Below are 72089 nucleotides of genomic sequence, written 5' to 3'. Positions count from 1 at the left end.
AATAGATTTGGAACTTCGCGTTAATGCCACCATGGCAAATTTTCCAGTGCCTCTTTTCTTAGTTATCATATCCTTCAGAAACATGGCATAGGCAGGCATTTCCTCAATCACTTCACTGAAAGGAATGTTAACATGTAATTGTTTTAACATAGACAGGAAGTGTTGGTATTGTACCTCTTCATTTTTCTTCTTCCTTATTCTCTGTGGGAAGGGTGGTAACTGGACATTCACAATTCCCGTTTCATTTGACTTTAAGGTTGACGCAACCTCAGGTTCCACTGCTTCATTCTCTCTTTCTTCTTCTTGCGTTACAGCAATCTTGGGCTTAATTGTGATGGAAGTTGCTCTACTCTGATCCTTCCTTTCTCCCTCCACAGACTTTCCACTACGCAATGTCATAACCTGGCATTGATCCTTACATGATCCCCCTGAGTTGCGTGGAAGCTCGATTGAACTTAGCAGCGCCCCTTACAGTTTACTTTTCAGCTCATTCACAATCTGGCTCATTTGAAATTCAAGGTTGCGGATGGACATAGCCTGACTTTGAAGCACTGTCTCGTTTTTCTCTATATATTGCTTCAATAGGCTCTCTAGAGAAGAAGATTGCGTTCGTTGTTGTGAGCTACTTGCTTGGTTGCTCTGTTGGCCATTATTTCTTTGGAAGAATCCTGTGGCCCTTCTTTTTGTGCCACAGATTCAAATTTTTGTTGTTGATTCTTCCAAGAAAAATTGGGGTGGTTTCTCCACCCGGGGTTATAAGTGTTTGAAAAGGGATTATTCCTTACAAAATATATAGAATATGGATTTTGCAGGCAATCTTCCATCGCATGCCCATCACCGCAAGTCGCACACCTTACGGTGTTTTGACTTATTACGTTAATTTGCCCACCTTGTGGTGTTGGGTTGTTGATCGCCATTCCTTGAATCAAATTCATCATTGCGGTCATTTAGTTTTGTATGAAACAATGGCACCGTTATTTGCGTTAGAATCTTTGAGTCTTAATCTCTGGTCACTCTCCCTCCAGTCTTCATGGTTCTTAGAGATGCGGCCCAGGATGTTCTTTGCCTCATCGTAAGTTTTGTCAAGCAGACCATCCGCGGCTGCCGCATTGGCAACAGTCTACGAAGCAGGATTCAAATCGTGATAGAAAATTTTCATTTGAAGGCAGTCTGGTAGCCCATTATGCGGACAATCTTGAACCAACCTTTTAAACCTCGCCCAAGCATTGCTGAGCGATTCGTTCCATATCTTGTTCAAAATTAGTAATAAGCTTTCTTCGTCTTGCGTTCTCGGTTGGTGGAAAATACTTTTTCATGAATTTCTCCACTACCTGCTCCCAAGAAGTAATCTCTCCTAGTTTGAGCGAATAAGCCCATCCTAGCCAGATCACAGAGAGAAAATGGGAACAACGTTAGTCGAACTTCTTCAATAGAGATGTTCGGGAACACAAAAGTATTGCAGATTTCAATAAAACTTTGGAGGTGGGCGTGCGGATCCTCGCCACGCCTTCCTCCGAATTGACCTGCAGTTTGGATCATCTGCAGCATCACCGGTTTCATCTCGAATCTGCTTCCATCAAGGGCAGGCCTCATGATTCCCGAAGAGAAATCATAGAGGTTTGGCGATGCATAGTCACTAATGGGCCTATTGCGATCGTTTGCCAACAGAATCGGATTTGCCATGACATTATTATCATTTGGTGCTCCACCTCTAGGCTGCTCCGCCATCTCTTCTTTATCGGATTGTGGTTGTTGTTGGCGGTCTCGTAGTCTCCTTCAAAATGTTCTCTCAATCTCTGGGTCGTAGTTCGCCAGAGATTGAGAGTTCTGCAAAGAAATCACAAAAATTACTGTTAACAACTATTTTGCCGAAAGTCCCCGGCAACGGCACCAAAAACTTGATGCATTGATTTTATTGAATGGAAATATGGATGATATGCATTGGTGGATTGCGTTGTGCACTCAAGTTTTCCCAGCGAAATTCAAGTGTAAATTCCTCTAAGTTTCCTGGTAAGTCCAGGGTCGAACATAGAGACTTGTGAAAATAGTTGTGTTGGTGATTTTTATGAAAACTTACGGTAAATAGTTAAATAAATCGTTAGGTTTCTTGTTTGTGTTGATGAAAATAAATAACGAATGCGGCAGAGTTTGAAAAGAGTCAGTAAACGGGAAATACGATGAATATGCGGTGAACGGGTTGAGAAAAGCTTCGGTTAACACTCCCGAGAATGCGTTCATGCTTTGTGATCATGCAACATGCATACAATAGTAAACCACTTCTCGGCGTGAATGCTACGACTTCTAAGGCTAGAACGCATGCAATAAATATGTGATAAGTCTACAAGGTTTACACATAAACCTCTATCTCTATTTATGCAATGACAACATGACATTCACATAAATATGCGACCACATAATATCACTCCTATTCGTAGAATGCGCGTGATCCAAGTTGACAAACAAAGCTTATCTCTAAGCCCTATCTCTTATTTATGCAAGCCTGATCTTGCTCTTTTGAGTCCAGATTCTAACCTAGCTCTCTCGAGACATTAGGTTATTTCCTTAGATTCTCTCTCGAGTAACTCCAAAGGGTATTTTGCACAATATAAAACAAGACAATCGCAAGCAATGAACTTCCTAGGTCATGTTAGCTTAATTCTTCTCAACCCATCCAACTAGTTTAGCTACTCATGCGTATTAAGAAAGTGAGTAGATGTAGAAATAGAACTTTCATTGAATAGATATAAGATGAAGTACAAATAACAATGCAAGTATAGTAAAGAGCCTGGAGCAATTTCTTTCTACCAAGTGTTTACACTGTTTCTACTCGTGCTCTAAAGATATTCTCGCTATCGCGAGAGTCGGGCCGCTCTCTGCTCTTACGCCCCAAGGTTCTCTCTTGAGCTGCCCTGGGCGATCTCCAGCATCACCATTCTTTTCTTGCTCCGCCGTAAAATGGAAAAAGACTATGGACAGAGACGTTAACTTGTAAAGTGATGAAGTGATCGACTACACAACCCCTTCTCTGAAGAATGCACTTGGTATTTATAGAGTTTCCATGGTGAAAGGCGGCTTCTCTCTCCCGGTTGTACAGATGGGACAGTTTTAATTCCTGACTGACGCACCGGATAATTATCACCGATAAAGCTGAATGTACTTTGTGACCGTTTGTCAACTTAATTTGGATCTGACTGTCGTCAGCTTTTTGTCCCATCACTCTTAATTATCCTTTCACCCGGATGCGCCCACCATGTTGCGCTGACCACGTTGCAGTGATTCTTCTTGGGCAAATGTTTCCGAGCATGATCATCACAAAGTCTGTCACACCCCGCCCCAGACCACCCTCTTAGCCTAGAGAAGGGCGTGACTGTAGTAGTTATCAACCCTTTGGCTGACACTTACTGCCTAATAACTCTTGTGGACTAACTTTGATACCAAAATATCACTCATTTACAGCGGAATGTCTTTAGGCCAAAAATTTATTAATTTAGAAACATAACATATTTAGAGTCATTACAACACTAGATTTACAAGTCTTAAAACCCACAAACCCTAGTCCCTATATGAACAACAGTAACATGTATACAATATTAACAGTAACCACCTAACAGTTGAGTTACAAATCTCGTATCCTTTAGTGGCAGAGCAAATGCAGAGCTATCTTCAGAGGATTTGACTGCTACCTGTGGGGGGACATTTGAAAACGAGGTGAGGTTGTGCCCAGTGAGTGACTTAAGAAAGATAATTGATTCTCGTGCAAAATCTCAATAAAGAGTTTAACTGAAATATAAACTTCTATAGTACTTGTACTGCAGCATAAACATTTTCCAAGTATAAAACATATAAAGTTGTTTTAATCATAAAATAGTAAAACTATTTCTCAGTTGAGAATAACCTTTACTGTGGATAAAACAATCCCAACACCAACTGCTAGTCAAGAGAGAACCCTTTTGCTCAATCTCTGACTCCAACTACCTACGTGCACGTGGCCACACTAAGTACTGTCATACCTTAGGTACTTCTGTTCAGATACCTTCTCAAACGTCCTTCAGTATCCGGTTGGTTTGGTACCTTCTCAAACGTCCTTTAGTACCAATAGATACCTTCTCAAATGTCCTTCAGTATCTAGTTAGGCGGATACCTTCTCAAATGTCCTTCGTTATCACGTTTTAAGTAAAACTAGTCATAAATGACTTTCTCTTTAAAGCATGTAAAGTATAACACATATAAAACATGGCTTTAAAGGTACTAACGCATGTTGCACACATAAATAGCTTTTTAACAAACCTCTCACTCATGCATGCGTTTAAAACATAATTCATAGCTTGCTTGAAAATCACTTTGTAAAACTAGTTGGCATGAGAATATTCTTCTTTAAAACATACTTTCTATAACACGTTGTAATCAAACATTTAAGCAAATGTTTTAGTCAAAATGTTTTAGCCACTCACCTTGATTGCTTAGGAGCTTTTCACTCTAGTAGCTCCCTTTTCTACCTCGGGCTCCCTTTTCACCCCCTAAAATTTGAGCTCAAAACTCCTCGTGGTTTGGCCAGAATCACAGAATCTTCAAGACTGGCCCAAACTGATCCGACAGCCTGACCCTTCTGTCTTCTTTTCAGTTTTCAGCCCGATCGCTTCGAGCTTTTCCTCCGACAACCCTATCCTGAAAACTAGACTTTCAGATTTCAAGTGGCTTTGAAATCACTCCAAACGTATGAGTAAATTGGGAGAACTCCTCGTCCCAAGTTGATGCATCCTCTTCAGACTTCTCTGTCCAATGCGTCCTCTATGACTAATGCATGGATTTGGCTCCAACGCAAGGTTTGCTCCACTTTCCAACTCTTTTACGGTATTTCTGAGTTGTGATCTAAAAAATGAAGTCTCTTGGCTCTATTTATAGGCATCCAAACCTTCTCCGGAGTTGACACCACCTACTTGGCTGCATGGCAAAGGGTCTCCTTCTCATCTCATCAATGTAATGTTGTGGTTATCGCAAGCTAAATGTCTTCTTCCCATTTTGCCAACGCATAGGCCTCCAATCTGATGCCACCACCTCAAATTCTTAAGGCTTAAGGCTTTCCTCCCAAGAAGACACGTGGTTTTGATGATGTTATACTGATGATTTCATCCTTGTATGCGTCCAAATCTTGGTTGCTCAACGCCTAGTCCATAAGCAACGCATAGAAAGCCAATTCACTATCATGACAATTCAACTTAGCCATCGCAAGGAGCTAACCATCACCAACTCATAGGGTGACCATCCATTCTTGACGCATGGCTCACTCGCACGGCTTGTTTGGCATAGGCGCATGGTGCTGGCCACCAACGCATAGGCGCACTGCATAGGCTGGCTGCTCGACGCATGGGCGTGCTTGGCCGCATGGGCTGCGCGCAGCGCCTTGACGCTTGGTCGAGTGCTTAGGCACATGGGCGTGCTACTTCGACGCATGGGCATGTGGCGTGTGCTGGCCATCGCTCGCTCGCTCGCATAGGCGCATGGCATGGGTTGCGCTTGGTTGCATGGCAGGGCATCTCAATGCACGACATGGCTGCTCAGTAGGGTGCTTACCACATGGGCGTGGCCGCTCGACAGTGTGCTCAATACATGGGTGTGGCCGCTCGGTAGTGCGCTCAACACACGGGCATATCCACTTGATGCATGCGTCTGGCCGAGGCTGCTCGACGCATGGCTTGGGCTCTGGCCATGGCTGTTCGATGTATAGCCTGGGTGCTGGCCGAGGCTGCTCAATGCATGGCTTGGGCGCTGGCCGAGGCTACTCGACGCATGGCTGTCTTTCCATGCATGCCTCGCCTACATGTGTGCCTTCCAACACATCATCTCCTTTTTCCTTCTTCATGCGCATGCCTTCACCAACAACTCTTCCAATGCATCAACACCACTCTAACACACAAAATTCTATACTTAGCCAAATTTCCAAAATTTTCCCCAAAAGTTAACCTTACAAATTTCCTCTTTTCTTCTAATTTCCACTCTTTTCTCTACCATTTCACCCTAGTTTCCACATCAACCTACTCATCACACTAATCTCAATAGGGAACATACTCAAGTAGAGAAATTGGGATTCGGGGTTCACAAAGTCTTGCGGTGAAGTTGCGCTCGACTAATGTATTCCTATGATCCCAATCTCTACATTGCGTTAACGCATATTCTGCACAAAAATATAAAGATCAACTGTTCTAATGCGTTGGACGCATGCGACCGCAATATTATAGAATTTATGCTTAATGGACGCAATTTAACATATTTCATCGACGCAATCCAACATTGTTTAAGAACTTAGTACTATGATAACGTACATTTCTGCCCGTTATCAAAAGCCTAAAAAGGGTAAATCTAACACTCGAGCCCTCACAAGATTTCCTTAGAGGGAGAGAAGAACTCGGAGTTCAAGCTTTGGAAGGGAAGAGTTAAATTAAGTACCTAAACTATGCCTTGAAGGAAGAAAAATTTCTAAGTGTTGGTGCCATAGTAGTTTGGAGTAAAAAATTTGGCTAAGTGTCCAAACTATGCTATGAGAATAAGAGTTGGATTCATAGCATAGGAGAGGATGGAGAATCTTGGATGAGTTCAATGCATGGTGTAGTAGAGGAAGCATGTTGAACACATAACAAGTGCATTCAAAGGGGAGATTTTGGACTAACTTTGGATGTCTAGGGATGTGGGAAGAACTTGGAGTTCAAGCTATCTTGATTGATGGAATATACAAGCATGTAACGGAAGGAAACAGAATCAATAAGTACTCTAATTACATTTAATTTGAGTTCTAAAGCATGTTATTTCATAAATTCAAAAGAGGGTTTCAAGAAGAACATACCTTTGATGATTTCTCCCAAATCCAAGTTTCTCTTCACTCCAAATCAGCTCCAAACTGATAATGAACTACCAAGAGATCTTCTTTACTATTCTCAACCTTGAAATTGAGTGGTGGAACTCGAATTTGAGTGAATTCGGTGAAGGATATTAAGGGTTCTTGTGAGGAAGAAGATGAAGAAGCATAAACTCTTTCCAGCTCAAGCACCACACAGATCTTCTCTAAAATTAAGAGTTTTATATTTGGGTAACTGCAATTGGTAGCATTTTTAGGAATAAAAACTAAGTGTATAACATCATTTAAAAAAAATGCAAATATAGACAAATCTCTCAGCGATAGACTTCTATCGTTGATAGACCCCCAAGTCTATCAGTGATAGACTTCTATCATTGATAGACTCTTCCCATTGATATGGTCTATCATTGATAGACTCCTACCAATAATATGGTTTATCACTGATAGACTATTTAAATTTGGTCATATTTGCATTTTTTTTTACATTATGTTATATCTACTAATACTTTGGGTTTAATGTTTATATTTGCAACTATCCCTTTATATTTCTTCAACATGCAAACATTCCTCAACCATCAAAGGCCAACACCTACTTCTCAATTCAAGTGGGATTTTGTGTATGCTTGTAGGAAGAACACCTCCCACTCAAGGTGTTTTGTGGGCAAAACCCATATAATCTCGTTTTTCCAATTTTTCATTTCAATAATCAATTAATTAAAAAATAATAATAAATTGATTTAATCAAATTCATAATTAATCAAATATCAAAATTCAATTTCTTAAATTGAATTTAAAATTGAAAATTAATTTGAATTCTAATCAATTAAACATAATTAATTAATTAGTTAATTAATATTAAATATCAAATTAATCACACATTAAATTTAAACATGAATTTAATTCATGTAATTGATATTTAAATTAATATTTAAATAGCATAAAGTCTCCAATTTTGTGTAATTTCAATAAGTTGAACGTTAAATAATGATATTAAATGTAATTTATACAAACCCTAATTTGAATTTGAACTTATCTAAATTCAAACCTTAATTTCAATTTGAACATTTCAAATTGATATCATTCCAAATTCACTCAATTTAATAATTCAAGGTGTTTGTGTTTTACGAGCTAATAGAGGGACCTTATGGACCTACAGGTCGTAAGCTCCAACGATTAAGATTAATTGGCTAGAACTCTTTAGACCAAATTAATCAGTATTCGTTAACTATCAAGTCACATCATTATAGCTCGATAGTTGCACTCTCCTCACTGTAGATATATTTGTGTCCATATGATTTAACCATAACTAGTAAGTCGACCCTTCACAAGTTGTTCGTAATAACGGCTGGGTCAATATGCTGTTTTACCCTCGATATTATGTCTTGTTCCTTAAGTTCCTATTGATCCTCTAATGAACAATTGGTTTGTGACCCAGTCATTAAACCAGATCCCTCCCAGCCTAGTGAGAAGGTGGGGCCCAGACTTGGATTGAGTACTTAAGAGAACAACCTTTCTCCTGTCCTTAAATCGGGTAGGTGTGAATTCTATCTTGCACTCTATGTCCCCAGTTATATATTCGGTCTTACCCTTGAAATGGGAGACTTATTGAGCTGGCACTGTTGAGTCAACCCTTACCTATGCAAATTTAAGGATAATCTCGAATAAACAGGAGTTTGTAGTTAACTCAGGATTAAGATTGAGTTACCTAGGTCATCTAAGTGAAATAGTCAATCTTATATAGTAAACAACACTATAAAGTAAGAGTAACTTATTTCTTGGTCCGATCTTATGCAAACTCATTGCATAGGACACCCACACTCCCCATGTCAGTACATGAATGAATCTAGATCACTTCATTTGTAGTATCTTTACAACAACTTGTAACAGCTACAGAGTAGGCCGCATCCAATACTGTTACCAGAATAAGGTAACTAACCTTAATCATGATAGACCATTTTGGCTATTTACTCAAACTTGATCCATCTTTATGTCTCTGCATAAAGTTCAAGTTCAAGTATTTATATAATAGTCATGGACCTTAGTTTATTGGATTTAGACTTTTATGAGTGCAATTAATAGATTCAATGCCTTTATTGAAGAAATGTTGAATAACATCTTTATTGATAATAGAATATATTTAATTTTACAAACTGCGAGTTTTAGGACATAAAACCCAACATTGAGTTGATTTGAGGCATGTTTTCACACCTATTGAGTTGGTAAGCCGAGTTTAGGTGGGAGTGACTCAACATCGTCGCTCAATAAGCCTTCCACTTTAAAGGTAAGATCAGGTAGATAGTTAGGGACATAGTCCTGCAAGATGGAATTCGTTCCTACCCGTTTTCAAGGATGTAGATAGGTTGTTCCATTAAATACTGACTCTTAGTCTTGAATAAGGGGCCTCAAATTTTTATAGCAATATATATAAGCTATATCTTCATACTCTATTATAGCACCCATTATAGCTACAAAAACGCAATAAAAAGTCTCAGAATTTTAATAACATGGGCTGTTAAGACTTTCGAAAAAGATTATAAAAGGTCTATTATAGCTTTTTTCATTAGCTATTGTATCCGTTATTTCTTGTAGTGAAGAGAGTTGGTCACCATTATCTGAGTATATGTAAGCATGCTCCTCTGTGTTGTTTTCATCAAAGTCATCTCCATCATTAGCCTCTTCTTCTTAAATTGCCAAAGTTCTGCATTGGGGCATTCATTGGAGAGGTGGCTTTGTTGTCCACAACAAAAATAGATTCAAATGTCTTTTGGGGAGGTTAGTCTCAGTCCCTCTTGCTGCCTGTTGCTTCCCTTGGAAATCATCTTTCTTGGTTGGTTGAGTGGCAATAGGTTCCATAGGGGTGTTTCCTGATTGCTCAGTCAAGGCTCTTTGAAATGTGGGTTGTTGATAGTCTCCAAGTTTATTTTATTTTTTTCTTTATGAGTATTTTTTTTTATTTTTCTATTTCACTTTCTTCAATGGTGGTAGCTAATGTGATAACATCAACCAAGTTAGCCACACGGTACCTTTTTACAACTTCTTTAATTTCCTCATGAAGACCAAGAATAAATCTTGAGATGAGTTGTTGTTCGATCTTAAGAAGATTGTTTCGAGCACCCAATCGGTGGAATTATTTGGTGTAGTAAAAATTTGAACAATTTCCTTGCTTGCAAAGTTAATATCGGTTGTATAAAATCTATTGGTAATTCATAAGAAGGAATCAGTTTTTCATTAGCCGTAATAAATTTGACCAAGATTTCATGGGTGGTTTACCATAGTATCTTCTATTCGTTTGGAGTTGATCCTACCAAGTGGATGCGCCTCGTTGGAATTTAAAAGCCACAAAGCTTCACTTTCTTTTCTTCTAGAGTGTTGACATACTAAAAAAAAGTTCTCCACCTTTTTTGTCCAATGATAACTTGTAGAAATACAAGTTGTTATCTCTTAAAATTTGGAATAATTAGGATTCTTAGTGATAAAGACGCATTCATCTTAAGAAAAAACGCATGAAATTCCTTAACACATCACTAACACATACAAAAGAAGCCTTCTCGTTAAATCTACTTCACTAATGCATCTGATTGTAGGAATTCAAGAAATTTCACCAAGTGTTGCAAAGCTAACGCAAGGGCATGCGTCCAAAGATCCTCCTTACAAAATCAGCGAGATTTCCTTTATAAATGAGATCCTTATGCCCAAATCTCGCTATAATTCTCCACGATGAACTGCTTGCTTGTTCTTCACAAGCAACTGTCAGCTTATGCACCAATTCCCTGTTATAAATTAAAAAACTCATAACTCAAAATCCATAGCTTTTTTCAAGAAATTTCCTTCAACAAACTTGTTTATATTTGAGTAACTTCCTTACCCTAAAATTTCAGCCCAGAATTCCTTATAGTTTGGCTTGAAACTTCCAAAATTCACCTCGGGCTCTGATTAATCCATGGTTCTACTTCTTCTGCAAATTCTCCACTTTTTTCTTTTCCTCTTCCAATCTTTCTCCAGCAGGACAATCTTGAAAACTAGATTCTCCCAGCTTTCAAATGGCACCGAATTCGCTAAATTTGTTCTTTTCAATTGCCAAAACCATGCTTTTGAATTTTCACTCCCCTTTTTAATCTTTCTGTCACTTTTTGAGTTCAAAGAATAAATTACCACGTCACCTCACACTTAGTGCCTCCAGCCAGACTAATGATTGAGTTTCTTCTTTTGATATATTTTCCTTCCCTTCCTTTATAATCCCTATAAACAACATGAATTTCTATTTAATAAATATGTAATATAACATTCCTTTGGCTAAACATGCTTATCTAGGGAACCTAACTTCTCAAATTTGACCATCAGTATCGAGCTACTATGATACCTTCTCATATGTCCTTCGGTATCAAATTGACCAGGTACCTTCTCAAATGTCCTTTGGTACCTAATTGGTTAGATACCTTCTCAAACGTCCTTCGGTATCTAATGTATATTTTGTAACATCAATTGAGTTCCATTGCCTAGTATTTACACAAGAGCTATTCCATTGCCACTCATTTACATAGAAACTCATTCTCTCATAGCTTTCCTCTAGGAAACATATAACAAAATCAGAAACATAGCTTTTGTAATGGTTACACAACATACCTTGGCTCGTGTTACACACATACAAGCCGGGAAACATGCATTAAGTTATTCTCTAACCATTTGTTGCTTGAAGAAGTATAAATACATCATTAATGTCACTGTGCTTTACTTGATCATATATGCATGAGTATTGGAAACCTTAAGTTTACTGAGTCACTCACCGTTCGTCAGGCTCTTCAATGTTTATACACTTCCCCTAACTCTTCTTGGCCTGAAAAGTTATAATTCTCGATTAAACTACTTAGAATTCCTAGTAAAATATCTCAAATAATTCATTTATTAAAGGAACTTCCATCAATACAAACAGTTTTACTGGCAATATCCATCTGAGCAAGGTCAGCGAGATCCCCCTAAGCAATGCTAGCGAGATCCGCCTAAGCGATGCTAGTGAGATCCCCCTGAGCGATGCTAGCGAGATCCCCCCCTGAGCGATTCTAGAGAGATCCCCTAGAGCGATACTAGCAAGATCTTCTAGAGCGATACCAGCGAGATCCTTTAGAGCGAGATTAAGCTTTTCCTATGAAATTCTTAGCGATACTCACCTCAATTCCCAGCGAGATTTCCCTTTAGAGCGAGATCCTCCTTACAAAATCAGCGAGATTTCCTTTATAAATGAGATCCTTATGCCCAAATCTCGCTATAATTCTCCACGATGAACTGCTTGCTTGTTCTTCACAAGCAACTGTCAGCTTATGCACCAATTCCCTGTTATAAATTAAAAAACTCATAACTCAAAATCCATAGCTTTTTTCAAGAAATTTCCTTCAACAAACTTGTTTATATTTGAGTAACTTCCTTACCCTAAAATTTCAGCCCAGAATTCCTTATAGTTTGGCTTGAAACTTCCAAAATTTCACCTCGGGCCCTGATTAATCCATGGTTCTACTTCTTCTGCAAATTCTCCACTTTTTTATCTTTCCTTTTCCAATCTTTCTCCAGCAGGACAATCTTGAAAACTAGATTCTCCCAGCTTTCAAATGGCACCGAATTCGTCTAAATTTGTTCTTTTCAATTGCCAAAACCATGCTTTTGAATTATCACTTCCCTTTTAATCTCTTCTGGTCACTTTTTGAGAGTTCAAAGAATAAATTACCACGTCACCTCACACTTAGTGCCTCCAGCCAACTAATGATTGAGTTTCTTCTTTTTTCTTCCCTATTTCCTATCCAACATCCCTTCTTCTTTATTGGCTAACCCTATAGAACAGCATGAATTTCTATTTAATAAATATAATTTAAACATTTCCTTTGGCTAAACATGCTTATCTAATTGACCAGGTACCAAATATGACACCATCAGTATCGCTACTATAGATACCTTCTCATATGTCCTTCGGTATCTAATGTATATTTTGTAACATCAATTGAGTTCCATTGCCTAGTATTTAGACAAGAGCTATTCCATTGCCACTCATTTACATAGAAACTCATTCTCTCATAGCTTTCCTCTAGGAAGCATATAACAAAATCAGAAACATAGCTTTTGTAATGGTTACACAACATACCTTGGCCCGTGTTACACACATACAAGCCGGGAAACATGCATTAAGTTATTCTCTAACCATTTGTTGCTTGAAGAAGTATAAATACATCATTAATGTCACTGTGCTTTACTTGATCATATATGCATGAGTATTGGAAACCTTAAGTTTACTGAGTCACTCACCATTCGTCAGGCTCTTCAATGTTTATACACTTCCCCTAACTCTTCTTGGCCTGAAAAGTTATAATTCTCGATTAAACTACTTAGAATTCCTAGTAAAATATCTCAAATAATTCATTTATTAAAGGAACTTCCATCAATACAAACAGTTTTACTGGCAATATCCATCTGAGCAAGGTCAGCGAGATCCCTCTAAGCAATGCTAGCGAGATCCGCCTAAGCGATGCTAGTGAGATCCCCCTGAGCGATGCTAGCGAGATCCCCCCCTAAGCGATTCTAGAGAGATCCCCTAGAGCGATACTAGCAAGATCTTCTAGAGCGATACCAGCGAGATCCTTTAGAGCGAGATTAAGCTTTTCCTATGAAATTCTTAGCGATACTCACCTCAATTCCCAGCGAGATTTCCCTTTAGAGCGAGATCCTCCTTACAAAATCAGCGAGATTTCCTTTATAAATGAGATCCTTATGCCCAAATCTCACTATAATTCTCCACGATGAACTGCTTGTTTGTTCTTCACAAGCAACTGTCAGCTTATGCACCAATTCCCTGTTATAAATTCAAAAATTCATAACTCAAAATCCATAGCTTTTTTCAAGAAATTTCCTTCAACAAACTTGTTTATATTTGAGTAACTTCCTTACCCTAAAATTTCAGCCCAGAATTCCTTATAGTTTGGCTTGAAACTTCCAAAATTCACCTCGAGCCCTGATTAATCCATGGTTCTACTTCTTCTGCAAATTCTCCACTTTTTTTCTTTTCCTCTTCCAATCTTTCTCCAGCAGGACAATCTTGAAAACTAGATTCTCCCAGCTTTCAAATGGCACCGAATTCGCTAAATTTGTTCTTTTCAATTGCCAAAACCATGCTTTTGAATTTTCACTCCTGTTTTTAATCTTTCTGTCGCTTTTTGAGTTCAAAGAATAAATTACCACGTCACCTCACACTTAGTGCCTCCAGCCAGACTAATGATTGAGTTTCTTTTTTTGATATATTTTCCTTCCCTTCCTTTATAATCCCTATAAACAGCATGAATTTCTATTTAATAAATATGTAATATAACATTCCTTTGGCTAAACATGCTTATCTAGGGAACCTAACTTCTCAAATTTGACCATCAGTATCGAGCTACTATGATACCTTCTCATATGTCCTTCGGTATCAAATTGGCCAGATACCTTCTCAAATGTCCTTCGATACCTAATTGATTAGATACCTTCTTAAACGTCCTTCTATCTAATGTATATTTTGTAACATCAAATTGAGTTCCATTGCCTAGTATTTACACAAGAGCTATTCCATTGCCACTCATTTACATAGAAACTCATTCTCTCATAGCTTTCCTCTAGGAAGCATATAACAAAATCAGAAACATAGCTTTTGTAATGGTTACACAACATACCTTGGCTTGTGTTACACACATACAAGCCGGGAAACATGCATTAAGTTATTCTCCAACTATTTGTTGCTTGAGGAAGTATAAATACATCATTAATGTCACTGTGCTTTACTTGATCATATATGCATGAGTATTGGAAACCTATGCATGAGTATTGGAAACCTTAAGTTTACTGAGTCACTCACCGTTTGTCAGGCTCTTATTGGTTTATACGCTTCCGCTAGCTCTTCTTGGTCTGAAAAGATATAATTCTCGATTAAACTACTTAGAATTCCTAGTAAAATATCTCAAATAATTCATTTATTAAAGGAACTTCCATCAATACAGACAGCTTTACTGGCAAGATCCCCCTGAGTGAGGTCAGCGAGATCCCCCTAAGCGATGCTAGCGAGATCTCCCCCTGAGCGATGCTAGCGAGATCCCCCCTAAGTGATGCTAGCGAAATCCCCTAGAGCGATGATCTTCTAGAGCGATATCAGCGAGATCCTCTAGAGCGAGATCAAACTTTTCCTGTGAAATTCTTAGCAATACTCACCTCAATCCCTAGCGAGATTTCCCCCTAGAGCGAGATCCTCCTTACAAAATCAACGAGATTTCCTTTATAAACGAGATCCTTATGCCCAAATCTCACTTTAATTCTCCATGATGAACTGCTTGCTTATTTCTCACAAGCAGCTATCTGCTTATGCATCCAATTCCCTGTTATAACTTCAAAAATTCATAACTCAAAATTTAGAGCTCTTTTAGATTTGAGTTAACTTCCTTACCTTAAAATTTTAGCCTAGAATTCCTTATAGTTTAGCTTAGAACTTCTAAACTTCAACTTGGGCTCTGATTAATCTGTGGTTCTGCCTCTTCTGCAAATTCTCCACTTTTGTTCTTCTCCTCTTGCAATCTTTCTTCAACAGGACAACCTTGAAAACTAGATTCTCCCAGCTTTCAAATGGCATCGAATTCGCTAAATTTGTCCTTTTCAATTGCCAAAACCATGCTTTTGAAGTTTCACTCCCCTTTTTAATCTTTCTGTCGCTTCTTGAGTTCAAAGAATAAATTGCCACGTCATCCCACACTTAGTGCCTCCAGCCAGACTAATGATTGAGTTTCTTCTTTTGATATATTTTCCTTCCCTTCCTTCATAATCCCTATAAACAACATGAATTTCTATTTAATAAATATGTAATATAACATTCCTTTGCCTAAACATGTTTATCTAGGGAACCTAAGTTCGGGGTTTGCACATACACATACACTTGGTTTGTAAACAAGCATTCATATCATCTTCAGACCACGCTCACACCTTCACACACACTTATTCATCTTGCATCCTCGAACACTTAGCACCATTCACTCATAAATTCCCCTTTTTGCCCCTTGAACTCCTATGTTTTCTTGTATGCGTGCATTGAGTTTAGTGCAAATAATATTCACTCTCATTAATCTGGGAACCATCTATAATTGAAGCAACATAAGGACTGCATTAGATAGTCTAAAATCCCTGTAATCAACCCTGGACTTATTAGGAAGCCGGAGTCGGATTTATACTTGGGTCTGATTTAGGAAAGCTTGTACGCATTACACAAGTGCGCTACATCCACTACGACGCATCGCCTACTCTTCTCATACAGAGAAGCAATTTGTCATTCATCTCCACTCATCTAGCTATCATCTTTCACCCTCATTCATAAGCACTTTTAGATACAAATCATGAGGTGAACATCTAATCCAAGAAAGCTTCGACGTCCATTCGACCATAAAAAATTGGGAGGTCAACCTTCATTTGGTAGTCATTTTCATGCTAAACTTATTGTCTACCATATCTCCAACCCGATCTTTCTTGAATACCCCCGTGATAGGGTTTTGCCTCACTTGACGAGTCTGAATCTTGCATCCGATACCCAGGGATTTGCATTTCTTGATGTTTGTTCTCTCTTTGATAGACAAATCTTCTTGTTGGTGGGTAATCCTGGAAATTGACTTTTGTTCCATTGCTTTTGTCAAGGTTCTTGAATCTCTAAAGGCATTTGCACAGGGGCCTTATCTTTGTTTAGTTGTGGTTCTTGAGGAGTTTTCTTGATTTGAATTCCATCATTGCTTCTCTGTCTTTCGACTTTGTGAATTGACGATGCATCATGGATATTTATCTATTGTAGAATTTGTGCCAGCATCGACCGAATTTCTCCCATCTCTTCCTTCATTTTGCTAACTGATTTCTCCACAGAAGATATACGATTTTCTATTGCTTTGGACGAGAAGGCTTCCGCTTCCATTGAACGGTTGAATCCAAAGAGAATACACTTTTGATCTATGATCTGATACCACTTAATGGAGAATACTCCAATAAATCTCAAAGATGATATTATTAATGAATTGAATATGTTGGCTAAAAGCCAATTTATACTAGACCGAGGTAGCTAGTTATAGGTGACTTAGATAGCCAATTACAAATGGTTAAATAATTAAGGCAACCAGTTGTGATAACCTGAGTAAACGGTTACAAAAATCTAAACTAATTGAACTAAGAAGGTATAAAACTAAGCTTTAACGTTACAATTAAAAGGAATATATAAAGCTTTCTACATCAGTGTGACAATGCAAATACAATCGATCAAGCTAACTTATCTTTTTAGTGCATCCACAAAAACCATTAGGTAATGTTTGAGCCCCCAACTTGCCTTGGGTGGAGTGTGCTATTATAGTCAACTCAATGTTTGAGCCCCCATTATAATAGTTGAAGTTCTCAATTATTGTAACACACATATAACTATTCCCTATTGTTTATAATGTTTATTTTGTAACCATCCTCTCTCCTCATTTGTAACCGAGACGAAAATAGTTTGCACTCAGATACAAACTATAATAACTCATCGGTTGTAATAACTATTAACTATAATCGACCCAACCTCCAAACGCTGGTAATAAGTACAAATGTAAATGTAAACTTCATTGAAAATGAATTCACAACTTGATAATTTTAAATTTTGAGGATTATTTAACTATTTTATGCTTTTCTTTTATTTTGATAAAGCTAGGAAGTGAAGCTTGTAGTGAAAAACTTTTTAGGCATCATCCTAAATAGGATTCCTCAACTGCCCCCATTCAATAATTTTTTAGGCATCGAAAGTGGCGGCAAAATCCAAAACCCTTCACTGAGAACACAAACCCTGTGATTTGGTTCCACTTCCAACTTCCCAGAAGCGTTATGGAGGAACCCAGCTCTTTCTTCTGTAATTTAAGGGTTCTCGATTCCCTCAGCGACGATGAAGTTCAAGAAATTCTCAATTCCTATGCCTATTTCTCTGCTGCTACTCAGGCGCTTCTCAACGGCACTGCAGATGTATCATTGCAATCGGAATTCGTTGCTCACGTACAATCCCTCTGCAAACACGGCCTCGAATCTCTTCTCCTCAATCACTTCCTTCGTTCGCTACAGGTCCTTTTACTTCTCTCGCAATGCGTTTCTTTCTTCGTTTATCTTAGCAATAGCAACATTTGGTGTTTTGGGTCTCAGGAAAATTTCGAGAAAAATGGTGCTTTGGAATTTTGGAGGCATTTTGACGCTTACGAGAACAATGAAATTCTAAACACCTGCAACAACCCACCTGTATGTTGGCACAAACCTCTCCCACCCATGAACGATATTTGTTTGAATTCCTACTACTTTTTAGTTTCTGGATAGATAATGGCTCGGTGCTTTGTTGAAAAAACTAGCTATTTTCATGAATTAGCTTATATTAACAGTTTTAAACACAGCATTCGGAAGAGGATGTTCGAGAAGTGCTTTGTAAAGCTTTAGAAGAGATCTCCTCGAAAAAGAAATGTCAGGAGGAGTTATTGTCAATACTGGTTCATGCTTTACTGTCATACAGATATGATCTATTGGAGAAAGGACGTCAGTATGACACTGAAACGGAAGTCGTTCGTCTATTTGCAAAGTATCAACTACTTGTTTCCTCAGTTCTCATGGCTACTCTTCCTCGACATTTTCCTGGTACCTATAATTTCACTAGTTGCTCATATGCATTACATAGACCATTCTTTATCTTTCGTGCTTGGTAGAATTTTTTTCCAATTGCCAATTTTTTGAAGACTTTTGATGCTTATGCCTTGAGACTTCTCTCAGGGTGTGGTTCAAATTCCTTACTTGCGTCTACATTTCTTTCGGTGTTTATTTTGTGTATATTTGGAGTCCCTTTTTTAGAGGGATTCCTTCCTCTTTTGTTGTTTTTTTTGCCATTATATTCTTTTCATTTTTATCTCAATAAAAGTTATTATTTCTATATATAAAAAAAATTCTTTGGATCTTTAGGCCTTTACAACAACACATTAAAGCTTTGAGTCTATGGACCTCGTGAAATGATTAGAAGACTATAATCAATTTTCCATATTCTAAAAAATGGGAAAGTTCACCTATGCGTTTAATATCAATACATCAGGAATTGATAGTATAGCTCATAACTTTTACTACAAGGTTGAACTGAACATCTAAGACAAAAAATAAAAATTTCTTGTCCATTTGGGATACTTATCCCTGGATTTCTGAAAGCTCAGTGGGGGCACAAATTGGTTTTAATTGTAGTTGATAGAATCAACAAGATGTCTAATTCCCTAGCTTGTTAAAAGCAACCCGTGTTATTTATATCGCTGATGTATGTTTCCTTAGAGATTTTTATTTTATTTTTTTCTTTTTGGGTATAAGAAACAAGAATATCTATTGATAGCAAGAAGACCATACGGGGGAGATGAGATTTCCCCAAAAGGCTAAAGGTTTACAAAAAAGATTCCCAATTAGCCAAGTTATGCACAGGGTCATTATTGCAAAAAAGTTGGAGAGAGAACACCAGATGGAGGCAAAGAGCTTAATGGACTCCCACATCTCATCAAGGCTAGTTGTTTTCTCTTTGAGAAGACCCTCTAGTTCCTCTCAAGCCAATGTTTCCACAATGTCGCTGAAATAGCATTAAGTTACAAAATATGACCTTCGGTCCTTGAAGGGAGATCCAAAAATAAGTTGGTGAAGAGCCTCATCGTTTCTTTTTGAAAGCACCAACTAATCCAAAACAATTCAACAATATCTTCCATAAAGTGTAAGCCTGAGAACATTAAAGAACAAGTGACTATGATTTTCTTTATTTGATCTACACATCAGACCTGTTGGGAGACATAGAATCGTTTGACCACCTCTTTTGAACACAAAATGAAACTTTTTCAGTGGAAAAAAATGAAAAGAGACTAATGCTCAAAAGATATAAACTCCATGAGTGATTGAATGAAGGGGTGCTTTTTATGGTTAGTGGGTTTTGTGGGGGAGAGAGGAATGGTAGGATAATTAGAGGGGTGGATAAGGACCCTAGTGAGGTTTGGTCCCTTGTTCACTTTCACATTTCTTTGTGGGCTTCGGTTTTGGAGACCTTTTGTAATTATTCTATAGGTAATATTTTACATAGTTGCCCTTTCTTTAGGGGGTGGTGTTTTTGTGGATTGGATTTTTTTGTATGTACGTGTATTCTTTCATTTTTCTTCTCAATGCATGTATATATATTATATAAATTTAATGAGGTTTTCTTTCTGTGCTACTGATTCTCTTAACAGGGTTTTTATTTTCTTCATTGTAACTTTTCAATGACCTATTGAACGTTCTTGTTTCCTTTAAGATGACTATTACTGCATGCTTGCTTGTAAGATGATCATGTCAAGCTTTTGTGTCTAACATTTGATAACTATCTGTGTATCTCTCTTATTTCACTCGAGCTCTGAAAGATTTCTATTATATTTTATGTTCTTTAATTTATAGTTTAATGTTTTTAGATTTGCTCCACTGGTATTTTAAGGGAAATCTGGAAGAGTTGAGTGCTATCATGGCTGGGGAATTGAACAAAGATTATACGTCTCAATGTAAAGATGATATGGAACTTGATGGAAAAGGTAGAATCTCTAGCAAAAGTAGTCAAAAGGATTTTAATGAGTGCTATCAGTTGGAGAAGTTCTCTAATATCCATAAATTAGTGAAGAACATCGGGAAGGTTGTTCTCGATCTTAGGAGTCTTGGGTTTACATCTATGGCTGAAGATGCCTATGCTTCTGCCATATTCTCACTCCTAAAGGTGAATGTGCTTCTGCCATATTCTCACTCATGAAATCCTTTTCTTTTCTCTCTATAAATTCATACCATCTCTTTATTATTTTTGTATAGCGCACCTTATTTTATAGGAGTCATCTTCATACTTAAAATTTAATTGGGTTTCATTCTAGCTTTCCTATTTCTATGCAGGCAAAGGTTGATTCTCTTGCTGGCGATGATTACAGGAGCTCTGTTTTGGAGCCTATTAAAGAGTGGATAAAGGTAAGATATTTCTGATTTGTGTGCTAGCGTGAACTTAACTCATGATGGTTGCTCAATGGGTTATCTATTCAGTGGTGTTTTTGTTTTGGGCTGTCAAGTAAACGAGCTGACTTCTTTAACTAGAGTCATGTTTTGCATATTTATCTTGTAAGAACAAGGATGTTGGCACTGAGGGAAATGTTATTGACCAAATCTGGTAAATACACGTACCATTGTACTTATTGATGATGGAAATATGAAGGAATTGAAGAGGGTGAGGGGTCACGCTTGGTGAGGATGGAAGTTGTTTTGAAGCTGGTGGAGGTTGGAGGTTTAGGCATTGATAAGTTGAGACTACAAAATGAGGCTTTGCTGGCATATTGGTTGTAGCGGTTCTCTAGAGAATCTAATGCTTTGTGGTGTAGGACCACACCCTTTTGAGTGGACACATAGTGGGTTGAAAGATTATAGTAAAAATCTCTCCATCGCTATTGATTGCTTTGGACTTCTCTTTGTTTTCCTAGTTCGTTAAGGTGTGTTTAGTCCAAGGAGTTGGGAAGTAGGAGTTGCAAATTCCACTCCTTGTTTGGCCTAAGGAGTTTGTGAGTTCCACTACTAAAAAACATCAATTTTATCCCTTATCAACTCCTTACACTGCGAGTCCCAGAAGTTCTCCAAGAGCTCACAACTTCCTAGACATCATAACTCCTTGGAGCTTACTATTCCACTCCTTGCCCCAAACACCTCCTAAGTGTTGTTTTGGGGTTAGGGATGGGGCTTATAACTTTTTTTGGGAGGTTGGTTGAGTGGGGGATAAGTCTCTTTGTTAAGTTGTTCCTACAGATGTATCACTTATTTGTGAAGAGATTTCACTTGAGTGCGTTGGTATTGATTTCCTTCTAGCCTTCTCCCTCAATTTCTTTTGGCTTTTGTCGTCCTCTTAATGATTGTGAGTCTTTGAAGTGATGAACCTTCTTTCTATTGTTTCCAGTTAGAGGGGTTTTTTTAGGGTGAAAGGATGTTCAAGATTGGGAATCTAATTCCTCAGAGTGTTTCTTTTGTTGTACGCTCTTTCTAATTCATTTTTCCTACTCTTCCATCCTAGGGGCCTCAATTTTTCCCCAATTTGGAAGGTACAAACCATTGAGAAAGTGAAATTCTTTATCTAGAAAGTTTTACTTAGGAGAACATTCACAATCCAACAACATTCTTCCATCTGCAGTGGTGTGTCCTTTGTAGATAGCAAGAGGAGGATCTTGATCATCTTTCATGCAGTGTCGATTTTCTGACGCCCTTTGGATATAGCCTTTGCAGTAAGTATGGTTCAGTTCATGCATAATCTTTTTAAAGAACATCTTGAAGCAGTATATCAGTTACTCAAATACCTCAAGGGATGTCTTGAAAAGGGTCTCTTCTTTAGGAAAGGAGATAATTGATCTGTGGAAGCCTACATTGATCCTGATCAAGCAGGTTCTATAACAGATAGAAAATCAACCTCAGGATATTGCATGCATGTTTGGGGGAATTTAGTAACATGGCGGAACAAGAAACAAAATGTAGTGGCACGAAGTAGTGCCGAAGCAAAGTGTAAGGCAATGGCTAATGGGTTGTGTGACATATTGTGGATCCGACGACTACTCAAAGAATTGAATCTAGAAGCTTTTCTATGATAACCAATGTTTTAAAATGTTAAGGATAGCCTTGAGGCTTTTCCTCTTGAAGAGGCAAGGCGTAAACCTCGAGGCGGTCTGAGGTATAAGTCTCAAATAGTGAATTAAAAAGATTTTAAAATCTTAAATTGGTATAACTAAGTACTACTTAACATGATTGTCATATAAAAGTGTAAAAAGAAAATTCACCCCCACAATTTTTACTTAATAAAAAATTCGAAAAGGATATTTTTATCATCACTACTACTACTATTATCATTAATAGGATTGATTTATACTATAAAATTTTGCTTTCAATGTTTGAAGTCGCAATAGTAAAAGTAGTCCTAATTCAAATTGTCACAATACAAACCTTAATATTTTTGAAGTTAGGCAAATCATCATTATTTTTCTAATCATTAGATGAGATGCATAGATTTTAAGCCTCGATGCATTTTTACAAAGGCGTAAGCTTCATCTATGAGAGGCATAAGCCTCTTATGGTTCAACAAAGACGTAAGTCTCAAGGCTAAAACTTAGAGTCTTGCCTCAAGCCGAAAGCCTCAATAGCTTTTTGAAACATTGGTGATAACAAAGCAACAATAAGTATCGGTTAAAATCCTGTTCAATAGCTTTTTTGTGTCTCAGATACTCAAATATTTTAAGCTTTTATGTGTTCACAACTTTATGGCATTCCAAAGCTCCTAAAATAATTAATATTCTTGTCTGGATAATGAGGAACGGTTTGTTGAATTGTTCTGAGGTTCTCCAAAGAAATCTTTCTTCACATTACTCATCTCCTTCAGTGTGTCCTGAAATTTTGCAGCACCTATTCTTTGATTGTTGGTATTCAAGGAAATGTAGGTGGAAACTTTTTTCAATTTTCAACATTCAGTGGGTCTTTTCCAATTCTTTTAAGGAGAATGTCTTACATTTATTGGTTGGTCCAGCCGTAGTATCAAAGTCAAAAGTTTTATGGTCTAATTCGGTGTAAGCTTTATTATCAGAACCACGGTTTGTGCGAAACCAAAAGGTTTTGCATAATAAATCTTTATTGTGGGATGATTGGTTCAGTTCTTCTTATCTGAAGGTCACTCCATGGTGTGCTCTCTCCAAAAGCTTTGCAGGATATACTATTCAGGATATTTGTCCTAATTAGAATGTCTTTATGTTACCCTCTTAAATTATTTTTGTATCACGTTTTCTTTTATCACTTGTTTTACATTCTTTTTTTCCTTGACGAGGTTCTTGTACTTTTGAGCATTAATCTCTTTTCATTTCATCAATATTTTCTTTTGAGCATTAATATTTTTGAAGAAGTTAGGAAAATCATCATTATTTTTCTTTTTTTCCCCTCATGGGGTTCTGCCTGTTTGTTTCCTTTTTTTTTTTTTCAAAAAAAAGAAAAATTTATCACACAAAGCATGTAGAAGTAGGTCAACTCTTCATTAAAGAGAATATGGAGAATGGAGTAATTTGCATTCCATTTGTTGCCTCTAATGATCAAAATGTAGATATTTCAACCAAGAGAATGTTCAAACCAACTTTGAGGATCTTGTAAGCAAGTTAGGAATGCATGACATCTATGCATCAACTTACGGGGGAGTATAGAATCGTATATTTAGTTTATCTTTTTTTATTTATTTGTATTATTTTTTAGGTATATCTAGTTACTTGAGATAAGTTGTTAATTATTTAGATTTTATTTTAGATCTAATTCCTAGTTTCTAGCTAACCCAAGTTTGGCCTACTATGTATCTTAAAAGGTTAGCTCTCTGAGGTAAATGAGAAAGTATTAGAGTCACAGGAAACTCAACCACCTCTTCATCCTTCAAGAATCTCCTGACATGATGTTCCAGGAAGATGTCGAGACATCCCAATAAGAAAAAACTGTCCCGATTACATTAACAACTATGGCAAATAGTCTAGGGAACCGATTCTTTAGAGTAGCACCACAAAGCAAAGGATCCTTCCACGAGTACCATTTCCAACTTTAAAAATAGCAAGACTTTCCACCTTTTTCCAAGCTTTGGAAATGCTAACCCAAGGCCTCCAAGGACTAGACACTAGAAAGCCCATTGCTTTGTGATGTAGGGGCATTTCGGGCATTTGGGAATATTCTGTTATTTCCATTATTAATTTGCAATTTTAATTTGTTTTCTTTTTAGTTTAGATGTTAAAACACCCTTCCCCTTTGGGTCTATTTAAAGGGGTTTTAGGATTAGAATTAGTTAGGTAGTTAGGTGTGAAACAACCCTTTCCCTTTGGGTCTATTTAAAGGGATCATTGTCTACATTTCTAGAGAGATCAATAATACTCTGTTTCAAGATTGTCTCCAAGATTTTAGTCTACACCACTGTGTATGCCAAACAAATTCATTGGAACCATGAATGCTAATAACAACCTGCCTCCAAAGTGCGTTAGGTTCTTCTAAAAACCTCCATCCCCATTTGGCGAGAAGAGCTTGGTTCCTGAGATGAAAACCCCGATACCAAGCCTTTCATGAGATTTAGCTTTTGACACCAAATCCCATCTAACCAAATGATAGATCTTGCTGCCATCCGTTCCTTCCCAAAAGAGATTCTGCATCAGCCGTCAAGCTCCATACTAATAGAAGAAGGCAAAAGAAAAATTGGCATGTAGTAAGTAGGAATATTACCCAAAATCGAGTTGAACAAAGCCAAGGGATCACCTCTTGAAAGGGTAACACGTTTGGGATAACCACCCAGTGGTAATCCAAGATAAAGAAAAGGCAAAGATTCCACCTTGTAGTTAAGCCTTAAAGAATAATGAAGAAACCTGGAATCATCCACATTGATCCCAATTAAAGCAGATTTCTCGCAATTGAACAAAGCTGTTACAATAACTAAATTTGAAGATCAAGATTGAAGTTGGAGTTGGTCATCATATACAACCCAACAAGGCCCATTTCTGATTAGTCTTTATCAAAAGTTTCTTATTGGTTTTTTTTTTTTTGTTTTTTTTTTAAATTTAATTATATATATGTGTGTATATATATATACACATACGGTTGAAATTAGGTTTTTTTACTCTAGGGGAAATTTTGTCTTTTTCCCTGTACCCTAGGGTTTCCCTTTTTTCTATTTAAGCTGGTAGTCTCTGTGTATACTTTGTATCAGTTTCTAATAAGAATCCTTTATCCCGTGGTTTTTTCTCCCTTATTAGGGTTTTTCCATGTAAACTTTGTGTGTGTTACTTTCTATCTCTACTCTGTCTTTCATCATGGTATCAGAGCATGGAGACGAAACCCTGACCACCATTGAGGAAAACCCAATAGGAAAATCCCAATTACTAGTAGGTGAAACCAGTGGCACAGATCTAGCCATTGTTATCCAAAATGCCATTGATTGATGTTTTCAATCTGTTCTTCCCCACCTTTAACGTGATGACCAGTCGACCAAACCCGACCAACCGATTAACCAATTCCGGACGATTGGCGCTTCGTGGCAAGTTCATCCGATTCCTTCTGCACTGCAAAGATCAAACCTGATTCAGCCTCAGCCAATCGACGCCTTCCAGGTCGCACAGCTCCAGACCGGCGCCATCCCTCTCGTGCGGTCCAATCCAACGGCGTTTTCCGGCCGGTTCCAGCCGATGCAACCAGTTGGTGCGAATTCATCAGATTCCTCTCAACCGCTGCTGAACTGAGGTTCTCTGATTGACGCTATTGTCAATAGCGCTAGAGCTGGTCCTAGCCGTAGCCTGTTTCATTAGCCGAATCAGCTGGGAATGGATCCAACCAGTGGTTACCACTTCATCAATCGGTATCCCCTGTTCTAGCCAGATGAGAATAGTAGTTTGAGACCATTGGTGGGTTCGGAGGGGGAGAATCATCGTCCCATCATTGGGATCAAGGGAGTATAATTCAAGACCAGTTTACTCAGTTGCAACTCCAGATTAAGCAGTAGAATGAGATGTTCCAGCAGCAGATAACTGCCATTGGGGAAGCACTGGGATTGACATCCAATGCCTAGCCAGATCTAAACCCGAATCAACTAATTTACCCTGGAAATTCGGTAACTTCTTTCCCTGCCTTCTCTTCAAATTTATTCTCTAGAGCAATAGGAAACTCTTCTAGCTTTATTGTAGGAGAAAAATTAAATGGTAATAATTATTTTTCTTGGTCCCAATCCATTAAAATGACCCTTGAGGGTTGTCACAAATTTGGGTATCTAACTGGTGAGATACCAAAGCCAAGACTAGGCGATCCCCAAGGACGAATTTGGAAGGGAGAAGACTCTCTACTTCGGTCTATTCTGGTAGGGAGTATGGAACCTCAGATTGGGAAACCCTGACTATATACAGCCACGGCTCGAGACATTTGGGAGGCAGTCCAAAAGTTTAACTCTAAAAGATAGAACGCTTCTCGGTTATATACCTTACGTAAGCAAGTCCATGAGTGTAAGTAAGGGGCAATGTGTCACACCCCGCCACAGACCACCTTCTTAGCCTAGAGAAAGGCGTGACTACAGCAGTTACCAACCCTTGGGCTGACACTTACTGCCTAACAACTCTTGCAGAATAACTCTGACACCAATTATAATTCATATGCAACGGGACGTTCTTAGGCCCACAATTTATTGACTTAGAAACATAATATGTTTAGAGTCATTATAACACTAGATTTACAAGTCCCAAAACCAACAAACCCTAGTCCCTATATGAACAATAATAACATGTGTACAATATTAACCGTAACCACCTAGCAAACGGTTACAAGTCTTTTAGTCCTTTAGTGGCGGAGCAGATATTAAGCTATCTTCAGAGGATTTGACCGCTACCTGTGGGGGAGAAAAACAAAACATTTGAAAACGGGATGAGCTTACGCCCAGTGAATGACCGAGAAAACATAGTAAATTCTCATGCATGATTTCAGTAATAAGTTTTTAACTGAAACATAAACTTTTACAGTACTTGTACTGCAGCATAAACATTTTCCAAGCGTAAAACATATAAAGTTGTTTTAATCATAAAACAGTAAATTCATTTCTCAATCCAACGTACCCCACTGTGGGTAAAACAATCCCAACACCAACTACTAATCCAGAGAGAACCCTTTTGCTCAATCTCTGATTCTATTCACCTGTGGCCACACTAAGTACCCTCACACATTAGGTACTTCTGCTCAGATACCTTCTCAATGTCCTTCAGTATCAAGCTACTAGGATACCTTCTCAAACGTCGTTCAGTATCCCGTTGGCTTGGTACCTTCTCAAACGTCCTTCAGTACCAATAGATACCTTCTCAAATGTCCTTCAGTATCTAGTTGGGCGGATACCTTCTCAAGTGTTCTTCGGTATCACATTTTACCAAAACTATTTATAAACGACTTTTCTCTTTAAAGCATGTAAAGTATAACACATATAAAACATGACTTTAAAGATGTTAACGCATGCTGGATAAAATCAACATATGTAAATAGTTTTTCAACAATATGCATGCGTTCAAACCACAATTCAAAACTTGCTTGGAAACCACTTCATAAAATTAGTAGGCATGAGAATATTTTTACAAACATGCTTTTTGTAAAACGGTGTAAATCAAACAGTTTAAGTAAAACGTTTTAGTCAAAACATTTTAGCCACTCACCTCGATTTCTTAGGGGCTTTTTACTCTAGTAGCTACTAGAGTAATCTAAGCTGTAAGTGGAATCTGGATTCTAGGGGTGAAAAGGAGCCCGAGGAGCTACTAGAGTAAAAAGCCAACGGGATACTGAACGACGTTTGAGAAGGTATCCTAGTAGCTCGATACTGAAGGACATTGAGAAGGTATCTGAGCAGAAGTACCTAATGTGTGAGGGTACTTAGTGTGGCCACAGGTGAATAGAGTCAGAGATTGAGCAAAAGGGTTCTCTCTGGATTAGTAGTTGGTGTTGGGATTGTTTTACCCACAGTGGGGTACGTTGGATTGAGAAATGAATTTACTGTTTTATGATTAAAACAACTTTATATATTTTACGCTTGGAAAATGTTTATACTGCAGTACAAGTACTGTAAAAGTTTATGTTTCAGTTAAAAACTTATTACTGAAATCATGCATGAGAATTTACTATGTTTTCTCGGTCATTCACTGGGCGTAAGCTCATCCCGTTTTCAAATGTTTTGTTTTTCTCCCCCACAGGTAGCGGTCAAATCCTCTGAAAATAGCTTAGTATCTGCTCCGCCACTAAAGGACTAAAAGACTTGTAACCGTTTGCTAGGTGGTTACGGTTAATATTGTACACATGTTACTATTGTTCATATAGGGACTAGGGTTTGTTAGTTTTGAGACTTGTAAATTTAGTGTTGTAATGACTCTAAACATATTATGTTTCTAAGTCAATAAATTGTAGGCCTAAGGATGTCCCGTTGCATATAAATTATAATTGGTGTCAGAGTTATTCCGCAGGAATTGTTAGGCAGTAAGTATCAGCCCAAGGGTTGGTAATTACTGTAGTCACGCCTTTCTCTAGGCTAAGAAGGTGGTCTGGGGCAGGGTGTGACACAATGGATGTTACAGCATACTTCTATAAACTGTCACTTCTCTGGCAAGAGATGGATTTGTGTCGTGAGATGATTTGGAATTGTCCATGTGGAGGAGTCTTGCATTATCAGTCTGAGAAAACCGACCGTGTATACAACTTTCTTGCCAGACTAAACTCTAAGTTTGATGCAGTATGAAGTTGTATACTAGGAACCTGTCCAATACCATCCTTAATGGAAGTCTGCTCTGAAGTACGTCTCGAGGAAGACAGATCTAGGGCAATGAATAATACATTGGTGACGCCGACAGACTCCGCTGCTTTTAAAACCTTAGGCCCTGTCCATGATAAACAGAACAGCAAGTCGACTCTAGTGTGTGAACATTGCAAGAAGCCCTGACACACGAAAGATCAGTGCTGGAAGTTGCATGACCGTCCGCTGAATAGTAAAAAACGACAGTCGGGTCGGGCACTGGTAGGTGAATTAGCAACTGGAGGCCCGCAACCTCAGATTCAAGAAAACAGTCAAAGCACTTCTAGTACAGTGGGAGTAAGTGCAATCGCCCAATCAGGTACTCTTCACTCCTTTAGCTTGTTAGCATAATTGGTAGTAAACCATGGATTTTAGATTCAGGGGCTACAGACCACTTAATTGGCTCTTCCGACCAGTTCCTTTCTTATCAACCAAGTGCTAGGAATGAAAGGATCAGAATTGCTGATGGGTCCTTTGCCCCTGTGGTCGGAAAAGGACTGTTGTCTCCCTTTGAGTGCTTAATTCTTCAAGATGTGTTGCATGTGCCTAAAGTCTCTTACAACCTTTTATCTGTTAGTAAAATTACAAAGGATTTGAGATGTCGTGTTATCTTCTCACCTGATGCGGTTATTTTTCAGGATTTGAACTTGGGGATGACGATTGGTACCATCCAACATGATAAGGGGCTCTATTTCCTCACTGAAGAAGTCTCATCTAGGATATGTGATAGGACTAGTTTACTCTCATCTCGTTTTTCTGTTTCTGAAACTGATTATATGTTATAGCACTATCGCCTTAGGTACCCTAGTTTCCATTATATGAATTATCTGTTTCCTCATCGTTTTCATAATGTTAATATTTCTAAATTAAATTGTGATGTGTGTCCAAGCCAAACAACCTCGTACATCATTAAAACCTCAGCCTTATAAGTCTTCCAAACCATTCACCCTCTTCCATAGCGATGTTTGGGGTCCGTCACCTGTTACTACCGCCACTGGCAAGCGATGGTTTGTAACCTTCATTGACGACCATACTAGGTTAACTTGGATTTTTCTTCTAACAGACAAATCCGAAGTTACATCGGTCTTTCAATAGTTCTACTATTCTATAGAAACCCAGTTCAATGCAAAAATCGCTATCCTTCTTAGTGACAATGTTCGGTAATACTTTAAAATTCCTTTAGGGAGTTCTTAATCTCAAAAGGAATCGTCCATCAGAGTTATTGTGCGTACACTCCCCAACAAAATGGAGTGGCCGAACGGAAAAACCGTCACCTTATTGAAGTTGCTTGGTCTCTTATGTTGTCAACTTCTCTTCCGTCCTATTTATGGGGGATGCTGTTCTGACAGCAGCTCATCTGATAAATCGAATGCCGTCCTGGGCTCTAAAATTCCAAACCCCTCTAGATTATTTCAAAGAGTTTTACCCTAATAACCGACTTATTTCTGATGTTCCCCTTCGGGTGTTTGGGTGTGTTATGTTCATCCATACTCATAATCCTAATCGAATCAAGTTTACTCCTCGTGCCCAGAGATGTGTCTTTTTGGGGTACCCTCTTCATCAACGTAGGTACAAGTGTTACCATCCTTCTTCTCGAAAATACTTTGTCTCAATGAATGTGACATTCTTTGAAGATCATCTGAATGTGACGTTCTTTGAAGATCATCCCTTCTTTCCCAATGGTTTCCTCCAGGGGGAGAATACTAGTGAAGAAACCAATTGGGGTCCAAGTCTATCCGGCTTATCTGAACCCATTCTTGACATAAGTACCAACGAATCCATTCTGCCTACCAAACAAGTTCCATGGATCACATACTATAGGGGGAATCTCAGAAAGGAAATAGTGCCGCCTGATATTTCTATGGCTCCAGTCCATGAGTCAGAACGGGTGTCAGTTCTAGGTACTAGTACTTCTATTCCTGATGATGGTAATATTTTTGATAAAACTGATGCTTATGTTGAAAATAATGAGAGCAAAGATGGGGAAGACAATGACAACAAGTATGATTGCACCAGGAACAATGTGACTGAGGCAAGGAGTGATGATTGTGAGACACTTGTTCCAGCAGAGAACATTGTTGAAACTAGAAAAGAAATGTCACCTATTCCAGCAAAGAACACCGTTGAGAGTGGAAAAGAAATGACAGAGCGTGAGACCTATGAGCACGAGGTTGAGTGCAGTATGAAGTCCGATGAGAATAAAGACCATGATGCATCTCTTGGCCTCTCGATTGTCCCGAGGAAAGGTACCAGATCATGTACGAAATATCCACTGCAGAGTTACTTGTCTTATAGCAACTTGTCTCCTGGGTTCAAGGCCCTCACTATGAACCTAGACACAGTTGTAATACCGAATAGTATACACACAGCAATAGAGATTCCCGAATGGAAAGTCGCAGTCGTGGAAGAAATGGGGGCGTTTGAGAAAAATCATACGTGGGACCAAGTTACTCTTCCAAATGGACACAAAGCAGTTGGATGTAAATGGGTGTTCAAAGTGAAGCATAGGCTCGATGGAACGATTGATAGATACAAGGCCAAATTGTTTCCAGAGGTTTTACTCAGATCTTCGGGGTTGATTATTCCGAGACATTTTCACCAGTAGAAAAGTTGAATACAATACGGTTCTGCTCTCAGTTGCAGTTAACAAAGACTGGCCCCTGCACTAGTTTGATGTGAAGAATGCCTTTCTTAACGGAGAGTTGGAGGAAGAAGTCTACATGAGTCCTCCTCCAGGATTCGAGAAACAATTTAACCACCAAGTATGTAGACTAAATAAGTCCTGTATGGGTTAAAACAGTCCCCAAGAGCCTAGTTTGGTAGATTTACTACCTTTGTAAAGTCACAAGGGTATGGTCAGGGACACTCAGATCACACTCTCTTCACAAAGAGGTCAGTATCCGGGAAGATTGCAGTTTTGATTGTGTATGTAGATGATATTGTTATTTCAGGTGATGATGCTTTAGAGATTGACCACTTAAAGACGAAAATGGCTGAGGAATTTGAAATCAAGGACCTTGGAAAACTGAGGTACTTCCTTGGAATGGAGGTGGCTCGATCGAAAGAAGGGATTTCGGTTTTCCAACAGAAATATACTCTAAACTTACTTAAGGAGACAGGTATGATAGGCTGCAAACCAGTTGACACCCCATAGAAGTGAATTCTTAATATGAGTGAAGGTGTACCAGTTAATAAAGAGAGATATCAGCGGCTTGTTGGAAAGCTAATCTATTTCTCTCATACTAGACCAGACATTTCACATGCAGTTAGTATTGTGAGTTAGTTTATGCAGTCTCCTTACGAAGAACATATGAGGGCGATGGAGTGCATCTTGAGGTATCTGAAAACGTCTCCAGGGAGAGGCTTGATGTTTAGAAAAACTGATAGACGGTGCATCGAGGCATATACAGATGCAGATTGGGCAGGTTCTGTGGTAGATAGAAAGTCGACATTAGGATATTGTACCTTCGTATGGGGTAACCTTGTCAAATGGAGGAGTAAGAAACAAGGGGTAGTTGCCAGAAGTAGTGTCGAAACTGAGTACAGGGCCATGAGTCTGGGGATAAGTGAAGAAATTTGGCTAGAAAAGGTTTTAAGTGATCTTGATCAAGGTCACACCGGTCCGATGAAACTCTATTGTGATAACAAAGCCGCATAAGCATAGCAAATAATCCGGTTCAGCATGACAGAACAAAGCATGTGGAGATTGATCGGCATTTCATCAAGGAGAGGCTTGACAATGGTAATGTTTGTGGCCCCTATATTCCTTCCAGCCAACAGATTGCAGACGTCCTAACAAAGGGACTGTCTAGATAGTTGTTTGACTCTTGTGTTAACAAGTTGGGTCTTATTGACATTCACCCAACTTGATGGGGAGTGTTGAAATTAGGGTTTTTTTACTCTAGGGGCAATTTTGTCTTTTTCCTTATACCCTAGGGTTTCCCTTTTTCTATTTAAGCTGGTAGTCTCTATGTATTCTTTGTATCAGTTTTTAATAAGAATCCTTTATCCCGTGGTTTTTTCTCCCTTATTAAGGCTTTTCCACGTAAACTTTGTGTGTGCTACTTTCTATCTCTACTCTGTCTTTTTCATCACATACATACATACATACATACATACATACATATATATATATATATAATATTATTTTTGGAGTGTTGGGTATTCCTTGTATATTCCTGTTTCCATTTTTTTCTTTACATCTTGTTTAGTCGCTTTGTTGTATTGAATTGAACTGGTCAAATTAGTGTGAGATTCTTCATTTTCCCATTTAAGAGTCGGAACAATACCACTAGCTCTTTACATTTGTAAACTATTTCTCAATTTTGACATCCCTTGCTTGATTCTCATACAATGTTCCATTGCTTTCTTCAGTTGATAAGCTTTTAAAGCTGCATCCCTGATGAATGGTTGTTTATTTTGGATTTGTATGCTACTCAGGCTGTGCCACTCCATTTTTTGCATTCCCTTCTTGCTTATCTTGGAAATTCTGCTGGTAACAACAGTCCTTTGCATAGTCTAAAATCATCGTTGGCCCCCCATGCATCCTCATTCAACTCTGGAGTTGATACTCCTGAAGGACTTATTAGGTGGCAATCTCGACTGGAGTATTTTGCATATGAAACTTTGCAAGACTTGAGGATTGCTAAACTTTTTGAGATAATAGTGGATTATCCCGACAGGTAATGCCATCTATATTTCAACTTAGTTCTCTTGCTTACTTTCCCTTTGATAAGTTTCTTATATCAAATGGGATGCTAATCACTGTAAAATTATGATTTTGTTATTAGCCATCTTGAGATCCTAATATGGTTATTTTAATGCGAACTTATAGTAACATGTAAACTCAGGTATATTATACTTTTGGTCCTAGGGTCTAGGCAATAGGTCAATTTTGTCTCTAGGTTTCAAAATCATGCAATCTTATTATTCCCCGGATTTATGAAATAGTTCAAATTGGTCTTTGAATTAAGGTTTCCATTAGATAACTAATGGAGATGCTAAAATGGTTCTTTTCACACTGGATTATATGATATTTTATTATAGAAAATGGTTTTGTGGTATTTTTATGACAAAAAGAAAAAGAAAAAACATCCTTGGCCCCAATTCATGAAAAACATCCTCATTTCAGAGGAATGGTATAGAGTTAGAGTGGGTCGTGGAGACAAAACCCGATTTTGGAAGGACAAATGGTTGGTTGACTGCCCCGTTGTTTGAAATTTCCTAGGCTTTTCAGAAATGTGACCGCCAAGGATTCTTTGGTTTGTCAATGCTGGTCTGATTCCCTTTATGCATGGGATATAAAGTTTAGAAGAAATTTTACTGATATTGAATTTGATGATTGGGTTGCTCTTTTGAACAAGCTTCAAACTTTTAAGACCGAATAACAGGGATGACGTGTTTGGTGTGGTTGTTGGAGAACGGCTCCTTTTCAATCAAACTTTGTTCTCCAAGCTCATTGTGAAGCAAATAGCTTTGGAAAGGCAAAAATCTGATCTTATTTGGAAGACCTTTTGTCCTAAGAAAGTCAAGGTTTTTTTGTGGATCTTCTCTTCTGAAAGGTTAAACACTTGCTGTAGAATCCAGAGAATCCTTCGAAGTTATGCTCTCTCTCCTAATTGGTGTGTTCTTTGTAAGAACAATGAGGAATCTTTGATGCACTTGTTTTTCTTCTGTCCCTTTGCTGCTGATTGTTGGGGGAAACTGTTTAGCTTGTTCAAAATGCAATGGTGTTGGCCCAAGAAAGCTTCAGATGCCCTTTTACAGTTAGTTGAAGGTCCTCAGTTAAATGCTCAGGTGCAAATCCTCTGGTCCAATGGGATATTCGCCCTCCTTTGGAGGCTGTGGTTTGAAAGAAATTCTAGAATATTTCGTGATCAAGAAATTAATACTGATCGTTTTTGGAGTTTGGTTACTCTTTTTGCTTCTATGTGGTCCCCCACTTCTAAATTCTTTTGTAACTTAACCCAAATTTATACTAGTTGGGCTTCTTTTTTGTAATTTGTTGTATGGGATAACTCATCTCCTCTTCCTTTTGTATCGCTCTTTGTGATAATGAAAGTTATATTTGGTTGGAAATAAGGGACTTAGTTGATTGTTTATAGTCCTGGGGTATTATAGTTATTTACTTTACCCTATTTTTCTTTCCTTTTTTGTATTTAGGCTTGTTGGAGCTAATAAATAAGAATCCTCTTGCATCTCTCATATTTTGTAAAAAAATTAATAAAACAGAGACTCTCTATCGTGGTTTTTTCTCCCTGTTCTAGGGTTTTTCATGTAAACCTTGTGTCTCCTCTTTCTCTCTTTTCTCTTTTAACATGGTATCAGAGCGTGGTGACGAAACCCTAGCCGCCATCGGCGAAAACCGATCGGTGCAAGATAACCTTAGTGCTGCACCAACACCGCTTCCGCCACAGCTTCCGACTGTCGCAGCCACTGTCGTTCATACTGTCGTTGATCGGTATCTTCGACCAGTGCAAATACATCCTCAATAGCAGCCAATCGGGAACCCTAGCGCCGCCAACTTTATTCCCAGTGCCGCCATCGTCGCCTCTAGTCCTACCACCGCTGCCTTTTTCATCCAGATGTCGGAATCTGAAGCTGCTGCTACGGATCTTCCACGCATCACCGAGGCAAGTTCATGATGGAGAGTGATGTGCCGTTAGTTGTCTATAACAGCTTGTTGCCGCCTGGGCCCCTCCATCCGTCACCGTCGAGCTATGAACATCATGGGTCCATGGGTTTTTCTTTGGCAATGGTTCAACAACAGTTGGCTGATCGTCAGGCGAGTTTTCAACAACAAATCACCGCTCTTGGAGTAGCTCTAGGTGCTTCTACAACCATAAACTTAAATTCAAGTGTATTAAATTCAAACATTCCTTCCGGTTTACCGATGTATCCAGAGAATCAAGTAACCTTCTTTCCTTGTTTTGACTACTGCAAATTATTTATGTGGTTCTATGGGAAATTCCACAGGCTTAATTGCAGAAGAAAAGTTAAACGACCAAAATTATTTCTTCTGGTCTCAGTCTATTAAAATGGACCTTGAAAAGTGTCACAAATTTGGTCAGGGGATCCTCAAGAGCGCATTTGGAAAGAAGAGGACTCCTTGCTACGATCATTATTGATTAATAGTATGGAGCCTCAGATAGGGAAACCATTATTGTATGCTGCCATCGCTTGAGATATTTGGGATGCTGTTCATAAATTATATTCAAGAAGGCAGAATGCATCCTGTCTTTACACTCTGTACAAACAAGTTCACGAGTGCAAACAGGGGATGATGGATGTCACTTCGTACTTTAATAAATTGTCCCTAATCTGGCAGGAGATGGACTTGTGTTGTGAAATTATTTGTACTGTCCATGTGGAGTTGTCCAATATTCCAAAATTGAGGAAGTAGATAGGATATATGATTTCCTAGCTGGTTTGAATGCCAATTTCGATGCAGTGCGAGACCGTATACTGGGACAGAGACCTATATCCTCTTTTATGTAAGTGTGCTTTGAGGTTCGCCTTGAGGAAGATTGATCCAGTGCTATGAATATCACTACTGTGTCACCTACTGATTCTGTTGTTTTTAGTGCAAAATTATATGGTAATGATGCTGACAAGCACAATGGGAAACAGACTCCAGTGTGTGAACATTGCAAGAAACCCTGACATTCAAAGGAACAGTGCTGGAAATTACATGGTAGACCATTGAATGGTAGAAGACGCCCTTCGAATGACAAGTCCAATCCCGGCTGTGCACTTGTAAGTGAATCTGCGAGTGCTTCCCAGTCACAATCTCAGGTGAATTGTCAAAGTGACTCTGCTGTCCCTTCTCTTGGGGCAATTGCTCAATCAGGTACATCACAACCCTTCAAGTCTCGTAAGTATAAATGACAATAAACCATGGATACTTGATTCAAGGGCTATAGATCATTTAACTGGGCCATTTGATAACTTTCTATCGAATCTTCCGTGTGTTGATAATGAAACAATCAGAATTGCAGATGGGTCTTTTGCTCCATTTGCGAGCAAGGGTCATATTTCTCACTTCCATGGTTTAACTTTACAAAATGTGCTGCATGTACCTAAAATATCTTACAATTTGCTATCTAGTAGTAAGATAACCCGAGATCTAAATTGTCAAGTTGCCTTCTCATCGGATAATGTTTTCTTTCAGGACTTAAGCTCAGGGAAGACGATTGGCATTGCCTGGTACAATAGGGGACTCTAATTCCTTGATGATGATGCTTCTTCGAGGAACAACTATAGGACTAGTTTTTTTATCTTCGTATTTTTCAAATTCAGAAAAAGATTGTATGTTGTGGCATTTTCGCTTTGGTCATCCAAATTTTCAATATATGAAATTTTTATTTCCTCATTTATTCCATAAAGTTGATTCTCTTCTCTTTCTTGTGATGTGTGTATTCGTGCAAAACAACATAGGGTCACCTTTCCCTCTCAACCTTACAAACCTTCTCAGCCCTTTAATCTTATTCATAGTGATGTTTGGAGTCCCTCTAATGTTACCACCTCTTCAGGAAAACGTTGGTTTGTGACATTTATCGATGATCATACCCATCTTACATGAGTCTTTCTTCTCACCGACAAATCAAAGGTTTTGTCGATTTTTCAACAATTTTACACCATTATTAAAACTCAGTTCAATGCTAAAATTTCTATTCTTTGAAGTGATAATGGTTGTGAATTTCTCAATAATACTCTTCTTGAATTTTTGTCTTCCAAAGGCATTGTTCACCAAAGTTCGTGTGCCTATACACCTCAACAGAATGGAATGGCTGAAAGGAAAAATCGTCACCTCCTCGAGTTGCCTGGTCTCTCATGCTATTTACCTCTCTTCCATCTTATTTGTGGGGAGATGCAGTTCTTACTCCAACTCATCTTATTAATCGAATACCTTCTCGTGTTCTCCAACTCCAAACCCCTCTTGAATGCCTCAAGGAGTCGGACCCGACCACACAACTCTTTCTTGATGTTCCTCTGGGTTTTTGGGTGTTCTGTCTTTGTCCATAGTTATGCCCATAACCAAACTAAGTTTATCCCACATGCTAAAAAATGTGTCTTCCCTGGATATCCTCTTCACCAGCAAGGTTATAAATGCTTCCATCCTTCTTCCTGGAAATACTTTATCTCTATGTATGTCACATTCCTTGAGGATAAACCTTTCTTCTCTGTTAGTCATCTTCAAGGGGAGAGTACTAATGAAGAGACTAACTGGTCAACATTCTTAGTTCCTATTGATCTTCCTGAGCTCATCTTGAGTTCCCATGACACTGTTCTACCTATTAAACAGGTCTTCTAGCTAACATATTACAGGAAGAATCTCAGAAAGGAAATTGTGTCCCTTACTATTTTATCGACTCTGGTCCATGAATCTGAATCAACACAAGCTCAAGGTACTATTGAGTGTGTCTCTGATAATAACAATTTGTGTGTTGAGGATGATATTGTGGATGTAACTGAGAATGATAGGACCAATGTGTTAGTTCCAGAAAATAACAGGGTGGCAGACAGTGATGAGACTACGATAGAAACACAAGAGAGTGAAATTCTACCTCAGCTTGAAACGTTTGATCAGAATCCTACTACAGGTGGGAAAGCAGATGGGAAGTCAGACAAATCTGGGGATTATGATGCTTCTTGACATGCCAATTTCCTTGAGAAAGGGCACCAGATCTTGCACTAAGTATCCTATGTATAGCTTTCTATTTTACAGTAATCTGTCTTCTAAGTTCAAGGCTTTCACTGCCAGTCTTGACACATCAACAATACCAAAAAAGCATACATGTGACTATGGAGATTCCAGAGTGGAAGACTGCTATTATGGAAGAAATGAGAGCTTTTGAAAAGAATAATACGTGGGACCTTATTACTCTCCCAAAAGGACATAAAACAGTTGGGTGCAAGTGGCTGTTCACTCTGAAGTATAAATCTGATGGTACTTTAGACAGGTACAAGGCCAGACTTATAGCGAAAGGGTTTATCCAGACTTATGGAGTAGACTATTCAGAAACTTTCTCTCTTGTAGGGAAGTTAAACACAATTCGGCTTCTTCTCCCTGTTGCAGTAAATAGAGATTAGCCTCTCCACCAACTTGATGTAAAAAATGTCTTTCTAAATGGTGGGTTAGAAGAAGGTGTATGTGAGCCTTCTCTAAGTTTTGAAGCTCAGTTTGATCATCGGGCGTGTAAACTCAGGAAGTCCTTGTATGGTCTGAAACAGTCCCCTAGAGCTCGGTTTGAAAGGTTTACTACCTTTCTTAAGTCTTAAGGGTTTACTCAGGGATACTCTGAACATACATTGTTCACAAAAAGGTCAGTGTCTGGGAAAATTTCTGTCCTATATATGGATGATATTGTCTTGTCAGGAGATGATATTGATGAGATCACTAAACTGAAAAAGAAGATGGCAGATGAGGTTGAAATCAAAGACCTTGGGAATCTAAAGTATTTCTTTGGAATGGAAGTGGCTAGATCAAGGGAAGGAATCTCTGTCTCACAACGGAAGTACACTCTTGACTTGTTAAAGAAAACAAGTATGATTAGATGTAGACCTGCTGACAGTCCTGTAGAATTCAATGCTAAATTGGGAGATTCTGTTAACAAAGTTCCAGTTGATAAAGAGAGGCATCGGCGTAAAGTGGAAAAGTTAATTTACTTATACATACCAGACCAAACATTTCTTATGCTATCAGTGTTGTCAGTTTATGCAGGTACCTTAGGAAGAACATATGGAAGCTGTGAATCGAATTATGATATATTTGAAAAGCACTCATGGTAAAGGTCTAATGTTCAAAAAAACTGACAGGAAATGCATTGAGGCCTATATCGACTCTGACTGGGTAGGATCGGTGACTGACAAAAAGTCTACCTCAGGATATTGTACCTTTGTGTGGGGTAACCTAGTTACTTGGAGAAGTAAGAAGCAAAGTGTAGTTGCTAGAAGTGGTGCAAAGGCCGAATATAGAGCTATAAGTTTGGGAATTTGCAAAGAAATCTGGTTGAAGAAAGTACTGTCTGATCTTCATCAAGATGGTGTCTTACCTATGAAAACTCTATTGGGATAATAAAGTTGCTATAAACATCGCCAATAATCCAGTATAACATGATTGAACGAAACATGTAGAGATTGACAGATACTTTATAAAAGAGAAACTAAACAATGACAGTAACTATATTCCGTATATTCCATCAAATCAACAAGTTACAGATGTTCTCACTAGAGGGTTATTCGGGCAAAATTTTGACTCTTGCGTTAGCAACTAGGGTTTGATTGATATTTATGCCCCAACTTGAGAGGGAGTGTTGGAAGTAAGGGACTTAGTTGATTGTTTATAGTCTTGGGGTATTATAGTTACTTTACCCTATTTTTATTTCCTTTTTTGTATTTAGGCTTGTTGGAGCCTATAAATAAGAATCCTCTTGTATCTCTCATTAGGTAAAAAATTAATAAAACGGAGACTCTTTATCGTGATTTTTTCTCCCCATTCTAAGGTTTTCCACGTATATCTTGTGTCTCCTCTCTCTCTTTTCTCTTTTAACATGTTTCTTATCCAAAAAAACAGTAGGAAAAAAAACTCTCCTTCCTCTCCCTCGTTCAACCCCTCTCCTCTTCTCTACCTCTCCCTCCTTCAATATCTCCTTTGGCGGCCACTGCCACTCCCATCTCTCACTTTCTCGATTGCTGCTTGCTCACCATTGCCATAGTTGGAAGCCTTGTCCATATCTGGAAGGCAAGGAACAACCATTCCTTACTCTTTCCGAAATTGGGTTCCTCATTGTTCCACATCACCATTTAGGTGGCAACAGCGGGGATGAGGCCACTGTGAACTTCACCGAAGAAGGAATTGAAGGAGGGAGAGGCAGGAGAAGAGGGGAGGAGATGAAGAGGGAGTAGAAGGAGAAAGAGTTTTGTTTTTATTTTTCATAAAAATATTACATCACCATTTTTTATTATAAAAATGTCACGTCAGCAAGGTAGTAGTTATTTTACTGAGGCATTAATCCAGGGACCAAACGGAATGATTTCCTAAACTAGGGATAAAATTGCACGATTTTGAAACCTAAGGATAGTATCAATTGTTGGCCAAATTTTAGGGACCAAAAAGTGTAATTACCCTATAAATAATATTAACAGCTATGTTATGATTTTGTTATTCAATTTCAACGACACAGAGACAACATTGATACTTTAAAAACATTAGGGATGAAACTTAAAAATGTATATGCTTCATGGAATGGACCAAAAGATATATTTAGCTGTACTGAAATCTCCAATAGATTTCAATTTAAGGACTGCATGTATGGGCTCATAACCTCCCGACCACTTGGCACAACCATTTTATGTTGGTGTTCAACTGTATGTAAGGAGACATATTACTTGGGTATAGAACAAGCTAAGAAACGCCTCTGCTTGGATGTTGCCAATTCTAACCAATTTGATCTAGCAATATGCTTTCAAATCATCGAGGCCATGTGGTTCAGGTTTCTTTGGCTTAAACAAGAACGTGACATGGCTAAGACAATAGTGATGCCTCATGCTCCTAGTTCAAATGGTTAAAGAAATTTCTAATTTGACAGCTTACTAGTCCAACCCACAATCTGAACAGTTTGAATGGTAGTCCTGTAAGTATGCATACTTTGACTTACATTTGTGCAGCTGACTTGTGATTTTCTGTTGAAATGTTTTCACTCTGATTTGATTTCTAAATGTTACATTTGTGCAGCTGACTTGTGATTTTCTGTTGAAATGTTTTCACTCTGATTTGATTTCTATAATCATTTTGGTAAGCATCACATTAGTTCAAGTCAAAATACTTGTAGGCTTAGGAATTTTTTCTATGTTGCAAGTAATCAAAACCAAAAGTGATAGGAGTCCCACCAGTCTATGGTATGTGCTTTTCACATTAATACATTTTAAACACAGTTTCAATATCTTAGAATCATCTTTTTGTTTTTCTTTCATTTTTTTTTTGAAGTTTTATATTAAAAAACATTTTGGATTTAACCATAAACATTTTTTTTCAAAAGCTCAGTTTTGGATCACGTCAATAAAAACCTTTCTATTTATATGCAAATAGTTTCTTTCCGTTGATGATTCTTCTCCACAAGTAGAGCCTCTAATAGTACCCAAACTTATATATTCACTATTTAGGCAAAAACCATGGGAGTTTGAGATCTCCCCCTTCTTCTCAATGCTCAAAAGAGCCATAAAATGTATATGCCAAAGATTAAAAGAATGTCTACCTCTCTGCCCCTTTAAAAGTCTAAATACCAACCAACAAAATCCCTATGGGCCCACCCAATCATTCAAACTCACACTCCCACGTAACAACATTCTCATTTTGCCCACTTTGCCCCCCTTTCTTTTCCTTATTCCTCTGAGTATATACACTCATGATTGGGGTCTATCAGCCTACAAAGAGTTCTCTTCTAACAGGGTGAAGCCAAGGTTTATGAAAGCCTTCTGCATTATTCTCGAAAGAAATAAGTTCTCAGTATTCTTGATTACGAAGAGAGAAATTCTGATGCTTTAGAAGAGTCTTGTACTCATGTTTTGATTTCTTCATCCGTTTGCTTCTAAACAACATCAATGTTTGAATCCTGACAGGTTCCTTAAGCAATTTATTACCTCTTTTCCTGGATCAAATGTTCAATTTATTAAAGGTGTATCCAACCCCCTTCTTCTGAAGAAGCTTTATCTTCTTTCGATGATGGTGAGGAATCAATGGTAAGTGTGAGCAGTGAAGAAGTATAACTGCCTATGGAGGAACAAATGCAACAGAATTACTACCAGAGGATATATTTCTAGAAGCCTATAATCATATTTTCGCAAGTGAAAACATTGGTTCACTTAGTTTAGAGCCTTTTGGTGCAGATTCACCAATGTCCTCTCCTTTGATTCCTAACAAATTTTCTTCTTTGCTTAAGGGTTGTGGTCTTCCATTGTGGGAAATTCCTTCTATTTTTTCGGGTGTTGCAGCTTAATGGTGTTCATCTTGGTCTCTTAAATCACCGATTGACCCAAAAGCTTAAGCTAATGGGTGAAGGTAAATTTAACACTCCTTCTCACTTGTGGGCTTGAAATACGTAGAAGATCCAACTAGTGAAAATCAATATTTATTGGGGGAGGAAATAACATTGTAGGGATTTGAACACAGGACCTCTCGGACCACCTACTCGGATACCATCTTAAATCGTCAATTGATCTAAGAAGAAGTTGATGGGTGGAGATAAATTTAATATCATATCATTTTTTTTTAAACGGAAACAAAACTTTCAATGAAAAAAATATTATATCATATTTCAATTTAATATTATATCATTTAACATTCCAGGAGACCATAACCCATTGGTCCCAAGATCGTAACCTGGGTCTGATACCATCTTGAATTTGAGGGTATAAAATTATTTTTCTTTTCTTAAATATGTGGAATGTAGTCTTTTTATATAGGAGAAAGACCTCTTACAAACATGGAAAATAATAAAAATACTAAAGGAAAATATTTGACGGTTAATATTCATGCACAAATATAGAAATTTCAACATGTTCATTTAGAGCTAATAGTACTTCTATGGGTTGCTTAAGGTGTTTTTTTAGAGATACTTCAGGTCCCATTTGCTTGGCTCTCATTTCCCTCTCATAAGGGCTTTCTCCCTTCAGAGTTTCTTGGTGTCGGGCATAAATCACCGGTTGATCTAAAAGTTTAAGCTATCGGTGATTTTTTGGACAGGGTGTTGGAAAAGAAAGGTTTCAAGCATAGATGGAGAATGTGGATGTGGGGTCATGTCAGGAATGTAAATTACTCGATCCTTAACAATGGCTATCCGAAGGGGTTGATAAAGGCTTTTAGTGGTTTGTGACAAGGGGATCCTTTTATCTCCCTTCTTGTTCCTTTTGGTTGTGGATGTTTTAAGTTGCATCATCTTTAAGGGGTGGATGGTGGAATTCTTAAGCCTTTTAAGTTGGGTCTAAGGAGGTGGGTTTGTCTCATTTGTAGTTTGTAGATTATATGATGTTTTTCTGTTCTGGCAAAGAGGATTCCTTCATCACCCTCAATCACATTCTTGGGTTCTTTGATGCGATGTCAGGGCTTAAAATCAATAGGAGTAAGTGTTAGATATTAGGTATTAACAGTGATCAGGAGCAGCTTAATAGATGGGTGGGTCTAGTTGGTTGTGAGGTAGGCTCATTTCCTTCTTCTTACCTTGGTCTCCATCTCTTTTTGGGATGCCCCCATTGAGAAGATAAGGAAGAGGCTTACCTTGTAGAAGAAAAGTTTCTTTTCCAAAGTTGGGAGAATGATGTTGATTGGGTCAGTGTTGAGTAGAATTCCTATTTATTACTTTTCTCTTTTTTGCGCATCTATCTCAGTTCGTAGCGTTGAAAAGCTCACAAGAAACTTTCTCTGGGAAAGGGTCTCATTTGGATAGTTGCGAAGTTTTGGGGAAGCTTGTGAATCGTGGAGGGTTAGTGCTCGGAAATTTAAGATCACGTAGTAAAGCTTTGTTGGCTAAATGGTTTTGACATTTTGCCCTTGAGCTTGAATCCTTGTGGCAGAGGATTATTGTGAGTAAGCACGGTCCCTTTCCCTATGAATGGTGACAAAAGGGGTTAAAGGCACGCATTGAAATCTCTTGAAGGATATTTTTCTTCAGCTCCCTTTCTTTTCCCATCTTGTTTTTTGTGTTGTGGGGGATGGTGAAGGATAGACCCCTCTCTTCTATGTTTCCTCGGTTGTATCAGTTATTTTCCTTAAAAAATTTTGTGTCAGGCTTTTTGGTTTGGTCGGGAAACTATGTTTCCTTTTCCTTTAGTTTCTGTCGTTTGTTGTCCAATAGGGAAACAACACTGGTGGCCTCTTTGGTTGATGATTTTAACTTCAGACTCGACACTCGAGAGACGGGTTGTTCATGTTTGGAGTCCTAGTCCTTTAGAAGGCTTTTCTTGTAAGTCTTTTTTAGGATCTTATTTAATCCCTCTCCTGTTGTTGAGTCGGTTTTTGATGTTTTGTGAAGGATTAAGAGAAGGTCAAGTTCTTTTCTTGGAAAATTTTGCTTAGGTGTGTGAACACGATGGATAGGCTCTCGAGAAAGTGCCTTTGTTAATGGGTCGTTAATGGGTCCATTTTGTTGTATTATTTGTCAGAAGACAGAGGTAAACCTAGACCACCTTCTTTGGAAGTATCAGTTTGCGAGATCAGTGTGGAATTTCTTTTCTTTTTTTAGGAGTTTGAGCTTGTGATTGCTCGCCAAAGGGACATTCGTTTGATGATCGGGGAGTTCCTCTTCCATCCGCCTTTCAAAAAGAAAGGTCGTTCTTTGTGGTTTGTGGAAGTGTATGCTTTGTTGTGAGATCTTTGGGGAGAGAGGAACAATAGAGTGTTTCATGGGGTGAATAGGGACCCTTTTGAGGTCTAGTCCTTAGTGAGGTCCATGTTTCCCTTTAAGTTTCGGTTTCAAAAACTTTTTGTAATTATTCTATAGGCAATATCTTACTTAGTTGGGAACTTTTTCTCTCGTAGGGTTTTTCCTGTGGGCTGGATTTCTTTTGTATGCGCTTGTATGCTTTCATTAATGAAAGAAATTATTTCAATAAAAAAAAAGAACCAATGAAATATTTGTTTCTTTTTCAAAACAAGGAAAAAAAAGAAGTTATTACTATTAGCGCTTTTCTAATTCAATCTGTAAACTTAATTTCAGCTCTCCGGCAATTGAAGACTTAAAACAGTGTCTTGAATACACTGGGCAACATTCTAAGCTTGTTGAATCTTTCATCTCGGCGCTACGATATCGCCTACTTACTGCTGGAGCATCAACGAATGATATACTGCATCAATATGTTTCCACTATCAAAGCACTCCGCACAATTGACTCAGCGGGTGTTTTTCTTGAAGCAGTGGGTGAGCCAATTAGGGAATACTTAAGGGGAAGAAAAGATACCATCAAATGTATTGTGACGATGCTTACTGACGGGACTGGTGGAAATTCAAATGTATCTGGAAATACTGGTGATAGCCTTCTTGAAGAATTAAATAGAGACGAAGAAGGTCAAGAAAATGTAGGCCTAGATGATGATTTTCACGCTGATGACAAGCAAGCCTGGATTAATGCTTCAAGGTACGTGTATATGTAGGGTGTTGCAGTATGAATCTTTGTAGAATTCACCCTAAGCTGATAGTAATCATTCTTCATTGTTATCATTTTAAATGGAGTAATGGGTTCTGCTTTTTCAGATGGGAGCCTGACCCTGTAGAAGCTGATCCACTGAAGGGTGGGAGGACTAGAAGGAAGGTTGACATACTTGGGATGCTAGTTAGCATAATCGGTTCAAAAGACCAACTAGTTAATGAGTATCGTGTCATGCTGGCAGAAAAACTTCTAAATAAGTCTGATTATGACATTGACTCAGAGATACGAACGTTAGAACTACTCAAGGTGTGTGTTTTTCACCCTTCTAAACCACAACCTGCATGTCACAAGATTAAGAATTAGTGAACTTTTCCGTGTTTTCATATGTTCAAATTGTTTGTCTTATTATACCCGTGTTATTTTCAGATTCATTTTGGAGAAAGTAGCATGCAGAAGTGTGAAATTATGCTCAATGATCTAATTGATTCCAAGAGAACTAACTCTAATATTAAAGCAACAATAAACCTGCCATGTCAAACAGGTATGTTGAAGAAAAAACTTGTGGTTTTTTTAAATGACTCCCATCTGCTTATCTTACCTTTACCATGTTGAAAGGAACAGGACAAGAGAGACTTTGAGCTGCTGGGTTGGGTAAATTGGCATTTTACGTACTCCAGCCTCTAGTAGGAAATTTATTTGATTAATAATTACTTGCAACAGAGAGAGGGAGAGTATGGTTAAATGGGGGTGGGAGCTGAGATTGATATTAGATGTTTACAACTTTCCGGAAGAGAAAAAGGAACTCTCAAGCTCTCCCCGTTGAGAACGTGAAGATAATTGATTTAACAGTAGGGAATCATAAATCATAATTATAAAAAGTTTAGGAGAACTTCGGAAAGAGCTACAAGTTTAATAAGATCTTACAAAGAACTTTCTATTCTCCAAATGAATCAACAAAATCTTAGTCTCTCTCTAAAACCTCCTGAATGATAGCCAGAACAACATTTCCTCATAAAATTCGAGCTTTCTACCTAGGAGAGTGGTTTCACAAAATTGTTACAAGTAGAGTGTTTGGGTCGAGTTAACTGCTTGAGTCAGTTTAGCAAGAGAGGGAATAGGGACCCAGGGAGAGAACTATTGTTGCAGATGGTCCCCTTCCCCTATCTCTCTTTCTCTTTGGGCTTTTGTTTCTAGACTCTTGTAATTATTCACCATGTCTTATTTCTCTGGACTCAGCCTCCCTTTTGTGAACTTCTTTTTTAAGTCCCGGCTATTTTTTTTCATTTTTTCTCAAAGAAAGTCAAGTTTTTTCATTAAAAAAAAAATCATTGCTCCAGCTGATGGGATAAAAATTTCACGAGGAGGGAGAGAATAGAGATGAGAACATCAGGTGCAATGAAGGTGTAAGAGATCAGAGTGAAGGGCAAGATAGTGTGATGGAGGCATGAGACACTGAGATTTGAGAGCTATCTAGAGACATAAAAAGTTAGGCTAGGACATCAAGTGTGCGCATGGACTGGGGCTGGGTGGGTTGAAAATCTGGACAGCTTATTGAGGAGGTGTTCCACTGGTTTGGGCTGAGCTGAACAATGACATGAATAGCCGTGCAGCTGACCATATATTAGATACTTCAGTTAGCTCAATTTTTAAATTCAGCTTATGCACCAGTAAATTGAAATCAACTGAGTCAATAGGGTTTTAAAATGGAAAAAACTAAAACTTTGATTGTCTTACACCTCTAAACTTTGTTTGAATTAAGTATTAGGTTTACTTTCCTATCTTCCATTAATTAAGGTATATTGATATTTGAAATTGTAGTTGTAAAAGTATCCTCTTCCTATGGTTTGATAAAACATTGACTATGACTGAGATATAAACTATCTAATTAAGTAGAAGAAACATGATATTATTGCTGTGGTGAGGAAACCAATGAATGGTTCTTCTAAATAATTCAGAAGGTTAATTGATACTATTTCCATCTCTTTTTCCCTCCTTCCCGCCCATATTCCCACTGTTACTGAATATAGAGATGTCCCGAGAATGGTACTTCTCTCACAAAACCAATTTTCCTAACCTGAGAGCTCAAAGTTTCTCGACCCCTGTTTCTTACATCACACTTAAGCTCATCATATTATTTATCACTCTTGCTACTCTACCTGAAGTATCATGTTATACGCCGAGAGTGCTCACTAGAACCTTTTTGATGTATGCTCATCTAGCTGTTGATCTCAAGGACAGCATGATTTCAATGAATGACCTCGATGCAACTATCATCTCTTCAAATTTCTGGCCTCCAATTCAGGTAAGAAAATATTTCTGTAAAAAATGGGGTGGCATTTATGCAGAACTTTCACACTTCGTTGCCCAATAATGAATGAACATTAGTTGTCTTAGCAATGAAAATTGTCCTTTGGAATGAAACATCTCATATAAATCTGTGTATATAATGTGCGATGATCCTTATACTTCCGCATGTTTTTTTTCTTGCTTTTCTGTGGGCATGGGAAGGAGATTTCTACTCAGAACTGGACTATTCTTGGGGGAAAAATGCCCTTTATTTGTCTGCACTTATTCTTGGAAGTAGATTTCAGATGCTTTAATTTCTTTTGTAAACCTTCTAACCACAGAAAATTTTAGGATGAAAACATAAATCTACCTGCATCAGTGGATCATCTGCTTACAGATTATGCTCAGAGGTTTCATGAAATTAAGACACCTCGTAAGCTACAGTGGAAGAGAAATCTTGGAACAGTAAAGGTCAGTTAATAGACATCATTCTACTATTAATATGAATCTGCAAAATGTTTCTGTGCTCGGAGTTGAAACTCAGGACAAATCTTTTCTTTTCACCTTAAATGCTCTTATGATTCATCTGTTGTAGTTGGAGTTGCAATTTGAAGATAGAGAATTGCAGTTCACTGTAGCTCCTGTACATGCAGTGATTATTATGCAATTTCAGCAGCAAAAAAGGTTGAAATCTTTAAACTCAGCTCAACTAGTTATGCTTTGTGTATTACGCTAACTATATGTGGCTTAATGTGAACTTTTTTACAGTTGGAGTGCTAAGAGTCTTGCAGCTGCCGTTGGTTTGCCAGTAGATGTCCTTTCTCGGCGGATAAACTTCTGGGTTAATAAGGTGTTTTGAGATTCTTTACTACAAGAAATGGCTTCATTTATTGGTGAAAAGCTCCATAAAGGAAAATACCAAGGGAGCAGAAGTTACTTAAAAAATAAGCCACTCCCGAAACTAATAGATCCAGCCCATTTAGTATTAATTGGAAGGGGCTGAAGTCACTGTTTACAGAAATCTGATAGGAACTAATAAAATAATATAAAATAAATAAAAGTTACATGTTACTACTCTATGTTCTTTCAACAATACCAAGCCACACTTTCAAAACTTATAACAACAATGTTCATTTTCTCGGTTTCAGATAATTTATGAATATTAAAATACCTATTGGCATGAAACATCCATGAATCAGGTTCCTCACTGTCGAAGATGGGCATCTCCACCTTCTTGAACTTACTACGATCGCTACCTCCTTCCACTCATTCTTTGATAACAGAATTCAGTTCCTTAATCAGTCGAGGCAATTCCCCTATACCTTCCTTCGATTTAGGATTCGACTCCTCTCTTGCCATCGACATTCCATTCTGTCAAAAACAGCTCTGTCTCAACATCGCCAGTACCTTCTGAGTCTCACCGGCTGATTTCTGTTGCTGCTCTGCTTGAGTGCTCAACTTCTCCTTACTCTTCGTCAGATTAGTAAGGCTTTCCTCCACTTTCGGAATCTTCTTAATTCCATCTTTCGTCTCAGCAATATCAATCAATCGTCTTGATTCATTCTTCAAATTTCCATGTCATTTTCTTCCCTTTTCCCAGATCGACGGCTCTGATACCAATATATAAGGTATCTCTTACAATGTGATATTATTGAGCAAAGAAAGCCCTAAGGTGATACAACTTCTCTCTTTATGAGAGTTTCTACTAACCCAAAAGATGAAAACGAAAGGCTCCCCTCCTACACTCGTATACTACCCTCCCTACACGAAAAGATATTCACCCCACACATGGTGGTCCCCCCTCGACAAATATTCTCCTACGTCCCTCATGTTGGATTTATAATTGATGAGGGTTTGAACGCAATCATGCGTTTTTGCCTGACTTAAGCGTTTGCACCCATGCGTCGGAATGAAAATGCGTTAATCTAGTATGCAATGACCACGCGTTCCTATCACAAGTTTTCTTACGCTCGCACCAAGTATAATGCGAACGCAAGTTTCTCGGGTAATCCGATGTTGAACACAGGGACTTGTCACTCAATAATGCTTGTGAAGCAATGCGTTTGAGGCGATGACTAGAAATAAAAAGAATAAGTTGAATGGATTACACACTACTCCTACTCCTAACTAAACAAATTGAGCAGTAGAAGACCTGCGATGAGAATAGGTAAAGACATAACAACCATTAATGCATAATAATGTTTATTATCTTAAATCGCCCGAGTAATCCCAGCTCATTGCACTAACGCATCACACACCTCTCGGTGGTCAGCCGCATGACTATATCGCTATAGTGCATGGTTGCGTCGAGCATAAGATTGTGCCTATCTCTAGGAACAATGCGAACTTTGCTTTGGTGCATTCCATCTCTTACCTTCTCAGGTAGTTAGACGCGGCTATTTAACTCATAGACAAGCTATGCAACATCCCATAGACAAGCGTTGCTACAGCTTTTTACCAAGCAAAGAGGATTAACTCATTATACTCGCACAACACACACCTCTCGGTGGGCTGCTACATGCATCCTATCTCTAGGCTACACGATTAAGCATGCGATTGCCTTTGATAAATAAACGTTGAAGATAAACTATGATAGAGATGAAGATGATGAAGAAGACGGCAATGAAGGAATCAAGATTTGCATTAATCACAAAATGTCTTAATATCTTAAGCTAAGATGTAATACAATACAAAGATTAGAAGAGAAATGAAGGACTCTGCGTCAAGGCTGCCGGTGGTGCCATGGATGAATGGTAGAGATGTCTCTCTCGAGCTCTATCTTTGGCGAAAGCTCCGGTCGTCACTTGGTCTGGTTTGTGGAGATGAAGAATTCTCACTGAAAATCTTGCTCAAGCTCTCATCTGTGATCGCAAACCTCTGATGCCTTGAAATGAAGGTCCAAAAGGCTATTTATAGAAGTTAAACGCCGACAGCTATCATGATTGCGTTATGGCTCACTGCTGCTTTTGTCACGGTATGGACAATGTCACATCGTCTTATCTTGTTGACACTCCCAAGGTATGCATCCGAGCTTGATTCAACTGAAGTATCAACGCGTTCTACCCATCTTGCGATCGTCCTTCTATTATGGTTGTCACTCCGTGGCCGCAATTCCCAATTGATCACCGCAACTTCCATGCGATGGACGCATTCGGTCACCGAAACTTCCATGCGATGGATGCATTTGGTCACCGCAACTTCAGCGCATGCGTTTGTCTTTGCGATCATCTAGCTTCAGCGCATGCGTTTGTCTGCTATTGCTTATTTCCAATGCATGTGTTTGATTTCTGCGATAGCTACAAAAATAGACACTTTGGCATGGAGTTAGCATAATATTAGGATCAGTGAGGATTTAGGTGCTAATTAACGCAAAACTCAATTTTTTGCAAATTCTAAGTATTATCACCGCATTTTCTACTTGTCAGCTTTCATAATTCTAAATAAAAGGTTCCTAATAACTGGCATTTATGCCCATTATCACCTCACTCCCACAAAATAACTAACTTCCCTCCACAATTACATTCTTACCCCTCCTCTTGTACTGCTGAGTAATGGGTGGCCTAACACAGCCCACAGCTGGTTCTCTCTAACTCTCTCTCAGCAGGCGCAGGCGCAGGCGCAGGCACAGGCACAGGCACAACGTCTTTCTTACCCCTCCTATATTGTAATATAACCGGACTGGGGGCCTAAAACATTATTCCTTTACTTCCTTCTAAACAAAGAGCACTTGGAGGGGCTGAAAAGGGAAAACCATCAGTGAACATCAAATTCTAGTCTCTATTCCCATGTTGAGTCAACGATTAAAGTCCAAGAAGGGCTAAGTTTTCTGGTTGAGTTGTCCCGAGATTCATTATTTGCACCTCCAACAACTTCCTGGCATCACTTAGGGTATAAGCCAACTATTTGATTGAGAACTTTCCTGAGGAATGTGAAGTCCATTTTCTTTCATCATTTCCTTTCTCAATCAATTCATTTGCCAACAACGTCAAGAAGTCATTAAACTCCCGAGATTTGACATTCCTCAAGTTCTGACTGCTGCATAGAAGTGACTTGTCCAGTCAAGCATCTTATGAGCTGCTAATCTGACGAGAGGACCAATATTTCACCAAGAGCCATGGACACTTCCACCCTTCTTTTCATCATTTCTCTTTCCCTAAATGCTACATAATACGTTCCTTGCTCTAATACCGGGTTGATAGGTTCTGTATTGCACAGAAAAACACACGCCTTTCCCAGTTTGCAAGACTAACTAATTTTGTCATATGCTGTTTTCACTGAAGGGAATTCTCACAGAGTCCCGTGCTGCAGATTCCACTGACCATGTATACGTCCTCGTAGAAAGTATGATTGACACAAGTAAAAATGTTTCGAATAATGGCAATAATGGGGACCTCATGGTTGGTGAGGATGAGGGAGAGGGATCTGTTGCTTCTGTTGAGGACCAAATACGTAAAGAAATGACAGTCTACGAGGTAAGTAATCTGATGCTATATTGTATTGGCCTATTTGCTTTAGGTAGTTCCTTTCTAATGGAGTCTGTGTTAACAAATGCTATTTGTTCTATTCTGTACAAATAAGCACTTGATTTTGAAGCAGCTTCCTTTCTCAAATGGAGTCTGTTTAACAAATGCTCTTCTTCTCTTCTTTTTGTTTGGTCCCTTTCTTAATAGAAATTCATCTTGGGGATGCTTACAAATTTTGGAAGTATGGCTTTAGATCGAATTCATAATACTCTAAAGGTAAGAGTTGTTGTAACATGATGTGCATAACTGGATGTGAAGAATGTAGAAGGGTAACAAAATGAAAACATTTGTGCAGATGTTTTGTGTAGCAGATCCTTCTTATGACAAGTCAATCCAACAGCTACAAAGCTTTTTATCTGGACTTGTTTCTGAAGAGAAATTAGAACTCAGAGATGGAATGTACTTGTTGAAGAAATAAGCTTTTCCCCATAAGCATTACATCAGGGAAAATGTCTATGCCTCATTATTAATTATTTGTAAAAGAATAAAATCTCAAACTTGTGATTTCCATCCTGTCTAAATATTTGTTTCTGTTTATTTATATAATTTAGTTCCTATGTACTATTTTTTCCCCTTTCAATTTATGTTTTAAAAGTTCTAGTTTTCCCATAGATATCAAAACTTTCAATCGAAATCCAATATAGCAGTCCTATGAAATTGAATAAATAAGTGGTGATCTGGCATTAATATTTTGTTTTGTGAACTGGCTTTATTTAGCAATTTATATTTGATGTTATATTAAAGAGGAAAAAAAGATTAGGTTGAAAACTATAAGGTTACTATCATTTGTGGCTCTCTGTATTTAAATAATATTTTGGTTTCTATACTTTTAAAATGTTCATTTTGGTTTTTATACTTTCAACTTTAGTTCATTTTGATTTCCTTAAAAATCATATAAAAATAAAAATGAAAGTACTAAAATGGTCACTTTTTAAAAGTAAAAGGACAAATGAACATTTTGAAAGGATCAAAACGAACCAAAGTTAAAAGCATAGGGACTAAAATGAAGATATTGAAAATATAGGGATCAAAATAAACAAAAGTCAAAAGTATAGGTGATAAGCAAATAATTGGCAATGATTAGGAGCTAGTATTAAAAGGTTTGCTTCTAAGTTAAGCTTCTAAATATAAAGAGTTGCAATCAAGAATCAAAGTCATCCAAAAGTCATCATGAATCTTAAAATTCCGATTCATTTGCATTATTAACATCTCATGTATTTAATTAATGTTATGAATTTACATTTATTAGAGTAGTTGAAAGGGTGTTAAATGAATGTAGCCAATGTAGGTGAAAGATTGTATCCTTTCAGGGTGTCTTTTCATTTAGTATATATAGTGCTGTATTTTTTACATTTGGTAGATAGAAGAAGATTTTGAAATGTAGAATCTTAGATTTTAAAACCTTGAAAGTGATGACTTTTAATCTAGCTACAAGTCCATTTCCCCGTTACCAGTTCCCTAGCAACAGTGTCATAAACTTGATGACATAATTTTAATCTAAGTTACAAGTTCATGTCCCCGTTACCAGTTCCCCGACAACGACACCATAAACTTGTAACGGAAAAATTGTACAATGATGCATGCAAGGTTCAAGTCCATGCCCTCGTTACCAATTCCCCGGCAACGGTGCCATAAACTTGTTACATAAAAATTGATCTAAGTTACAAGCTATGTCCCCGTTACCAGTTCTCCGACAATGGCGCCATAAACTTGATGACATAATTTTAATCTAAGCTACAAATTCATGTCCCCGTTAACAGTTCCCCGGCAACGGCGCCATAAACTTGTAAACGCAGAATGTAATCTTATGCGTCATAAACTTGACATGCAAAATTTTATGCGATGATATGTGATACTACTTCTAGATATGCGTTATTGACAAATGTTCTTGTAGTATGCTGTGCGTTGTCACAAGTTTCTTTGCGTTGAAACCAAGTATAATTTCACCGCAAGTTTCTCGGTGTGATTCGAGGTCGAACACAGGGAATGTTTTAGGTTATTGCGTTATGCTTGTGATATATGCGACCAGGGGTTTTTCAAATTAATAAAGATTTTGTGTACAAATAATTAAATATGCGATAAAGCAAAATAAAGCGGTAAAAATGCGATAATAACATAAATTGCGTTAAAGCAAATTGCGACAAAGTAAATCTAAGCTAAGATGATACAAGATATAGGATTCATGATACAAGATACTGAGGTCAAGAATGGCTGTGAAGATTATGCAAAGATCGTGTAATGCGGTGACAAGTCTTATGTACGAAGAAGAAACAGAAAAGATAACTAATATAAACAACGCAAGTTCCTTAATTGCGTTAAAAATATAAGTACTGTTCCGCTTTTCCTTTGGCGTACACCTCTCGATGATCGGCCAAGTTCCCACATCTCTGTGGTGAAACAGGGATGAACGTAACGAACGCAAGGTTGCTTCCATCTTTGGAAGTATTACTCGCTTTAGTTAACGCATTCTTCTAACCTTTTCTCGACAGATCAGAATGACATCTTCACTTATGCTCTTATAGGTGAAGATGCCGTCTAGCATGCCTTAGCTAAATGTATTTATCTCTTTAGCACAGATTAAGTTACTCGTTTAATCCATATTAATTACCAAGGTATTAAGAAAACTTCATGGAGAAATCGATTAATGGAGGAATGAAAGTAGGCAGAAAAGTGGTAATGAAAGTGATCGAGACATTCAATAAAACTATTAAGCGTCTGATACATGATTTGTGAATGAAGAGATTAAGAAGATGGACACTTGATGAAATAGAGTTAGAAACAAATACAAATAAGCGTCAATGTCTTAGCACCGATTTGGATGGAGATTTGCTTACCGGCGTGGTTAAAGTGAATGGATGGATGAGCTTCCCTCTCAGGCTTGCTCAACCGGTAGCAGGGAATCTAAACACAGAGCTTCACGGCGAGGATCTGGCAGATTTATACTGAGACTTACCTCTCGGCCTTGTCTCTTCTCTTCCCGGATTTCTTCCGATCCGTATTCAACTCAGCCTTTTCTCTCAATAATCCAATAGCAATTAGCCCTCGTATCAATTATACCTGTATCAAGTATATCTTCTCTGAATTCTATGGGGGTATTTATAGGTGAACAACTTTGACTCTTGGCTTGTGGACCCCACTTCTTGTTATGGAAATTTCGAAGATGAAGGAATAAGTATTCTTTCTGTTATGCAATCAGACCGTCAAATCTGCACAATGGTTAGTTGTACACGTGTCACATCCTCCGCGTTTGCGTTGCTCAGCTGCATCTTTCGATCGGGTGCTCGCATGCGGTGTTGTTTTTATTACCGCATGCAGTTGAAATTCAGCTTTGGATCGACTGTCGCATTGCGCCGTCATTGCATTAATCGTCTCTTCATTGTTGATTGACGGGTGCAATGTAACAGAGATGCGTTGTTCAGTTTCTCGTTAAGCCTTGATCGCAAGCAGTGACTTGGTTTCCTGCAAAACAGAGTAAAAATATCTTCTTCTACCATCTTGACGATGTTAGTGGGCGTAATTGTGATAATTTATAATTATTGTATTTTTGAGATAATTTTCATACAATCGACGCATATTCCTTCACTTTTGGCCGCAATATCTAGATAATGCAACATAAATAACGTGTATTTCTACAAGTTATCAGAAAGCTTATAAGCTTTCTAAACATTTTGGTATCAGAGCTTTGGCTCTAAACAAATTATATATATATATATATATATTTTCTTTCTATTTTTCGTTCTATCTTTGTTTTCTCTGTCTAACTCTATTCTATCTATCTTTCTTGTGACTTTCCATCTTTTTCAATTTCCTTCATTTTTTTGTGCACTTGCTGGTTTTTTTTTTAAAAAAACAAAGACGTGAAAAAAAAAGTCTTATTGTTTTCTTGTGACCTTTCATTTTCTTTTATTTATCCTTCATATTTAAGTGTACTTGTTGGAAAAATTTGAAAAAAATAAAAGTCTTTTGCATCTTTCCATATCTTTTTTTTTTTTTAATTTCGAGATTTTGTGACTTTTCGCATTCTAGGCTATATTGAAATTTCTTGCATGGTTCTCATAATAATAATATAAGATTTGCTGAAGTTTGAGATATTAGAAGTCTTATGATATGTCTCATCGAAGAAGAAATTGTCATGTGACTTACGACAATGATGATAATTTTTTGAAGAATCTTAGAGAAAGTTTGGCTAAATTGCACCAATCCATTGATTACATAGGCCAATTGAATGAAACATTGAAGTTGCAAAAGCTAGCAAGAAAGAATCATGCCGCATGAGCCATTAAAAATCAAGAAAATATTCAATTGCCAGAAATTGATCAACCAATTCCAAATGATGGAGTTCATCCACAAGTCAAAAGGAAGATTCCATTGGTGATGTTATTGAAATGAATGACGGTGATCAAAAAAGTTTGAGAGATGAATTAAAAGGTAAAGTAGTTATAGAAAGTGTGGAGAAATTTGAAGTATGTGTTGTGAATGAGACCATAACAAATTCTCTAGAGAAGTGGAGGTAGTGTGGAAATTGAGAAAATATCAAAAAGTGAGAAATTAGAGTCAAAAGAAAAAGAAGAGAGTGTGATTAAGAGTGGAGGTGAAGGAAAATATTCATGCGAGAAAAATCATAGGAGTAGTTTTCCAACTGACATTTTTTCCTATTATTTTCCTTGTGTTTTATATACTGCATTGAAGGCATGATGAGGGATGGCCAAGTTTGAAAATTTTCATCAAAGACGATTGGGGTGGAATGTACTACAAAGAAATTTCACATTTGATTTTGGAGGAGACGAGACTTTAAAACTTCCTTCCAAAGTTCGAGAAGATGATTACAAAGTTGCGTTACAAGGTCATCTAAGATTCGAGGACAAATCTTCTTGAAGAAGAGGAGAATGATAAGCAAATAATTGGCAATGATTAGGAGCTAGAGTGTTAAAAGGTTTGCTTCCAAGTTAAGCTTCCAAATATGAAGAGTTGCAACCCTTCAAGAATCAAAGCCATCCAAAAGCCACCATGAATCTAAAAATTCAGATTCATTTACATTATTAACATCCCATGTATTTAATTAATGTTATGAATTTACATTTATTAAGTAGTTGAAAGGGTGTTAGATGAATGTAGCCAATGTAGGTGAAAGGTTGCATCCTTTCATGGTGTCTATTCAATTAATTTAAATAGGGCTGTAATCTCTACATTTAAAGAAGAACACTTTGAATTTGAATGAAATTTCATAAGAGTTTATTCTCTCAAGCTTTAAGTTTTTTCTTTGTATTCTTGTGTTTAGAATGCATGTATTAGAACTTTCAATCTAGTTTGATCAATTAGATTGTGGAGAGTTCGAAATCTTGAAGTTAGGAACAAGTTCTCCTTTCTTCTTGATCATTGATCAATCTTTTGCAACACGAACGACCTATTCCAAATTACAATCATGAATCAACAAATCATTTACAGTCGACTTCAAACAAACGGTTATGCAATTCATACATAAATTACAGCATGTAAAATACAACAGATCAGAGAGTAAAACTCTACGCACATAGACAGAAGCGTCTCTGCGCTCCATTGCGCGACCGCTCGAACGACAACGACCACAAACACTCGATCTACACGACCGCAACACCGCACGAACACAGCACGAACACCGCATGAACACTTCGTGCTCGTCCTCAACAATCTCCTCGGTCACGAACTCCTTCGTAACACGAACGACCTCCACAACACCACGAAAGGCCTCCAGAAAACGTTGACGGTGTCGAGTTGAGTCTGACACCACTAACAAGGCGACCTTGGTATTCTCGGTGTAAGAATATAGAGGATGGGCTCTGTTCGGACTTGGTATGAGGCAGACGAAGGGAGGAAATAACGATCGCGTACACGACTGGGAAAGTGGGAGATGGCTGAGACCTATCGTATAGGTCGATGCCCAATCGTTTAGATAAAGCTATGCGATCGTCTAGCAAAAGTTATGCAATCGTTTAGCCTATCGTTTAGCTCAGTCTATCGCCTACAGACTTTACACGATCGTTTACCTTGGGCCAACGATCGTCTAGCAAAGCTATGCGATCGTTTAATAAATACTGCACAATCATTTAGCTCGCTCAGTCGTCGTTTAGTAAATCTGAATTTACTTGACGACTTCGTGAGTTTCTTTTTCGCCGGAGAGAAAACTCAAAATCCTTTTCAATCTTTTGTAAAACCTCTTTTTTAAAATAGGAAACCACTTTTCTTTTAAACTCACGATTACCATGATCCAATAACCACCACTACTTTGGTTATTTAAAAGAAAAAGTATTAATTATCTAATAATTAATATTATTTTAAACATAAATTATAACCAACTTATCATACTATATTTATAACCTATTGTTTTAATATTTCATCTCATGAAACATATAAACCATAGTTCTTTTTCTATTCCATGGTACTTAATGTAAATCTCATTTACATCAATCCTCCACTAGATGTATCTCATACATCATACCGATTATATCATATATAATCAAAATACCTCTTGTCAATTTGAACATTTCGAATCAACACCAAGGGCTGATCCTCAACAGAATCCAAGCTACCAAGGGGACCTCATGGATCTGTAGCTCCGAAGCTCAACGATACGTGAATAACTGACTAAACTCTTTAGTCACGGGATCCACCATCCGTTAACTGCCAGACACTCCACTAAAGATCAACAGCTGAACTCTCTTTACTACAGATATATTATGTGTCCATCTTAACCAATCAGCAGTGCGACAACCCTTCATAGATCGCCGTAAGTACAACTGGGCCAATAACCGTTATGCCCCTGTAGTTACATTTGTCTCCTTAAGTACCACTGATCCCTCTAATGAACATAAATCATAGTCCTACTATGACTGAGTCTTCTTTTCCAAAGAGAAGTTGTGGCCACTATGCTCAAACCCCGGAATCAGCCCTTAAGGGAGCAATCTCTCTACTTATCCCTGCTTTGGGAAAGAAGTGAATTCCATCTTGTGGATTGAGTTCCCAGCTCCCAGATCAGACAAGTCCCAAAAAGGTAGGCATGTTGAGTTGGCAATCTGGCCACTCTCACCCATACTAATCAAAGGATCGCCCTCAAAGGCAGGAGTTTCCAAAACACTTAGGATTGAGGTTGTGTCACCTATGGTCGTTTAGGTGAGATGCAAGTCTCTAGTATCAACGGTGTTATATACAGAGTCTAGTCATCTCGTGGTTCAGGCCTTATACAACTCTTTGTATAGGACACCCTACTCCACGTCTCCACATGAATGATCAGGATCTACCATCTGTAGTAGTTTATAACACTTGCAAACCTCTACAAAGCAGGCCGTATCCGTAGCGTCACCAGGATCAGATATCCCACCTTAATCCTTATACTACAGACCGATTTAGGTTATCACTTAAGGCATGATCCACTTGTATATCACATATACATGCTTAAGTTCATATAAGATAACCAAGGAGCTTTGTTTATTGAATATGAGTAAATGCCAGAATTAAATAACACTCATTTTATTCCTTGAATAATGTGTATCTTTACAAAACAACGAGACTCTGGGAGAATTAGGACACCAATCCCAACACCAACTTGGTGTCCACTAAAGCAAAGAGAGTTGAAAGATCTGTTTAGGGACTTTGAGACGAGGTACGAGGCATTGTGTAAGCATTTGAGCCTACCACCTATGCAGTAGCGTTCCTTGCGGTAGCATGAGTAGGCTGTCCATCGGGCCTAGAGTTTCTGAAGTCCTTGACAACAGAACCCCCCTTAGGGCAGAAGAGGAAAGCTGATCAGAAAGCACCAAAGCCTCTGTTGAAGGTTCAGAACACAGACAGACCGCTAGGGCACGTCAAGTAGCAAGCTACTAATTTAGGGGGAGTCTAGAGGGATGGTGTCACACCCCCTCCCAGATTACCCTCTTAAACTGGAAGAGGATATGACCGTGGTAGTTACTACCCCTACTACCAGCACTCACCACCTTAGCCTTCTAATTTAAATACCAACCTGTTAAATCATTAATAATGTACGCATACAGCATGCCTCTTTAAGTTCTACATAAGATTATATAAACACATGCATACAACCATGACATAACATCTATGGGAAAAATATTCACAGTTGGGCCCAAACATCTCTAACAAAGCCCTAGTCCCTCTCAAAACATGTGTACATAAACAGATCATCAACCTAAGTCTTCTTAATAAGCTGGGCCTTTCAGTAGCAAGCAGCAGCAGGATCAACCTTGAGGAATCTGACCGCTACTTGTAAATGGAAAACACAGAAAATCTGTGAGCTAGTAGCCCAGTGAGTGACTATAGAATCATATACACCATGCATTACATCACTATAAACATGTAAATATACCGATGAGCATCTCAAGAAACTTTCTTTAAATATAGCATTAAGAACCATTCCTAGACATCACTAAACATCATTATTCCTTAGTTGAGAATGAGCCTACAACGCTCTAGCTCCCAACGTCTATTACTGGACAAGAGACCCATACTTCAGCCTCCCTTTGGTGGTATACGATCTAGGAGACCCAACTTCGGCCTCTCATTCGGAACTACCTACGTGCACGTAGAGTTTTCTAAGTACCGTCATTACCTTAGGTACTATTACCTAGATACCTTCTCCATGTCCTTCAGTATCGGGTTATTTCGTAACATCAAATTAAGTTTCACTGTATGTCATTTACACAAGGACTCATTCTACTATAGCCTTTTTCTAGAAAGCATGAAACTTAACTTTTGTAATGATTTCATAACATACCTTGGCCTGCATTAAAACATATACAAACCGGAGAAGATACGTTAAGCTATTCATTAACCAATTGTTGCTTGAGAAAGTATAAATTCATCATCAACATCACTGTAACTTACTTGGCTTTATATGCATAATTATTGAAAACATTAAGTTCATTTAGTCACTCACAGCTCGTCGGGGCTCTTAACAATTTGTACGCCTCTCCTAGCTCTTCTTGGCCTGAAAGGACATAATTTCCGGTTAAATTCCTTAAAATTCTTAGCAAAATACCTCAGATGGCTCGTTTACTAATGGAACTTTCATCAACAAAAACAACATGACTAGCGAGATAATCATCATGAGTGAATTCATCCTCATGAGCGAGATCCTCATGAACGAGATCAAGCTTTTTCCTAGCAAAACTTTCAACCTAGCAATAGTTACCTCTTCTAACAAGCTTTGCTTCCTCACCAACGAGATTCAGCCCAAGTTTCCAGCGAGATTTCCTTCTTGAGCGAGATTTAGCACAAAAATCAGCGAGATTATCATCCTGAGCGAGATCCTCATCCTTTTTATCTCGCTCTCGCTCTCTACGGTAGTTGTTTGCTTGTTCTTCCCAAGTAGCTGTCTGCTTATGCATAGATTCTCTATTTCAACTTCAAAAAATCATAACTCAAAATCCAGAACTCTTTTCGAGAAACTTCCTTCTACAAACTTGTTTAGAATTGAGTTAACTTTCTTTTAAAATTTCAGCTGAAAATTCCTTATAGTTTGGCCTGGAGCTTCCAATCTTCACCTCGAGCCCTGATTAATCTGAGATTCTGCCTCTTCTGCAAATTCTTCACTTTTTGTTCTTCTCCTCCTACAATCTTTCTCCGGCAAGACAACCTCGAAAACTAGATTCTCTCAGCTTTCAAATGGCATCGATTTCACTAAATTTTCCCATGCCAATTGCCGAAACCAAGCTTTTGAAATTCCTCTTCCTTTTAATCTTCCTATCGCCTCCCGAGTTCAAACAGTAAACCGCCACGTCACCCCATACTTAGTGCCTCCAACCAAGCCAATTAGTGAGCTTCCTCATTTAATATGTTTTTCTTTTCCTTGCTCCATAACTCCTATAAATAAACATAGATTTCAACTTGTTAAATATTTAATATAACATTCCCTTGGCTAAACATGCTTATCTAGGAAACTTAGGGTTTGGGGTTTACAGATGAACTGGTGGGCAAATCGTGTGGAAAAGGTCATTAGGGACGTTGACTGATTGGTAAAGGGATTTACTTCAGGTGTAAGCAGGCAGAACTACGACCGATCAATGCCCTAGATTCACATATGGGAGTTCAGGTCGACAGCAATAGTCGGGTCGAGTTTATGCTATACTCGACATGATGGGAACACTTCCTATCTTGGGCATTATGCTTATGTATTGTTTGACTTTATTTTGACGCACTCGTTTATATCGTCTATGTTTGTTAAATATGCTAGTATGGATTTAGAGTCGATGCATTATGTATTGTCAGTTTCTTCTCTGTCTGGAGAAGTTATTCATGTGACACAAAGAGTAAAAGTATGTCAGCTTGTAATAGCAGAGGGTATGTTAGATATGACTTTATTAGTCTTGGATATGACATATTTTGATGTGATTTTAGGCATGGATTGGTTGGCTTCCAGCTATGTCATCATAAATTGTTTTCATAAAGAAGTTTTGTTTAGTCTGCCTGTGGAAGCTAGCTTTAAGTTCAGGGGAGCTAAGACTGATGCTTCACTTAGGCCAGTCTCAACTTTAAAAGCTAGGAAGATGGTTAGTCAGGGTGCTTGGGGCCTTTTGACCAGTGTCATTGATGTTAGAGACTTTGAGGTCACCTTGTCATCCGAGCCAGTGGTGAAGGAGTACCCGGTTTTTTTTCTAAAGGATCTCCCAGAGTTGCCACCATACAGGAAAATAAATTTCACCATTGAGTTGGAACTAGGCATTACCTTGATCTCTAAAGCTCCTTATAGAATGGCTCTGGTAGAACTGAGAGAGCTTAAGACTCAGTTACAAGAGCTGCTTGACAAGGGTTTGATACATCCAAGTGTGTCACCTGGGGTGCGCCTGTGTTGTTCGTGAAGAAAAAGGATGGTTCGTTACGCCTATGCATATACTACAGGGTGTTGAACAAAGTAACCATCAGGAATAAGTATCCATTTCCCAAAATTGATGATTTGTTTGATCAGTTATAGGGAGCTACTGTATTATCCAAAATTGACCTCTGGTCCAGTTACCACCAACTGAGGATAAACGGCAGTGATATCCTTAAAACCGTGTTCCATTCTAGATATAGACATTACGAGTTCATTGTAATGTCGTTTGGTTTGACCAATGCTCTAGTAGTGTTCATGGCCCTGATGAACAGAGTGTTCAAGGATTTCCTTGACACCTTTGTGATTGTTTTCATTGATTATATCTTAGTCTATTCCAAGACAGAAGCAGAGCACGAGGAGCATCTTCGAAAAGTCCTAGGAACTCTGAGGGAGAATAAGTTGTAAGCTAAATTCTCAAAGTGTGAATTCTGGCTACATACGGTGTTCTTTCTTGGACATGTGGTGTCGAAGGACAGGATTTTGGTGGACCAAGCAAAAATTAAGGCCCTTACAAATTGGCCCCACCCCACAACAGACAGTGAGGTGCATAGCTTTCTAGGGGTTGGCTGGTTATTATCATCAGTTTGTAGAGAATTTCTCTCGCATAGCCACCCCATTGACCTAGTTGACCAAGAAGGGAGCTTCATTTTTTTGGAGTAAGGCTTATAAGGATAGTTTCCAGAACCTCAAGCAGAAGTTGGTTTTGCACCGGTTCTTACAATACCGGATGGCTCCAAGAGTTTTCTGATTTATAATGATGCTTCTAAGAAGGGGTTGGGTTGTTTGCTTATGCAACACATTAAAGTGGTTGCTTATGCCTCCCACCAGTTGAAGAACCATGAGCGAGATTATCCTATTCATGACTTGGAACTATCATCGGTGGTTTTTGCCCTGAAGAACTGGAGATACTATCTGTATGGGGGAGAAGATTCATATTTTCACCAATCATAAGAGTTTGAAATACTTCTTTCCCATAAGGAGTTAAACATTTGATTCTTATTCGAGTTAGTGAAAGATTACGATTGTGAGATTCTGTACCATCCAGGCAAGGAAAATGTGGTGGCCGATGCTCTCAGTAGGAAGACAGCTCATTCAGCTGCCTTGATCACCAAACAGGTCATGCTATGTAATGATCTAGAGCGAGCAAAAATTGCAATAGCAGTGGGGGAAGTCACCTCGCAGCTAGCGCTGATGATATGACCGACTTTGAGGTAGAGGATCATTGTTGCGCAACAGGGCAATTTGTACCTTGTTCAGAAATTTCGTCAGGTGGAGTTAGGTCAAGACAGTGAATTTTTAGTGTACATGGATCACGGTCTTCTATATCAGCGACGATTATGCTTACCTGCATATAATGGCCTTAAAAGTGAATTGTTGGCAGAAGTCCATAGCTCCCCATTCTCGATACATCCTTGCAGTACCAAGATGTATCAAGATTTGAAGTAGTATTGTTGGTGGTTCAATATAAAACAGGAGATAACTGAGTATGTCAGCAAATGGGTTATAGTGGACAGACTTACTATTAGAGTAAACATGCATAACACGGAAGTAAACAATCATTAAGCACTTTAATTCCATTAATTTGAGTAACAAACATGCAAACTCAAAGTCTCCAACAGTAGGGCTTCAATATGAATACCTTTGATGATTTTCACTGGTTCCTTACTTTCTCCATGAAATTGACAAAAAGTTGACCTTCAATTCTTGCAGAAGACCACCAGAAGACCACCAAGAGAATCTTTTCTACTAATCTCAGCCTTGGATTGAGTAGCGGAACTCCAAATGAGATGAGATTTAGATTGGTTTGGAGAGTTTTCAGACAAGTGGTTTTCAACAAAAAATTTTCTAAAAAATTTCAAATGCATACCTCTCAATCAGATGAAATCTTAGGTATTTAATCAAATTAAACAAACAAAATTACTTAGTTAACTATTTGACACTTCAAATAGCACTAACTAAGTGGGCTAGGTGTTTAAAATTGGAAAAATCTACTAAAAATTTGATTTTGGGATAAATCCACTAAAAAACCAAATTTTCAATTTTAGTTTAATTTAATTTTATTCTTTAATATAATTAAATTAAATACAATATAAATTCAATTTCTAAAATTGCATCTAAAAAAATAAAATTGATTTAATTAAATAAATTTAATTAATTAATAATAATTTAATATCAAATATTAAATTAAGAGAACACCTAATTCAAACATGAATCCTCATACATGTAATCAATATTTGAATACATTGAACTCTTCAAATATGTTTAATTCCAATAAATATAAACATTAATTATATCAAATATAATTATCTAAACCCTAATTCGAATTTGAACATTTCAAATTCACTCAATGTTCTAATCTAAGATTTAATCATTTTAGGAGCTAGTAGAGGGACCTAATGGACCTACAGATTATGAGCTCCAACGATTTAAGATTAATTGGCTAAACTCTTTAAACCGAATTAATCAATATTCGTTAACAACCAAGACATACCACTATAGCTCAGTAGTTGCACTCTGAGCTATAGATATATTTTTGTCTACTTGATTTAACCATAATCAGTAAGTCGATCCTTCACAAGTCGTTCGTATTTATAGCTAAGTCAAAATTACCGATTTACCCCTATATCTTACTCCTTAAGTCTCCACTAATCCTCTATCAAACAATTGGTTTATGGTTCAATCAATAAACCAAATCTCTCTCTACCATGAAAAGGTCGGGCCCATTTGTTCAAGACTAAGAGTCACTTAAGGGAACAACTTATCTGCTAATACCTAGGATGAATAGGAGTGAATTCTATCCTGTAAGACTATATCCCCAGCTATCTATTCGGTCTTACCCCTAAAATGGGAGGCTTATTGAGCGGTGATATTGAGCCACTCTCACCTATGTAGATTAAAGGATAATTTCGAATAAATAGGAGTTCATAGTTAGCTTAGGATTAAGATCGAGTTACCTTAGGTTATCAATTTGAAATTGTTAGTTTTAATAGTAAACGATTGTTATAAAGAAAAGGGATTATTTCATGGTTTGGTCTTATGCAAATGCCATTTGCATAGGATTCCCCCACTCGCATGTCTCCACATGTGGAATCACATCGTTTGTATCCATACAAAGTGAGTCGTACCATAGTGTCCCCAGGATAAGGTGTCCAACCTCATCCATATACTTATAGACTTTTTGGCTATATACTAAAACTTGATCCTCTTTTATATCTCCACATAAAGTTTAAGTATTCACGTTATAACCATGGGTTTGTTTTTTGGATTTTATAAATAAATGCAGTTCAATAACACTTTCATTGAAGTCTTAATAATACTTTTATTGTAAATAAAATATGTTTAATGTTTACAAACTGCGAGTTTTAGGACATTTCTAACAAACTCCTACTTGGACTAAAACTCAAGTGAGTTACAAATATATACAAATATATAATGTTGAGTGTGAGAGGAAAAATAAAATAAACTAGGGCATCTAAATACCCTTGAAATTCTCCCACTTGTCTTAGATTGATGAAGCTCGTAGTCTCAATCCTACCAGTTGACTCTCGAAGACTTTAATCGTGAGGGTCTTTGTAGATCAGTAAAATTATCTTCAAAGGATATTTTCGTAACTATCACGTCTCCTCGGTGTACTATCTCCCTAATAAGATGGTACTGTCGCTCGATGTGTTTTCCGCATTTATGACTTCTAGGTTCCTTTGAGTTAGCAACAACTCTACTTTTATCACAATACTGGGTGATTGACAGATGCATATTTGGAACCACTTCCAAATTTGTTAAGGATTTTCTGAGCCATACTGCTTCTTTAGCTGCTTCACATGTAGCTACGTATTCAACTTCTATGGTGGAGTCAGCAATACAACTCTGTTTGATGCTCCTCCATACTATAGTTCCTCCATTAAGAGTGAATATTGATCCTGAAGTAGATTTCCTAGAATCTACAGTAGTCTGCAAATCAGAAGTAGTGTATCCTATAAGGATCAAATCCTTAAAACAATACACAAGCATATAGTCTATCGTTCTCCAAAGATATGTGAGGATGTTTTTAATAACACTCCAATGACTATGTCCAGGGTTGGACTGGAACCTACTGACTATCCCGACTACAAAACATATGTCTAAGTATGTACACAACATAGCGTACATCAAGTTCTCGATTGCTGATGCATAAGGAATTCTTTTCATTCCCTCAACTTCTTGAGGTGTCTTAGGACACTGTTCCTTAGACAAATTAATTCCATGTCTAAAAGACAACGAACCTCTTTTGGAATTTTGCATATTATATCTCGATAACATTTTGTCAATATAAGATGCTTAAGATAGTGCTAGCGTTCTGTTCTTGCGATATCGAACTATTTGGATTCCAAAAATATATTGTGCATCTCATAAATCTTTCATTTGAAATTAGGACGCTAGCCATCTCTTGACATCAGCAAGGAAACCTATCTCATTCCTAATGAGCAGGATATCATCAAGATAAAGTACTAGGAAAGCTACAGTCTTGTTGACTATTTTCTTGTAAACACAAGGTTCGTCAACATTTTGTTCAAAGCCACAAGATTTGACTATAGTGTCAAATCTTATATTCCAGGATCGAGATGCTTGTTTTAACCCATAAATAGATTTTTTAAGCTTGCAAACTTTTGTCCTTGACTCTGTTCAATGAACACTTTTAGTTGAGACATATAAATACTTTCATCAAGATGACCATTCAAAAAGGTTGTCTTGACATCTATTTGCCATATTTCATAATCATAAAAAGCAGAAATGAATAAAAGTATTCTAATAGATTTAATCATGGCAACATGAGAGAGATTTTCTTCATAATTTACTCCCTTTCTTTGGGTAAAACCTTTCGCCTCGAGTCTGGCTTTGTTGGTTTGCACCTTACCAGTTTGGTCTTGTTTTCTCTTGTAAATACACTTGCAACCAATATGTTTTGACCCATCTGGTTAAAAATTTACAAGTTCCTAGACAGAATTGAAGTACATAGACTCTATTTCAAGGTCCATGGCTTTTATCCATTGGTCTCTATCTAAATCTCCCATTGCCTATTTAAAAGTCAATGGATCCTCTATGCCATCATCAGGTATGATGACTTGAATTTCTATTAAACCCATGTATCAGTCATACTGTTGAACAACCCTCCCAATATGTCGAGGCAATCTTAATTTGTAAGAAGGATGTGACGGTCCAATTTCATGAACAATTTTGTTGAAGGACCAACTTGATCAAGAAATTTTGTTGATTTATCTGTAGATTCTCTGGACATCTCATTTAATACCAGTTTACTACGAGGTTGATGATTTCTTATGTGTCATTTAAGAATGTAGCATTTATTGATACAAATACTTTGTCTTCTTGAGAATCATAAAATAAACCATCTTTTGTTTCTTTAGGGTGTCCTACAAACATGCATACTTTTGAACGTCGTTCCAATTTCTTAGGATTTTGCACCAACAAATGTGTAACAACCCAACCCCCAAGGACTCATGTTAGGTCGTTACTAAACACATGCATGCATAGAACTTAAAATGACACCTTTTTATTGTGAATTAAATGGTAAATAAATAAGGTAAATTCAAAAGACATTCATTAAATTCAAATATTAAAAACAGACGATAGGGTACCCATAAATCATAAATGATAATAAATAGGTCTGAAAACAAATCTTAATAGTAAGTTTCAAACATCAAAATTGAAGGTTGAAAAACATGAAAAGAAATCTAAATATCATGAGTGGAAGCATAAAGCTGGTCCCAGTGGCTTGATCACAAATTCCGCTTGTCAATCACTAATGCATCTCTACCTTTACTTGAAACAACAACATGAGAAAGGATAAGTATAAAATACTCAGTAAGTAACCCCACTACTGGGGTCAGGCTAGGCATCTATGTCCTCTAGATGCCTACCTCTGGTGGAACATATAACTTCTCTAGTCCTCATGGGACATATACATACATGAAGAACTGATTTTTATCCTATTCACTACTTCTAGTAAGTCCCATAAGACCCACAATCTCTAGTGAATCCCAAAGGAAAGCACCGCCTCCAGTGAATTTCGAGGGAAACACAATCTCTAGTGGATCCCGAAGGAAACACAACCTCTGGTGAATCTCGAAAAAAACACAACCTCTGGTGAATCCCGAAAAAAACACAACCTCTGGTGAATCCTGAAGAAACACAACCTTTGGTGAATCTCGAAGGAAACATAGCCTGTAATGGGCATCTAACTAATTAGTGAGGACACTATCACAATCTCAACATCACAAGTATCACAACATGGTTCTATAACATACATATACACCTCAACATCATGGCTCTACAACATACATATACCTCTCGTCATCCTAGTCTCATAACATACATATACATCTCATCATCATGGTTCTACAACATACATATATATCTCATCGTCCTAGTCCCATAACATACATATACATCTCATCATCCTTAGATTCAACAGAATCTCCAAGAATCATAATATACTCAAATCATGTTAGCATTCATATATCTCTATGTGCAGCTAACTAATAATCCTCAGTAAATCATAATTATCAATACTTAGCTCTAGTCCTTTAAAACCTCAGTCAATGAAGGCATACATTACATCTTGCTAATAAAAAAATCCTCAATAAATCGTAGTTTTCATCGCCTGACACATGGGTAGTTCTAGTAGTAAGATTACTTACCTTGATATTAGGTTGAACCAAAAAGCAATTAAATCTTTGTGAAATTCTTGAATCCTTAATCAAGCCTAAACATAAACCAAGCTTTAAAGTTAATAACTAAGGCCAAATTCCAAACAATATGAATTCACCTTCCAAACCTCCAATTTTAAGCCCAAATAATTAGCAAACCAAATTCTTCTTCATCTTGAATGAAATTCTTGAATCAACCCCCCTTCCCCCCAATCATAATTTGAAATTAGGCTTACATGATTAAAGCTTGAATCAAACACATACTTCACTACCAATGTCTCAAATAAATTATTCATATGTAGCTTCGTCAAAAAATCACTTCCAAATGTCTTTACTAAGAGGGTCATCAAAGCATAATACTTACCAAAACTCGCTAAAACAAACTCCAACTTCGCTGAACAACACCTCAATACCTTCACAAACTTGAATCCAAAGTTGAAACACAATGGGTATCAACCAATTGATGCCAAAAGTAAATGAGTATTCAATAATCAACCGAAAACAAACCCAAACGGTAGAAATCTTACCCAAATCGATAGATCCAGTGACGGAAAAAGCAAACAATGCTTGAGCAGTGGCAGATGGAGGTCGTGAAGAAGAAACTGAAGCGGCAACTTCGGGCAGCGTCGGATGGGCTCGCGAACGGCAGACGCGGATGGCTAGGCTTCAGATCTGGTGCGTGCATAGCCCAACAGCGATCACCTACCGACGAACGCGAGGATCGGCACACACTGAGTGCTGGCATGAATCTGTTGTGGAAGACAATGACTCCATCGATGACAGGATAAACAACGGTTGCTGGCGAAGTTCTAGTCGATCAGCAGTGGTGGTGTGAGCTGGAGAGAGAGGGATGACTGATAACGGATAGAAATGCACGTTATTATAGTGCTACGTTATAAAATAATGTAGGATTGCGATGGTAAAAATATACAATATTGCGTTCAAAAGCACTAAGTTCACAACATTGCGATCGCTTGTGTCCATCACATTAAAACAGCTAACTTATGTATTTTATGCAGAAAAATGCGTTGACACAAGGTAGGAATACGATTCGAAGAAATTAACGTCTAAACACATAAGAGATTGTGACCACAAGGCTATGGGATCATTTGCGCTCGTGAAATCTGCTCAAGATTGCGACCGCAAAGCTATGCGATCGTTTGCGTTCGAAAATCTGCTCGAGAAGGTGGCCGCATAGAGCCAGCACATCAAGGTGGGCGCATTTGGGTGAAAGCTTAATAAATCATGATGGGATAGAAATCTAATGACGGTCGATTCCGAATTAAGTTGAGAAGCCGTTAACGACCTACTGTAACAAGTACACTTAACTTTTCGATGACAATTAT

At 38.0% G+C, this 72089-nt stretch overlaps 1 protein-coding gene across 3 annotated transcripts; it reads left to right on the top strand.

The window, feature by feature from the left end:
• Window positions 1–17578: 17578 nt before the first annotated feature.
• APC2 (anaphase-promoting complex/cyclosome 2) lies at window positions 17579–53764 on the top strand. Of its 3 annotated transcripts, none has more exons than XR_016530347.1 (16): window positions 17579–17962; window positions 18041–18133; window positions 18283–18520; window positions 20338–20633; window positions 20801–20872; window positions 33675–33916; window positions 45947–46363; window positions 46480–46681; window positions 46802–46916; window positions 48595–48677; window positions 49013–49132; window positions 49257–49345; window positions 49430–49511; window positions 52970–53133; window positions 53332–53400; window positions 53480–53764. XR_016530347.1 is itself a non-coding variant. In XM_039034119.2 (16 exons), exons 1-16 carry the CDS (start codon window positions 17732–17734, stop codon window positions 53600–53602), a joined length of 2664 nt encoding a protein of 887 aa, XP_038890047.1. In that variant the 5' UTR covers window positions 17579–17731; the 3' UTR covers window positions 53603–53764. The 3 variants fall into 3 exon arrangements, 2 of the variants coding, with proteins under 2 accessions (XP_038890047.1, XP_090171153.1); XM_039034119.2 differs by having other exon boundaries at window positions 52942–53133; XM_090315027.1 differs by having other exon boundaries at window positions 17614–17962; window positions 18399–18520; window positions 20361–20633; window positions 52942–53133.
• The last annotated feature ends 18325 nt before the right edge of the window (window positions 53765–72089 follow it).

This window comes from Benincasa hispida, chromosome 6 (genome assembly GCF_027475165.1).
Source record: "Benincasa hispida cultivar pf3 chromosome 6, pf3_genome.v1.1, whole genome shotgun sequence".
Taxonomy (NCBI): Eukaryota; Viridiplantae; Streptophyta; class Magnoliopsida; order Cucurbitales; family Cucurbitaceae; genus Benincasa; species Benincasa hispida.
This window is presented reverse-complemented; position numbering and strand designations above follow the sequence as displayed.

Coding starts and splice junctions, on each gene's coding strand:
- APC2 (XM_039034119.2), top strand. CDS start 17,732: ATGGAGGAACCCAGCTCTTTCTTCTGTAATTTAAGGGTTCTCGATTCC. Junction 20,873..33,674: donor CTATTAAAGAGTGGATAAAG/GTAAGATATTTC, acceptor TATGCTACTCAG/GCTGTGCCACTCCATTTTTT. Junction 49,512..52,941: donor TAAACTTCTGGGTTAATAAG/GTGTTTTGAGAT, acceptor TTTTCACTGAAG/GGAATTCTCACAGAGTCCCG.